The 68624-nt window shown below is 44.4% G+C and overlaps 1 protein-coding gene across 1 annotated transcript; it reads right to left on the reverse strand.

Annotated features, from left to right (window-relative positions):
- Positions 1–316: 316 nt before the first annotated feature.
- On the reverse strand, positions 317–34016 carry PARP1 (poly(ADP-ribose) polymerase 1). The gene is made up of 23 exons (XM_050315336.1): positions 33834–34016; positions 29713–29875; positions 28708–28826; positions 27565–27779; positions 22098–22194; positions 20538–20654; positions 18788–18964; positions 18207–18348; positions 16513–16653; positions 15584–15826; positions 14594–14662; positions 13711–13843; positions 12309–12504; positions 10908–11036; positions 7614–7697; positions 6695–6817; positions 6075–6203; positions 5286–5384; positions 4599–4751; positions 4199–4326; positions 3751–3812; positions 2573–2687; positions 317–1162 (listed from the first exon to the last, which is right to left on the reverse strand). Exons 1-23 carry the CDS (start codon positions 33951–33953, stop codon positions 1081–1083), a joined length of 3036 nt encoding a protein of 1011 aa, XP_050171293.1. The 5' UTR covers positions 33954–34016; the 3' UTR covers positions 317–1080.
- Positions 34017–68624: the final 34608 nt, after the last annotated feature.

The following is a 68624-nucleotide window of genomic DNA, read 5'->3' on the forward strand; positions in this document are numbered from 1 at the left end:
AGACTGAAGCCACAGCTGTCAGAGTGAGTTTGAACTGTCCCCTTCGTAGGAATTACCCAACTCTCCCCTCAGGGAAATCAGTAATTTTTGAAGAGCTGATGTTGCTCTATAGTTAAGTACTCTCATATTGCTCAATGACTTACTGAAAGTGAGAAGTAAAAAACGTTAAACATGGGAATTATCAGTTTATATTGCTGTTTCAAGACTACCCACAGCGTACCAACAGACCTCACTCTAAGTCTTGATGAATGAAGCTGGAGCCCAAATTCAACTTACGGCTTTGTCAGGACGTCTACAACAACCAACTTACATCATATTAAAGGTAGGTATTTAAAGGAGGTTTATTTGGGCTAATACTAAATTCAAACAGCCACAAGCTCATTTTCCATGTTTACCACACCAACTGTTGACAAATGAAGTCTCAGCAGAAAGTTCAAATTTTCATTTCACCATGACTTCCTGAAATGTGACTACAGATTTCAATATTTGCCACTTGATCTTTGAGAGAGATATCATGTTTAGGAACATTCTACAAAATACATTTAAATCATGACTCAAAACCAAAACAATTTGGAAGTTTTGAAACATAAAGCTGTTAGTATGAAATTAGCTTTTATTTTTTTTTTTTACCTCAAAATAAATGCACATTTATCGTTTATTCAAATGAAAACTGAGAAAGTGTATCTTAAACAAAGGGGAACCCTAACAGAGCAAATATCACAAACATTGTCAAATGCCTTCTCCTGCTGTTGCCCAGCTCTGTTTGGCTAAAAACATCAGCTTAATTTATTTTTCTTTTTTCTTTGCCAGTTTGGTCAATTAAAAGAAACACTTGAAAGCACCAAAATTAGAAGTGGTATAAAACAAAACCAGGTACTCGTGCCCATCAGAATTCACGTCCATGTATTGCCACACTTTTATATAAAACTTTCACTAAGTGTTGTACTAAATGGGATTTAGTAACCTCTTCTGCAGTTTAGCTCTTGATATCTTGGTAAGAGAAGTCAATGCATAAGCATGTCAGAAGTCAACGCTATAGTGTAACTACAGTATAACTCTAACAGGGCTTCTAAACACTGTTCACCAGAGTGATGTTTTATAGTTGAATTTCAGTTTCAGCAGGTACTTCAGATTTACCTGAGCAACATCATACACAATATATCTGGGAAGAGCGTTAAGGAATAATTACAGTAATTGATATTAATAACACAGAAAAAAATCAAAACACAGTTGAACTTTACCTTTCAATTTACGTTACTACACAGATGCCTGTGTGATTAACCACCTCTAACAGCTCAAATCACAACATTTTAAATATGACTACCCTTTGAATCTGAAAATGTTTTATATTGTAGTTATAAACAGCAATTAACAGTCACACAGAGAACTGAGGATAGTGTAGCAGAATCCTGAGTGACAGGCAGGTGAACCGACTTAGATACTGGAACATAGTTCTTGCAGATTATTTTTTGTCAGCCAGTAACACGTATCTCTCTCGCTATCTAAACAGTAGAGCGACATAGCCTAGATGAGATCTTCAGTTACAGACCTGGCATTTACAATTATAATTGCAGCTCTATTGCTACTTTCCAGCGCAAAGTCATTAATGCCCTCTTAATTTCCCCCTAAAAAACCCAAATTGGAATCACAGAGAAGAGCTCTGCAATTGCTGGCCGTACTTGCACATTCTTATTTTTTCACAGAAAGTCCCAGCTAATCTATTTGTTTCTCAAAGCTTTAGGCCTCAAACTTACCTCTGATTCCATAGTGTAAAACAAAATGAATGCACATTATTCTACCTCAATTAGCAAATATAAGTTGTATTATAGTTTATTGTCTGACTGACCAAGATAGATACTATATTTAAGAAAACTCAAGATAAAAACAGTATTGCCCTGAGTTGTGTTGCCAAGACTGCCTGTCAAAGGAGAACAGCTCACCAAGAAAGAGGACAGTTTCTACAAACCCTGAGGTTGCATAAATGGTTTCCCTGCTTCATTGGCAGTGAAGAGTTTGACCCGGGACCTTAGACACCACTTACAGATATTCTTATGACCTCTTGTGAATGTTAAGCACACATTCATTTGGAATGAATACCCACTCAAAACCTGCAAAGGGTCTGTGGCGTGATGACATACTCCCTGAAGCAGAGAGCTGGCTCCCCCCACCCTCCTGGCCAAGCTGGCCAGCCACAGCACCAAGAGGAAGAAACCAGACTGGATTGATGTGAAACCACAGGGTGCATTCCCTTCTCCTTGTCCTGGCACATCTCTGGGCAAGACACTACTTGGCAGTGTTGCCTGACCACTACAATGCCTTCAGGTATTGAGTCCTGTTGGAGCAACAGCTATTGCTACATGCATGGGTTTCTATTTTTACAGAATGACAACTTAAGTGCAACAACTGTAAAATCACCTCCCTTGCAGAAGGGATTGTCTGCCAATTTACTCTCCAAAGTAAATCTGAAAGAAACAAAACACAGTGCCAAAACTCCTGGCCTGCCTCAGCGAGGTCCTGCTAAACTCAGCAACACTTGGACACTGCGTGCAGCCAACATAACAGCAAAGGATACTCATTATACAGGAGACAGGTATCGTTAATTCCTGTTGAGATCCCATTCCCTAGGGGAACCTCTACACCACCAAGGGTGGTAGTGGCTGTGGGATCAGGTGCAGTTTTGCCCAAGCCTAGAAAGTGAAAAAACATCAGTTACAAATCTAGAAGGCAAACACTTTGCACATAAAATTACTTAGCCAGTCAAATACTACTTCACATGTACTTTCAAATCAAGTGTAGAAGTACCTTAAAAAGAACACAAGGAATACAGTCTGTTCATTCAATTCCGCATCACCATACTTATGGTAGTTGTGCTCTGCTACATTAGAAGTGACAATTTTAGACTTTCGACTTAATTGTCTAATCTGTATGATCAAAGCTAAAACAAAGATTTATAGCTCTCATATCCCAGCTACATTAATGAAAACATGCACATTGCAGCATTTTTAGACAAGTATTACAAACCAATTCTTATTCTCTTTAAAACTTTTCAATACAAATCTGATTTGACATCCATAATAACATGAGTAGCATGTATTGAAAAAGATGCTAAATCACATTTTATTCTATTTTAGGCAACTGAGCCTCTCAAAATGAATAGTTTAAGAAAAGCCACTCATTACTGAATGTTACTGTTCTTCAGTCTCCCATCTCAGTACAGAAGGCAGTCATGATTACCATTTCTTTCCCTCGAATTAAAGAGCTAGGTCTTTTCTCTCATCTTCTTTTTCAGTGCAATATACTTTCTGCAGACAGAAGTTTAATGAGAACAGCTGTTCCATCTGAACTTTTTATTCTTAGCTTTTCCCTTCTCTCCAAGCTTCTAAGGCACTTTGAAAGCTAAACAATTATTCTTGTGATCGATCAAACCTCGCATCTTTCTTCCAAAATACATAGTATTGTTACAATGAAAGTGAGTAAGAAGTTGGAGAATGCGCTCTGTATTTTTTTCCTGTGTATTTAAAGTTTCCTCCTGAACTTCAGGCACCTTCAATCTTAACACTCCAAATGTACTAACTTCCATCTTGAAACAACACATACCCATATACTGATGCAACTATAGGGCACCATTATGCAACTTTTTAAAGGAAGTCCAGCTATGAAATGACTACAGTGCCCTTCACTATAAGCAGAGCACCACAACCCAAGTTTGCCACCAATTACAGATTACCAATGACAACTACTAATTCTCACCTTTCACACTGTGTTTTCCCTTGGGCAACTTTGTGATGTGAGAAGCATTCTTCAGCTCATACCTGGACAGCACAAAGAACACACAATAGCATTTTACATTCATCTTAAACTATACTGATGAAAAAAATCACAAATTTTTCAAGGCTTCAGTTTATGGTGAGTTAATATAAAGTCAACCTAGTCTTCTGGAACTCAACAGCCTTCCTTCTTTGTGTTGGTTACTAATTTTGATGATGTTGGTATTTTGTACAAGATTCTAGCTAGAACAGCAACAATTTCTTTTTTTCCCCCACCTAATACCTCTCATTTTAAGAAAAAACAAATCTTGTTCCTAAAGAAATAGCATGTGCTCTTTCTTTAAGCTGAAGAGAAGGTTTCCAATTTTAGCATCACCTTCTACAAGGATATATTAAGCACACTTGGCAAATACTCTTCCTAAGTTACTTACATATTTCCAAGGGCAACTTCTCCCAGTAGTACTAAACCTATGGGATCAGCTTGAGATGTGTGACAGTAGTTGGCACTCTTGGATACCATGTCTGCAAAATAGATGCCCTTCCCAAACATGTAGCCGGTCTGCAAGCAGGAAATAAATAAATAAATAAAACTGGGACAATAACACAAAGGCACCATTGAATCCACCTGGCTGGGCTCCCAGGAGAGCAAAGCTGCAACTCCAGCTCTTGTGGACACCAGTCAGCAACTCACTTGGGACACACACTGGTGTGTGAATGCTGACAGATTAACACAAGGCCCTCCCCACACAGAAATTCTCTGATTTAGGTTGTCTGACTGTGGTCATCCCCAGGCACAGGGATGCAGGCAGCCAGAGAAGCTGTTTCACATACCACAGGAGCTTCAGGCGGAGCTATCCGGAGACCCTGCGAGAGGATCCCGGCGAAGTTGGTGGTGCGGGAGCCGTGCCACAGCAGCTGGCGATTGTGAAGCTGCTTGAATGGCTTGTAACGCTGACTCTCCCCTTCACGTTCAATCCTGAAGATCTTCCATTCACGAAGGGATAGGAGAAAAAGAACAACAAAGCAAGCCAATTGTTACCTTCATGCAACTAATTGGGGCGGGGGCAGGAAATCATCCAATCTGAAATATACATTAATCTGCTATGAAAATTGATCTGAATGGTTTTTAGTATTTGTAATTTGCTGTGTCACGCCAGCAAAAAAGAGGTAGCATCGATCACATGGTTCTTCCACCTTTTCTTCTACATTTTCACGAGGCCCTGCTTTTCTGAAAAATCATTCAATGAACAAAGGCTCCATTTCAGATGATGGCTCCTCCACCTCTCCTTTGAGGCCAATTAAATTAAAATAAAAATACAAACACAAAGACACCTATTTAAGCTTAGATTCATCTCTGCCTACACTTCTGCTGTTCTGTTAAATAGGAACTTTTCTACCAAACCATCCCTTCAACAAAGGAAACTGGGCAAGCAACTCAAAAATAAAAGGAAACTATGTACAAGGCAACTAAGAAGAGTCCACCTTCACAAAGTTAAACCCCATTATAGCCCAACTTACATCCACAACTTTGAGGTCATATGCATTGTGCGTAGCAGCATGAGTATTCTTCACGTATTGTTTAATAATCTTGGCTTCTTCTGAGTCCTTGTCAACAACCTGCAGAGAGGCAAACAAGAAGTTTCATTAGCATACAAACTAAAAGGCTCTTATAACATGATGACATCCACCTTACACTTGCAGCTGCTCAGTTTAAGCCTCCTTTACTGTTTAGGTGGAAATACATTCCCAGCTAGAGAAATGTACAGATATACAGACAGCACTCAGTCACAGAGTGTCTGAGACAGGAAGGCACTGCTTGAAACTGAGATGATTTTCAACTCTACTGTTCAGAGCAGGGTAAGCTGGAGGAGGTAGCCAAGGGCTGAGTCCAGTCAGGCTTTCAACACCTCCAAGAATGGAGCCTCCACATTCTCTCTGGGAAACTTTTTCCAGTGTTTGACCACTGTCAGGGTAAACAAACAAAGAAAATCCCCAAAACCTAACACCTACTGTGCCCACTACCTCTTGTCACTGGGAGCCACTAAGAAAAGTCTGACTCTGCCTTCTTTCCTCCCTTCCCCCATCAAGTATTCATAGACATTGATAAGATATCCCTTGAGCCTTCTTTTGTCCATGTCAAAAAGGCCCAGCTCTCTCAGCATGTCCTAGTACAACACATGGCCCATTCCCCAGCCATCGCAGTGGTAATATATCTCTCCAGTTACAGTTTAGTTGATTTGTTATACTCCAAACTAACGGGACATCAGCTTATATTCACAGTCACTCGTTTCCTTTTATTTCCTTTACCTTAATATCAGTTCGAAGCTTTTCATAGTTGATGTCAATTGGGTCTTTATCTCCGTCATCATTTCCACCTCTGAGAAGGCTGTAAGCAACCTCAATGTCAAGCAAGTTGTCCAACATCTGCACTTTAGCCTGAAGAATTCAAATAGGTTTTGTTATGTTAGTTGAGCCTTCAACATGTTCAGAATGGAATAATGGAATAATATATTCCAGAATAATCTGGAATATCCCAAATTATAAAAGTATATGACACTCACTGACCACATGGCAACATCTAACAACACTGTCTTTTTAAATATATATACTTAAATATGTTAAAATATACACACACCTGTATACGTAACATCTCTATCTTCTAATATATTGTACATATAATTATTTACACAGATACATGCACATAAAATTATATTCTTCAGAAAAACAAGCTTATCCTCATGCTTTCATGAGGTTAAAGTAAGTTAAACTTGTTTTTCTTCAGAATATCTTCTTGTTTGTGAGGTTTTAACTTTAACCTCGTGCTCTTATGAGGTTACAGGAAGTCTTACAACCTCGCATATTCTCTGTGTAAGATGCTTGATATCAGACCTGTTGCCTGCAAAAAATGTACTGTTTCCAGTCAATACCTGAATGTATTCTAAGTTATTTAGGAGAGGTGGTTTCTTCATCCCGAAGTCATGAGGAATCAGAGTGTAGAAGCGGTTGGAGAGGTCCAAGATCTGGGATTCTGAACCATTGTCAGAAACTGCCTAGACAAGACAATAAGCACCAAAGAAAATTACCGAGTAAGACTAAGTCTCCATAGCAATAAACACACAAAAGATACTACAGGAGTAACATAGAAGCACCAATACAAATAGTGCTTAATGCTGAAACTCTCTTAGGACTAAAGAGTGCAATTCTATTTAATTGTCTTGCATGTAGTAAGTCACAGTATTTGCACAGAAATACACAGAATTTCCATGTGAGAAAGATCTAATAGGGATTATGGTTCTGGAGGGCAAAATAAAGTCTTCTGGATATGGAAGGGGTGCATATCCTTGTCAAGGCTTTCTATACCTATGCTTTGTCAGGGAGCCTATGACAAAAAAATGGGTTATACGATGGTACACTTTTGCCAGTTGTTCAGGCAATACTATGTAGAGACTCCGGAATGGTTCAGATCGATGTGTAAACACAATAACGTTATCAAATCAGACCCTTTCCTGTGTCAACTTAACCTTTATGCTCATCCTCTAACAGAATTCTCTGGGGTAGAAACACCAGCTCACTACTAGAACAAGACACTGGCTTCATTTGCTCAACTGCCATTCATGTCTGGCTCAGCCTAAAGTCTGTGCTACCAAACAGTGAAAGACACAAGTACTGCCCAAACTCGTAGAACAGTGAAGAGAACTACCTGGCTACCCATAGAAGCCACATTCTCTTCCCCAGAAAGAGGGAAAGAAAGCACAGATTTTTATATACACAAGTCAGCATTCACCCCACTCTGAGCCCAGAACAAATTCTGAATTCCTCTTTTGTTCTATCATCTTTCATGCTCACCTGCTGAACCTCATTCAGGATGGAGTATGCACTCTGGATCTGTCGTTTGCTCAGTTTTCCCAAAGGCATCTTCTGCAGGTCAATCTGATGAAGATATAAATGATTAAAACCAAATCTCACTACATTTAAACCACTGCAGCATTCCCTCTCAGGTTTCTAGGGAAACTAATCTCTCTATGTTAGTAGGACTGACCCCTCAAAGAATAGAAATATTTTAGACTCTGTGGACTGAGGAATTATGTCAGAAGGACACACCATTGAGAAAACATCCTACAACCAAAGGAATACTTAGCAGTAGGAAGCTAGGCACACATGCTAGGGCAGTGCCAAAGTAGGGTATTAAGTGTCTGCACCTGGTGTCAGATGCATTCCTCAATCACTTCAGTAACCACACATTTCAGGCTGTCAAAGAACCAAACTGAATGAAGGAATTCTTGTTCATAAGACATCTGTGTCTCTAGGTACAACCCAGACAGCCTCTTTTAACTTTACAATTATCAAGGGTCAAACGCAAAGGAGTTACAAGGTGCTTCATATTCATTCATGAAAAATGAACCAAAAAACTCCAGCAAAGCCAAAAATGATGTCTTGGTTGCCTGCATTTGCCCACTGATTCAACTCAGATGTTGGTTTTCTTTGTGTACTGATGGATCTTGGGAGAGTTTTGAAAATCCTTCATTGTTAAGAACCATCTGAATACAAAAACATTCAACAAAAATCAAGTCCAATGGAGTCTCTTAGAAAGATCATACATCCACTCTTTGGACTCTTGACAGTACTCAAGATACACTCTGCAGGTCAAACTAGCTTTTACTTAACTCAATGGGATTAAGATTTAGCTCATGGACAGAAGATCCTATGAGATCATGACTGTCACATACCATCTGGCTAAGTTCCACATTATTTATTCCCCATGGAGCTAGGATACCCAGCTGTATGCAAGCTGAACTTGGAAGGCTCTTTCAAGCCACAGAGATTGGTGTGAAAGAAGTTGTTTTGCATGGAGATTCCCACCCTGTACTGGGTTTAGGAGAACGTTACCTTTAGCAACAGCTAAGCGTACGTAATGGCAGATACCAAGAAAAGCCAAGATGGGCTGCAAGAGGGAAGACAGGCTTCAGAACCCATCATGTCTTGGGCACGTGAGAGGCACAAAGCCAAAATTAATAATCTAAGAAAACCCAACCTGCAATAGATTTTTAGCTCCCAGTCTCTTGGGGCAAATACCCTCTTGCTGTGTACCATCTGTACCAACTTGTATTATCTAATTATCAGCTGAAAAATTGTGCAGAACACATAAAAGTAAAATGGGCTATTTAACTTGGATGTGCAGAATAGCTGCAGACACCTATACTAACCATAAGTTATATAAATATACAAACTAACATATATAAGCACTAAAACACGAACACCTATAAAATATCCACCAATCATGTGATTTAGGAGTACAGCTCTGACAGAGACCACAAACTGCCAAAGGGCTGGAGTTTGCATCTCCTGCAACTCATGGGAGGTAGTCAGAGCCCTGCAGAGCTAAGCTCTGATGTAAAGCTAAACTGCATCCAAAGCTTTATTGTTAGATGTGTCAAAAGAATACAGGCAAGGGGCTGGGTCTAAAGCAACAGCAGCGCTGCAGTTACCACCAGATGCACTGAGGTTAACAAGAAGAATTAGCTCCCCATCACAGATGTGTGCACCAAGACTGCCATGAGAGGCAAAGATGTTTTGCCTTCCACTCAGGCTAGGGAAGACATAGCATTTGAGTAGACTCAGCCCTCTAATAAGCCCTTTCATGTAAGGCAATGACACAGATAACTGTAACAAACTCCTGTATGCTTGGGCAGGTAAAATTCTTGAAAGATAAATTAGAGGCAGGAACATAAATGCATCAGATAAATCCACTGTCATGTAACAGAACGACTCAGAATTTGCTGCAGTTTTGGCAGAGTAAGAGTGCCTGGGTGGAACGAAATACTCAAGATCAGGCTGATTAAAGAACCAAGCAGCCATTTCTGGACAATGCACAGAAACCTCTAACTAGGAAAAATATTATTTCCTCTAATGGAACACAGCTGTTCGGCAGCATCAGTACAGGAAGATAAATCTAATAGGAAGACAGGCCCATCTGGAGTCCCAGTTCTACTACAGATCTGCAGATGGTATGAATTAACAGTTTCAACAGAGTTCTACAAAACCAAATGACATGAGATGACGATCAGTTCAGAGTCTTTAGCCAGTTACAGTTACAAAGAATTATTAATATTATACAAGACTTGGATGTAAAGCACCTCTGAAGATGCAGGAGAACACAATTAACCAAAGGTGCTACAAAACATTGGGTAAGCCATCGGAGAGCTTTCGTATAAGCTGTAGAAAACAGTGCAGACCTTTTCTGAAAGGCAGATACACAAAATACTGACATAGAGAAAAAACAGCAGCTGCTTAAACATGAAGTCTTAGGGCAGGATAACTAAGTTGGCTGAAGAAAACCAGAAATTTAGATTCAATCCAGTCTGAATGGCTGCATTAAAACAAACAGCAGGATCTCTGAACACTGGTAAAACTATGCAAGGAGAGACATATCAAGACAGAGAACAACTCTCTGAAAGCTTGTTAGAAAGACGCATCAAGAAGTATAGATGAAAGAATGACAGATGAAAATAGAGTATTATTAGAACAAATGAGAAATACAACAAAAACAATCTCAAGTTTGGCCCTGTTCAGAAGAGGATTTGGACTTTGTCAAGGCACTTAGTAAGTGTATGTATCGAACTGGCAGCATTTCTCAAGTCTGAGCTGCATCTCAATTGCATCCTAAACCAGTGGTAGTTCTGCACCCCCCTCACCCCCAAATGTGGTTCACCACTTAGAAAAAAAAGCATGTCTCCAACCTCACATCACCAGCAAACTGGTTATCTGTGCTAATATTTTAAGAGCATTCAGCAAACAGTGGTCACTGTGCATGTGTCACTGGAAAAATCCACAAACAAACAAAAAGACAGAATCATTAGTGATCCCAGGACTGGAAGACAACTTTCTCACAGGCTTGTTAAACTGAAGACACCAACAGGCAAAGAATGTATTTGTGTTTTCAGAACTGCATGTATCATAACTAAGTTACTACTTCCAGTGCTTGGCAAATTCCAGTTGGACTCTTGCCTTTATTTTAAGGCTAATCTAAAACTTACACTGACTTTTGGAAAGTATGATACACCCCAGATTGCCAAGAATTTGCAAATTCTGTCTGTGCAAGTATGGTGGTTAGAAGGGAGAAACATAAATGTGTGTAGTCACCTCAAATTCCACCATCGCTTTCTTCATGCTCTCCACATCAAAGATCATCTTAATAAGATCTTGGATTGGCTTAGCAAGTTTTGATTTGGTCCCAGCACCTACTGTCAGTTTCCTGACAGCTTCTTCATCCTGGGAGGTAAAATTAGTATCAGAATTAGCAAAATCACAAAGGATAAAAGTAACAGGCTGGCTGCCATGGCAACAACTCAAAACCAATTTAGTGTATGCATACTATGACTAGCCTGAAGTTCATGGGGAGCGTGGGACATTGCTCTGACATTTTGGAACAAAGAGGGCTTAAAAAACCACCTATTCAGTAATTTGGCAGATGTTATTTCAAGAGATAGCGCAGTAAAAAATAAACAGAAAAGTAGAACTAAGGGAATAGAAACTCTCTTTGCATCTTTGCTTCACCTCAAGCAACAGTATTAATTGCTTTTTCTGCAAGCTTTCTGCTGCACAGAGACTTTTATATGAAAAATAACTGTTTACTTTGCTACTTTTATGACAAAATAAACGTAATAACCAGTTTCACTAAGTTTTGGTAATAAAAATTGTCACAGATGTCACAGGAATCATCAATTAGCCATAATAGCATCTAGATGCCTTCTTGGAGAGAGCATTGCACAAATAAAGCACCTGTCAGGTGCTCTGGGTAACACTGTACATTGCAGCGAAACAGACACTTTGCCACTGAAATATTCAAATTTCCAGAATTCAAGCACTGAAAGATGACATCCATTACTTTGGCCACACAAAAACTCAACAGCTCAAAACCATGTTTTCTGGTAACTGCATAGCTTACTAACAGCATTAAACTATTTCATCCAAAAATAGTTTAAGTTACAGGTATGTCTTTAAATAAACACATAAACCCTCACTGGGCATGAAGAAGAGAATTCTTATTTAGCTTAGCTGTCTGAATAGCCAAATCTTACTGGCAGCAAATAATTTCTCTTTCTCAGACTGTTCAAAACATGCACTAAGCAGAGCGCTGCATAAGAGTTACTTCAGCATTTGGGAGGATTTTGGAGGCAGAAGACAGATGAGAAGTATCTATTTTAAATAAAAGAAAATCGGGTTTTCAAACAGTATGTATGTGAACTGACTGCTGAATTAGGTTCAAATTAACACCCTTGAAACTACAGAGTAAACAAGGAGAACTAAATGGACTTGGGAACTTGATAACAGAAAACTCCCCAGTTTCCCAAGAGTCTGTTTTAATGGATGGCACTCCTTGATCTACAGTTCTCTTATGTAGCACAGAGAAGATGCAATAGCTGCACTTCGTTCCTCTGGTTTGCTAAGTGTTAAGTGATCCAACAGCGAGCACAGAACAGAACAGCTATAGCAAGGCAGCTGAGCAATGCTCCACCTGGTACTGGGACATTTCACAGTTACCTGTCCATAATCTATTTCCAGTGGGTAGAATTTTTTTGGATATTTAGTGAAGTTCTTCGAATGCCAAGAATTGCCAGTCTTCTCTTCATACAAATTCAGGAAGTGTTCAACAGCATCTTCTTTTGACGGCATCTGCTCCAGCTTGTTACTCCCAATTACAGTGCCCACACGGCCCCAAGATCTGAACACCCAGTATCTAGAGAAATGAAATGTGAGAAAAGAACAGACATAAGACACTCCAGTGCTAGATCTCAGTCCAAATGAAACTGACCCTGCAACACCCACACAACTGATGTCATCAGCCCTTTGCATACCATTAATTTTATAGAAGACACTGTCTATAAGTAATTGTTGGAAGTCAACAGAAGAGTCACCACAGAGTGTATGTCCAAGAACTGGCAAGAAAAATGCCCACTGTTAACACACCAGACTTACAGCCCTAAGAACAAACGGGTGCACAGCAGGAAAAGAGAGCCTAACACCTCTTCAGTCTTCATGGTTTGCAAATACAAATATTCAGACTACTGGGACCATAAATTCAAAAAACAAAGACAATGAATCTTTAAGCCTCAAGCCCCAGAGTTCAGTATTTTAGAGAAACCAGAAGCAAATCAAGTATTTGTCTGTACTACTATCACCACCCTGGGTGAGCTTTCATGGTATTTATGGGGATACAATCCATCAACCTTTCCAGTACGTCAGGTACGAAATGCAGGCACAGAGGTCCCTCTGTGTACTGAACCACGGATCTGATACAACCATCACACACAAGAGGCAGGAACAAAAGCTTATTATGAACACGGTAAAGTGCAATAAATCTGGAGCTGAACCAGGGTTACTGACAACAGACATCAGCCACCCTGGATTTCTGTGTCACGTTGTTTGCCAGGGGCAGTTTCATTTTAAAGAACCCTCACAATTTCTTTATCTCATCAGCAGTGCAACCACTGGACAGCTCCGCCATGCACCCAATGAGACTGAAAAGCTAAACACAGCCCTGACTATTTCAGTGCATTTTGTTAAGCCTCAGGGCTTAATTCAGGACTACAATGTGGTAGAACAGCCAGAATCTGTTTTTTTTTCCCCAGGTTACAGCTCAGCAATTAAAAGGCAAGATTAAGTTGGAGTACAATGGAGAAACACCCCCCCACCTCAGGTTTTGCCAGCATCCCAAAGAAATGTCTCCATGAAGAGCAGAGATTTCTCCATGGGTGGCTTGTTGTTTAGCAGGTTTGGAGTAGTTCTTTTAGTTTTGGGGGTTTTTGTTTGGTTTGTGGTGGGTTTTTTTTAGAGTATCTCTTCAAAGACATTTCACTCATAAGTGGCTTTCAGAGATGTCAAAAATCCAGTATGTATTAGGAAAAATGTGAACAAAAGTATTTCAAGGGAAAACTGGACTCACCTGTTCTCTCTGTCATCCTCTAGCAGCTGCAATTTATAATAGGAATTGGTTCCTTTCACAATATCTACCAGTCCCAGGGTTGCACTGAAAATTTTTCCACCTTTTTCAAAGACATGAGCAGAATCCTCCAAACCTGCAGAGAAGAAACAAATTAGAACACAGAGGAGGGTTACTGTTTTAGCTCTCCTTCCTGCATTTGTGCTCATCCAAATGTTTCATGTAGTGTGATTTAACAAAAATACTGCAAAAATAGTGACCATATGCTCATTCAAAACTACCTGAAGCATGTTTTCCTTCTAATGAATTGTGAGCACACATCTTTGGTTAATTGGAGTGAACATCAATCCTAACAGGAAGGGAAAAAATTGTAATATTTGATAGAGGATGATCTAAAATCTAGTACCTAACATTACATGACTGGCTGCAGGAATTCTCAAGAGGTGCAGCTATGCAGGTGTCACATTAGCAAATGGACTGAAAAGGAAAGGCTGGCCTTGTATGCAGTGGGAATTCTCAGAACAACATCCATGCACCACAGGTTTGGAGAGTGGCATCAGTTGCTCCCTGAAAAGTCTGGGGACAGATGTTCATGCCAGACCTGTGGCCTCTGCCGACTGGGCTTTTATCCACCCCACAGAGAGATGCTCCTGAAGCTGAACAAAGTACATGCTTTAGTTTAAAAGCTCCTTCTGAAAACTCCACTAAAAAGTCCTGCAATATCCAGCTTTGGATGTCAGTCAACATCCTTCCTTTGATAGCAACAAAAAAGGTTTAAAAATTTGTGTTCCTTTTATGGAATCCCTATCCTTTCACCAAAACAACACTTTGCAAACAATCACTCCTCCTGAAGACTGTGGGTGGTGCAGGCACTGTTATCACTCACCAGAATCAGGATCTACTGCTGCTCCACCCTTCACTGTTAGCTTCATTTTCTTTTCAGACTTGCTAGGTCCTGCAGTGAAAGACAGTTAATTTTTTTCCTAGGTGAGCAACACAGTCTGACTTGAATCAACACTTAAATTTCATAATTTGCATAATTATCACCCTAAAGTGAATCAGATTACCAATATATGAGCACAATGACTTAGATGGCTTTTTTTTAACCTAGCTTTAGCAGCAGGGCCAGGAGTTAGACTCAATGATCCTTGTGGTTCCTTCCAACTTGGCATATTCTGTAACCACAAATCCCAAAATGGGATTTAAAAAACTCACAGAGTATGGGGGCTGTTCAGATTCCCTGGAGATGCTGTGAGACAGTCTGGCAATAACACACCCAACCGTATGACAGAAAGCTCCGCTTTGGAGGATACGGAGAACGGCTTCCAAAGATAAGGGAGCAGACCTGATATTTTTGTTCATGATCCAAAGGTAATAATGCAAGCTCTCTATGGCACTGGTGAGCAATGCCACCAGTGGTGGGTATTTTTCCTCCTCTGTTAGAATAATGTTATGTTCTCAATCAAACTGCAGAGACCCAGTGCTCTGGACCCTGGTATTTTCTAACTTGCTAACACCCCTTGGGGGTCATGGTAGTCTCTGTATCTTGATGCCCCAGGACCTCCCTGGAGCTGCAATATTGACCCAAACTGGCAGAGAAGCTGATGTCTTATGAGGAAGGGAAGCCTGGGCACATACAGCACTGATCTCTGAAGCAAGAATGACCTAGGGAAAACAAAAGCCAGCTTAGGAGTCAGCTTCAACTTTACTTAAAGCCAGTTTTACCCTAAGGGCTCATTATTTAAATTTATTACAAGAAAAAGGGCAGAAAACTCAAGAAGAGGGCAAGGACAGACCATACTCAGGTTCGCTTTGTGCATGCACAGAACTGAACAGGTGAACAGGCCTGTGGAGAAACAACTGCTTTGTTCATCACCTTGTTCTTCTTTGACCTTGCCAGCACTCTTCATACTTGGGGGCTTGCTGCTCTTTCCATCCACAGCCATTTCCTCATGCTCCATTTTCACCTCTGCACCCCAAGGTGAAAGTGCATGGAGAGACACAAGCTCCTGGAAGTCCTTGCTGGAGGATTTCACATCCTGAAGAAACGCCTCTGAGACCACACGGACTTTGGCCTCCTTCACTTCTTCCATCTTCTTGCTCATTTTCTCCACATCCTCTGCAGAGGCAAGGGTAGGAAAAGGGAGGAAAAAACAGCAGTGAGTAACACATTGTGAAAACACAATTCCACTATATTTCACATTCAACATGTTCTTTGGAGAGCAAAATCCCCTTCAGCTCAAATCTGCAGCTTGGACTAGAGCAGGAATACTCCTGTTTTACCTGACTGGTCCAGCTCTCGCCTTTCCAGAGCTGGGCTGGAGTTGTACAGTTCCTTGGGGACCTCCTGGCAGGTGGGAGATCTATCTCAGCAGTCAGTTTGCACCTCAACTCCAACAAGGAACAAGAACAGACCCTAACTTGCCAGCAGAGAAAACAACTGCCCTCAGGTACCACAGTCAGCTCTGTGGCTTCTCCAAGGCAAACACAGACACAGCCCCCAGCACCTCTCATCCCAACAAGGGTGGCTTGCACAGCACCACCGTCTGCACACAGATCCCAGCTCCAGCTGCCACAGACCCTACAGAGCCTTAAGGCACAACCCACAGGGTTAACCTGCTAGGCAAGTAAAGTCAAACAGCACACAGCTGTCTTTAGTTTTCCAAGCACACTAAGGCCATGTGTGCACACAAAACACTCCCCCTAATCCAAACACTGATCCCCAGACGGTTGAGGACACATGCCCTCTGTAATCTGCTCAGCTCTGTTACCAGTGCTACCAGTAACCGAGGCAGGGCTGCTCACTCTGTGTGCTGATGCACAGGGTGGCCTTGTTAGCTGTCGTGGTCATCTTTCCTCCCAGGTCCTCCACAATGCTCTTCACCTCCTCCTTGTTCTTTGACAGCTTTCCAACAACCAGGATCTTCATGTTGGTCAGTGGTTTGTCTAAGGGGTTTGGAAATAACACAACATGGTAGCAACAGGCATAGAGTTCCCCACACAACAAGCACAAAGGGACAGCATTCTCCCCACTCCATACAATCAGCCCAACTGGCAGAGGGACAAGGGGCCAAGCAGGTCCCAACTGTGCTAAGTAAGTGTGAGGAAGCTCCCCTTCCCATAGGAAAAGCAACAAAGCCCAGCAGCTGCCAACAAACAGAAGGGACAGAACACAGGGAAATGTGTAGGCATACTATTTGCCCTTTTTTTGTTTTGTTAAATAAAAAAAAAAATCAGTCTGCTTCAGCACTGTGCTACTAGAGACTGTGCTCCACTTCCCTCTTTTTTGATGCCTGCACAGCATAGGAGAAACTCACTGTCATACAAAAGCTCCTGCCTCTTCAAAAGCAGTGTTCCTACATTACAGTATATTCGAGTCTCAATCTTATAGCCAGTACAAGGCTGTACCATTGCAAACCCCATAAAAAGTCAGGAGTAAATTGGTAACCACCTGAGGCACCACCACATCGTGTTAACACTCTGCAATGAAGAGCATATTTGCACTGCTGAAGATAAATGCTATCAACTCTGATTGACCAACCGAGGGTTGTGTTTCCTCTGCTCTCCTCTCAACTCAGATTTGTTTGGTTGCCAGCAAACAAAACAACCTGGCTTTTAAATCTGGTCAAACTTTTGAGTTTACTTTCAGGGGGCACTGAGGCTGGAATCAATTGCCTAATCAGAAACAAGACCTGGGTTATTTTGTCTTCATCGCTAAAATAACATGATCTGGCTAAAATTATCTGTGCAGAATTACTCGCACCCTTTTCACCAATTAACAATAATGCCTTGCTCCCAAAACTATGGCCAGAGCTAGAAAGGCTGAATAAGAAAGAAGTCAGCGTAGATCTTAATGGACAGGCTACATCACCAAAGCATACAACTCCTCCAACATCCTACAGGGAGTTTCTGAGTCCAACCTTTTGCCAGTTTGTGGGCTGGAGACAGCACAACTATTTTGCATGAAGGGAGTCAGTGATTGGTAAAGCCAAATCTCAGTGGGTGATTTAAAAACAAACAAACAAAAAACAACCAAAACAAAACAAAAACGACACAGGAAAAAAAAATCAAACTTGCCTCTTGCCCTTAAAATGTAAAATGATGGGGAATATTTGGCATTATGCATGTCCCTGGATGTTCCCCAAGAAACCACGCAAGAAGGTACTTTGCAGCAGGTCTCCATTGGGACATGTTTTGCATTTTAAGTTTCTGATTCACTGCAAACACATCATTTTCTTACCATCAAGAAACACCCAACATGATTTGTGAGTAAACAACCAGGACCTCAAGTCCATGTCCCCAGGCAACCCATTATACCAGGGTCCACCTGTGCTAGGAAGATGAAGCACATGAGACTGTTTTTCAGCAGGAGAGCTCTGCCTGCTTGAGGACAGGAGGAGAAGAGTGTGCCTGTTCAGGGTGGCATGTTTGTCTGGCTGGGAATGGCAGCCGGAGCATCATTCCAAACTCCACCAACCCATGCCCATCCAGACACTTACCTCTGGGGGCAGACACGGTCTCTGACAAAGGAGCAGATGCAGAGGGAGGAGGTGCAGAGTTCACAGCTGCAGCATCTGGAGGGAACACCCTGTCCTGCTTCTTGCATTTAAATTTCTTCAGGTAAGGAATTTCCCGAAACTCCTGCGGGATGGAAGCACAAGCACCAACAAAAATTATTGTAAGATTTAAAGGCTAAATTGAGCGCTGGCCAAATGTCGGCATTTACTGCAAGTCTTGGAAAGGACTTCCGAGAGATTCACACCAAGGTAGGCAAAACCCCACTTTACTGACTGCAAAAACAAAGCTGGAAAAGGGTAAATGATGAGTTTTAAATCAAATCAGCAACACCTCTTTCAATTCAGTGTTACTGGAAAAAATATGATTTATTTATGCATCAGCTGCCTGCTCCTGGAGGGATGTGGCTGTGACAGGACTTCCTTGCTGTCACAGCTGCTCAACACTGCAGCACACTCTGCTCTCAGGCATCCAACACTCACTGCTGCTTATTCAATCTCCTCACAAGAGGTAACATCAGTTAAGAAACGTGCTTCAGAATGTGAAATAGGCAGTAAACACCCACCTTCGGGATCACCCAGTCTTTCCTGTTGGGAGTCTGCGTTTTAGCAACGCACTTGGTCCAGGCAGTGATGTCCCCTGAGCAATAATACGCATCGCTCTTGAACACAAACTGTCCCTTACACTGCTCACAGGGAAGCAGAGCTCCAAATGCCATCCCATCTGCTACTCGGTCCAAAATCTAAAGCAACAGAGAACAACAAAACGGGTCACGGCAGGAGGAGGCTGGAAGCCCCCGCACTGCGCTGCACACAAAAATAACTGTCAGGCTGTTGGCACGCAGACGTTTCCAGCGCATGTCACGCGTACACTAAACATAAACCACGACTCTTACCCACACTGATTGATATATGATGCCTTAGAGGCATGACACAAAGTTTCTCCAGTCACACCCTAGCTGCTCACACCCCTGGCTCATAGTCTCTCCTGTCCAGGAAGAGGGAGGTGATTCTCCCCTCCACTCCACTCTCCTGAGACCCCACGTGGAGTGCTTCCTCCAGATCTAGGGCTCCCAACATAAGAACACATGGACCTGTGGAAATGAGTCCACAGGAGGGCCACAAAAATGATCAGAGGGTTGGAGCACCTTTCCTGTAGAGACAGGCTGAGAGAGCTGGGATTGTGCAGCTTGGAGAAGACAAGGCTCAAGGGAGACCTTATAGGACCTTCCAGAATCTAAATGGGGTCTACAAGAGAGCTGCTGAGGCACTTTTTACAAGGGCCTGTAGTGGTAGGACAAGGGAGAATGGCTTCAAACTGAAAGAGGGTAGGTTTAGATTGGATATTAGGAAGAAATCTTTCACTCATCAATGGTGGTGAGGCACTGGTTGCTCAGAGAAGTTGTGGATGCTCCATCTGTGTAAGTGCTCAAGGCCAGGGTAGATGGGGCTCTGAGCAACCTGATTTAGGGAGTGACATTCCCTGCCCACGGCAGGGAGGTTAGAACTAAATGATCTTTAGAGTCCTTTCCAACCCAAACCATTCTATAATTCTGTGGTTCAGGAGAACATACCTACCACACAGCACTTGATCAGGCTGCCATGCCAGAACAGCCAAAGAGGAGATGAGCTACTGCATCTGAGCACATGAGTAGGTAGGTGGAAATGTAGGCTCAGACAAGTCCAGGTTTTCCTGCCTAGAGAGTATTTCATGACCATTTTGAGTCTAGACACTTCCCACATCCCAGCCCACACTCCTTACAAAGAGTCTTGATAAATACAAATACTTAAAGCAGTATGTGGCTGTGAAAGAGAGCAGACTTTCACACCTTACATAGACTGAAATTGACTGTTTTTAGAAAAGAAACCAGGAAAGAAGTTTTACGGTTTTTGCTTCATTTTGCATAATTGAGGAAGGCAATTTGAAGTGCCTTAAGTAACCTGCACTTAAAGAGACAGCAACAAAAAACCAAAAACCAAAACAAAACAAAAAACCCACACACACAAAAAAAAACCCCAAACCAAACCAACAAACAAACAAAACATGGACCGCTTTGAGCACAGAACAAAGGCACATCACTGAGATCAAGATGCTGAATTCAGCATCACACACCACCACACTGCCCTCCACAAGAAGCCTAACAGCAATATCACCGGGGTCCTGGGACAAAAGGACTGGGCTTTGCACCAGATTTCTTTCTTATGCATTATAGGAATGTACCTCAGATTCATGGACCTTGCAGCAATATTGGGTCAGGTCAGCTTCACTGATTCAGAGACCCAGCACACACACAGAGCAACTACAGATCAACTCACGGCATTCTCCCCTGAAGGAACCTCCTGTTTGTTGGCGATCAGCAGCTCTTTCAAGTCATTAGTGGAGCAGACCTTCCTCAGCTCATCCTTGATGCCCCAGATCAGCTCTGTCTGCTCCTGTTGACAAAACCCAGCAGCTTAGAAAGCAATCAACTTGCAAGTCCCTAAGAACACTCTTAAAACTGCAGTATGTGGACAAGTCCATGCTTGCTAAAACCATCTCACGCAGAGTGTGAGGTGAAGAGCTTCAGGAACAAGTAGCTTTACCAAAAGGCAGTCACACATTTTACCAGACACCTAGAACACATCTTTAAAGTCACATACTTCAAATTGCAGTGTCCTTACTTAGCAAGCTCTCAACAGCCTTTACAAACACCACCTAACTAGTTGACACTGGTAATAGCAGGGATGTGGCTGCATTGAGTCTTTTATCAAAATAAAAATAAAAAATGCTGATTGTCACTGTTTTTATTTTAAAGTAACTAAACATAAGATGAATTTCTACCAGATCAGTCACCGCAGCAGTGCAGAGAAGCATGCACATCCTTTTGGGATCTTCTACAAAAATTGAAAGAGCTGGAAAGCAAAGCAGCATTCTAAAATATCTCTGCATATTATTCATTGGCTACAGTCAAAAATGCAGTCTACCCTAGAAGAACTGGATAAGTGGGTTAAATGGTTTAATTTTCAGTGTTAATGATCATGCTTAATGAAATGCTGTTAAAAAAGTAAACCCAAAGTTAACCCTAAGAAGTGCTCATCCACAAAGTGGATCCACAAAGAACCTTGATCTGTCCTGAACATCTGCATTGAGCAGCAAAACCTTCAAAATGTCTCAGCTATTTTCTTTTTTTAATTAAGGTGCTGCCACACAACAAAAAGAAAACTTTTGTTCAAAGGTGGAGACACCGTTTCCTCTACAGCTCCATTAAGACTTCAATTGCAGCAAAAGCACCTTGTTAATTTTTTTTCTTGGGAACTTTCAATAAATACAAAATTCCTGAAGCTCTACTGGGAATTCTTCCCACGATATTCTAGAAAGTGAAAGGCAGAAAGCTGTGATCCATCACAGTTTTCACCCAAGAACTGAACACACCTCCCCAGAGGGTGAAAAAGATGATTTCTCATTAATGTAGAGTTGCACAACTTATCTCTGTTTAATTTTTACAGTGAGCTATTTACTGTTTCCCAAGCTCTTCTGCAACAGTGCTTGGGCTCCGAGCACCAGCCACTAAAGCGAGATGATATGGGATGGACCACAGAACCAGCCTCTCTAAGAAAAAAGGCATTTAACTTCATCTATTTAAATCCAATAAGCACAAGTCCTGGACTAGAAATACCCCTCCTGTCTCGAGAGAAAGGCAGAGGGTGAAGTGCCTTCAGCAAAGCCTTAGTGACAGGGCACCTCCTGTGCCAGGACACAAGGACCAGCTGTGTTGTAGCTGCTCCATCTGGGCACAAGGTACTGCCTTCTCCAGGTGCTACAGCTCTTCAGTTAGTGTTAGAACACTGCACTGTTCTACCAAAGCAGTTTTTAGGATGTGACCAGCTAAAACTCACCTTCAGCTGCTTTTCCTGCTTCGATTCTTTCTCTTTTTCTTTTTTCTGTTTCTTTTTTGCAGTCACATTTCCATCTACCTCTTCTCCTTTCCTCTTTCTAATAGAGAAAAACAAAACAAAACCACACACACATGAAAGGAAGTTATTTAGATGCCTGTCCAGCAGTTACCAGAGCTCAGATTACTGACTGCCGATATCTGCAGAGGCTTGAATATCCTCAGTTTTGGCATGCAAACCCATTTTTCAAATTCCTCAGTGCTAGATTGTAGACACATATTTGGCTCTGCAACGTGAGTCGCCTCAAGCAGGTCAGATACACTTAGAGCTTTTCTATGGGATAATCCTATGGTCTGGCAGAAAAGCATGTCAAATACTGCAATATTTCCAGGCATTTTCATATACACCTGTATTAGTTACCCTAAAGAATCATTGAATAGCTCTCCAAATCTAAGGAGGTTTGGCAATGCAGGTTAGAAGACCGCAGTGTCCTTCAGCTGAATCAACAGCTTGATATTTCAGCTTAGACAGTCCGTACTGAAACAAAGGACAGCAAACTAAGTAACTTTAGTAAGCTAACACACTGGGAAACTAGATATTTCCCATCTAGTTTCTCTTCAGACTGGAATTTTGGCCTGCCTCTGAAATCAAACAGGTGGAAGTTTCTACTTGGAAAGTGCTTTCAGCCCGATAGCGGTTTTGTGACGTACTATTGTGAGCTCTGTGTGTGTAAATTTATGGCTATTAGCTGGGGTCCTAGAGCTTCACAGGGAGAAGTTACAAAAAACACTGCCTGAGAAAGACTGGAAAGAGGAAGTCAAATGAAAACTGGGGGGTTTTGGCAGACTTCAGAATGACAAGAGACCTCAAAGGAAGACCTTTTGTGTTTCCAGAGTTATATCATCCCCTTCATCTACATGGTTTCAAAATACATCAATGTTAATAAACCAAGTCAGTGTGTACTCTCCCCATGAGGATACTAAGGGAAATTCTGCCCCACTTGAGGCAGGACGAGCCTGCAACTAGAGGCAGAGAATGAACACAGCTTGAATCTTGAACTTGATTTTGACAGAGCTGCTATCATATTGAAACATCAGCCAGGTTTCCTTTTAAGAAAGCATCTGTTTTAACTTTACAAGATGTGGCTGATGGTTAAGCTATAAAGTTGACATTCTCTATTGCTCTCCTACTTACAATATTAAACAGTCCACTTTCTAGTACTTTGCTACTGTTAAGACTAACTCTGTATGACAGCTTATTAGCTGTAAAGCTGCAGGAGGATGTCAAGAAGGTACTCTTCTCCCAGAGACTCATGTGTGAGACATCCAGACCCTAAAATTGGGCCAAGTGCTCATTTTAGTTGCAGGGGTCACCACTAGCCCCATCATTAGCACCTCTCACCAAACTGTGGTTCAGAGCACTCTGAAAGTCTTTGAGGGCTGGTTTTGCAGAAGAGCTCATCTTCCAGCTGTGCCCCTGCCAGGTCCCATCAGTGAGCTGGGGCTGTGCACTGCCTCGGGGTGGGAAAACAGCTGCACTGTGCTACCAGCAATTGCTTGAGAAAAAACTCCTTACTGTGTTCTAAATCAGGCAAGCAGCAACCAACATGGCTCCAGCACACACAGAGCGCTGCCCAGGCCAAGCAATTCCTCCCTCCTCCCCAGCTACAGCCCCTGCCAGGGGCAAGACCAGAGTGTTTACTGAGCCCTGCCATGAGGGTAATGACCTCCCTGAGTTTGAACAGTCAGGGGTACACAAAACTATCTGGGAAAAACATACCAGCTTGAGTACAACGCACTCTGCGACACCTTCCCAAACCAGGGGGCTTAATACTGTAAGTGCTTAGGATGGGTACCCAACCCTGTGTATCTGCAGTGTCTGCTGATGGTCAGGCTGCCTCCAGCAAGCCAGCACTCACTCCCATAATGCAGCTTGTCTCCTAGTCTCCCAGAGAAGCAAATCCAGCACACCAACTACTGGAAGGTGATCACTCTGCTGAGAGGCCCTGTGACCCAGGGAAAGCATCCAAATTCCAGCAGCAACTCACGCTTTTGGCAGCTTCTCCTCGGAGTTAAGGGGACAGCAGTTGCTCTCCCACATAGAGTGATTACTGTACCTGTTCGAGCTGCTGGAAACAGAGAGGGAATGATCATCCCAACTGCAGAGAGGCATAAAGCTATTGGTCACCTTCTCCTTTGTGCCTGGCTATGCCCAAGGCTAAAGCAAACATTAACCACTTTATATAGCCTAGAGAAGGGAATGGCAAAGCTGAATTCATCTTGCACCTTCCTAAAACAGCAAATTTTAGAACAATTGACAAGACACATCTTCAATGATACACATATAAATTTTATCTTCCATCCTTGGGACCAAACACTGCGTGCTGCTCACAGCACCTGGTGCTACTGTGTACACCCTTTCTCCTGCTGGGAAAAGGACACTCTTCCAACATCCAACAGGTACAGCCCAACAGCTTAGAAGGACTGGTACTTCTCAGGCAATGCAAATACCACTTCTCACCTTCATGGAGGATACACAGCTACAAGACTTATTCCAGCTGTGGAGAAGATAAAGAGGGAGGTGAACTGTCCAATTCTAGCCTGGCCCCTCCTTACCATTTACTCTCTACTTTGCATGTTCCCCTCCCTACAGTGAGAATGAAGGGGTCAAAAGGACAGTCACAGCAACCCTGGGTAAGGCAAGCAGCCCACGCAGGGAGGAATAAGAACTCCCCTTTTCACCTCCTCACAGTAAAGCACTGCCAGACTGTCAGTGGCCTGAGTACTTACCATTTGCCTCAGGCAACCTCTGCAGTTAATCCAGTCCTGCATGACATCTCCAGAAGGACACCTTCCTGCTGTCCTGGGCAGCAATTCCACCCAAACAAGAGAGGCAGAAAATGCATGGAAGTCTTACAGCTCAGAGTAGGAGGGTGAAACACATGCTACCAAAGAAATGTTGTTCAAGGGAGCTCACAAGCTGCTATGGCATTTGCTACATCAGTATGTGAGCACTCCTTCCACAGAGAAGCTGCAGGCAAGGAATACAAAGATCCTCCTCCCCCAGGCCTGCAAAGTGCTTAGGCAGGACAGGCACTAGGCCAGGGGAGGGTCAGCATGCCTCACCCAAAGGTGGTTGAGGAAAAGAGACAGAATCCTTGCGGGAAACCTTCCCATTTCTGCCCTTCAGAAGGAAAGAATTTTCCAACCTATTCCTGGTAGCCCTACTTGGCACCTCACCTCTCTCATCTGCAATAGGCACATCACAATGCCAACCTTACAGAAAGGGGTGACAGGGCAGTCCCAAAGATTCTCCTCCAGAGCATGGGCTGGACGTGCAAGAAGCAGCACCTAAACTTGAAGGGGTCACATATGAATTGTAGAGACTTCTGAGTCAAGATATAATTTGGACACGGGACAATTAGGAATACCTTTAAAGACCATTTTGAGAATCTCACAACAGATGCTGTGACATCATTTCAGCAAGATGCTGTAATTTCTGTTGTTAATTCCTGTTATCTGATTGAATGCACAAGGTGAATGATTGGAGGTAAATGCATCTCATTCAAGCCTCTGGGGTGTTTTTCTTTTGTCTTCTCCAGAACTTCAGTGCTTTCTTGGCAGAAAAATCATCAGGTAGTTAGCAAACCACACCTCTCCATCTCATTCTGTTTATCTACACTCTCACTCATTCAGTTTGTTTGACAACTAATTTTCCAATTGTCCCCTACTACCCTTGGCTCAAGCACACAGCCCAAAGAGCAGAAGGTAGTGGAGCATAAGAGCCACCCAGCACCTTCAGGGTTGAGGGGCTGGTTCAGGCAGTGCTTAGGAAACAGGAAAGATGAGACGTCCTGCTGCTTTTCTGGCATGATGTCCTGGTTCACATTACCCTACACCAGTGGAAGCTTTTTCCACTGCAGTTCTAGGCTTTTATTTACACAGTGACTTGGCAAACTACTCTGTGGCCAGTCTTTACAAAGCCTTCATATTTTGCATAGCATCCCAGAAGTCGCCCAGAAAAGCAAAGTCAGGGCAAACAAGAAGAGCACTTACACAGTCAAATCTCTAGAGCTTTGCTGAGGACGTAGGAGAAAACTACAAATAACCCCATTAAACTCACACACTGTTCTAGGACAAAGTGGGACACGCAGCTCGGCACAAAAAGCAAAGGACTACTTGAAAAGCTGCAGATGCATTAAAATACTGCACTTCCACTTCCACCCTGCAACACACACAGAGTTAAAATCCCGTGGAATGCATGGGAAGGCAGCAGACTGCCCAACACATGCACCGAGCTCCTCTTGGTCTCCACCAGTTTAACTGAGTGAGGTGAAAAGCACAGAACCTGACAGGGCTCCAGCAGCACTGCAGGACCCTCCCCACAGCACCAGCACCACTGCCCAACACTTCTGGAGCAACTACTTTCCAACCAGGAATAAAGCATAGGGGTTGCAGCCTCTTACCACCACACAGCTCAGTTGATGCAGGCTCTTCTGTCACCTATGCCCAAGGACAGCATTCTCGTACACAGGAGGCTCTGAACCAACACCACACCCATCAGCTGCATGTCTGAAGGACCAGTGCTGATGACCAATGCACAGGTCTGACATGGCCACAGCCTCTCAGAACCAAAATCAGTCTCACTGGACATTTTCATGGTGAATCCTTGCAAAAGCAAAGCTGAATTCAGTCTAAAATGCACAGAGAAACCCAATGTTTTCCGACGACATGATCTTTCTTATTTGTAGGATTCAGAAACACCTCAAGTTCCTTCCTCTTTAGGTTCCTTCCTCCACAGAGACAATGCAACATTGGCTTGTGTTATGAAGCATGACTCTAAGCAAAGTCATTTCAAGAGCAAGTAACGAAAGCCTACATTAGCAAAGAAAGATCCACCAGTGCCAGCAAGTCACCTGGAAAGGCTTCTCTGTCAGTACAAGTTCTGTCAAGAGCCTCCACTAAAAGTTTCAATGCAAGGCAATGAAATTTCAGACATACCATAAAAGATTCAGCAAACAAAAGCATCCAAGTGTAAGCACTACATGGCCAATAAACACCATTATCAGATTTAGTACCTGTCACAGATCAGCAGCTCATAGATAAGAAATGTCAAATCAATTCTCTAACAAGTGGTTTGAGTGGAGAAACCATCACTGATAACAGTATCACACAAGGAGATGCAGAGCCCAGTACCCATTTGTATTAAGCTTGCACTATTTTATGGTTGAAAGCCCTGCTTCAGCCTCTTCAAGTCACAGCTGGCAGGTCTCTGCATTTCCTCAAGGCAGACATGGGGGGCAACGCTCCCACAGACAGGGAATGTCTGCCATCATCTGCCTAAGGTCACAGGAAGGACCAAATCCTCCTACGACCAATGCTGTTTTAACAACGTCACACAACATTATCATGGATCTATTTGAAGGCAATGGCTCCTCTTGACAGTGCAATTTCTTACACTGCCCACATACCCTTCACTCTTGGTAGCTGGGAGCTGCTTCTTCAGAGTTTCTTTATCTTCAGCTTTCAAGATGCTGAAGCCCAGGAGCTGAGTGGCCCCGTAGGACGGGAGGAAGCCCAGCTCTGCTCGGCGGCTCACAAAGCAGTCTGGGTGGTACCAGTTATCTATCATTCCCAGCTGCGGCTTTTCAGGATGCACCATCTTCTTGGAAATCCGGATCTGGCCCTGAGGTAGATGAAGGTAACACAAGAGCAATTATTAGGCCATTCTGGAAAGAACAGAATGTTAACAACATGACGCTTCCCAAACACCTGTAAAACAGCAACGGTTTTTCTACCAAAGTCTGCAATTTTTGTTCAAGCTCTTTCACTACAGTTCCTCTGCTTTCATCAATACTCTTTTTAGTCTGAAAAAGTCACCTTTTCAGGTAGTTTTCTGTTCAAAACCCACTCAAACTGGGTAATCCTGTTGCATTTACTCCAACCTCCAGTAAGCTTGAACAAGTAAAACTCTCAAGAACAAAGCCCATAAAGGCAATTCTAAAAATTAACTTTATGTCCCTACCACTCAAACATCCATGATAATATGATCTTACCCTGTCTTACTGCAAATTACTTTTTAGACGTCTAACAAGTAGTTGATTTAGCTGCATTTAGACTGCAGTACTTTGTGTTTCAACAAGGAAACATCTACACAACAGTCACCAACGTTTCTGCAGATAAAAGCACACCTGCACTGCTGTCTGGCCCTTGCCAGCTTTAGCCAATTGGCAGGTCAATTCACACCCATCAGAGGTTCACAACTTCATTTTGCCAACTACCCTTAGAAGCAGACCACCAAAATACATTCAACTACAAGGCTGCATCGTTAATTAACTTCATTGCTGGTTTTGTCTGCTCTCATGGAGTTTCCAGCCTGTTCTAAGACCCAAGTGAAAGGAAGGATCATCAGGTTTGAAGCCCAGGCTACCATTGCTTGAGGGATGCCTTTACTGTCAGCTGTCCAGGATGCAGCTGCTCCTCAGACACAGAAATGCATCTCTGCAAGTGCTTTCCATATGCAGGACAGACAGGAAGCAATTATAAAAGCCACCGTTTGAATCAAAACTGGTGGGATAAAGACAAGAGATGGAGAACTAAGAAAAGCTTTTTACCTTTTCTATTTTCTGCTCACAGCCTTTGCAAGTACTTCTGTTAGACTTGGCATATTCTGCAGCAAAGTCATTTAGGCTCTTCTCAGCCTTGCCACCTCCTTCCTGTTCCCCTCCTTTTCCTGGAGAACAAAGCAAATACAGAGTTCGGCTTTAATGCGTATTCCCTTATTTTCTTATTCTCTGTCCCAGATTGTTAGCAGTCTGGATTCATAAACCTCTTGTGTTCCAGCCACTCATTTGTCAAGAACTTGACTACAGAGCAAGATAAGCAGTCCATGCCCAAAAGCACTTTGAAAATAAAAACCAAGCTCTTTAAACAGCCAAGTAGCAATTGCGCAGAATTGCTTATTTAATTATTTTAAAACACTTGCAAAGGTGCACAGAGCTGACCCTTTCTGTTTCTTTCCTGAAAGCAGTGTAAAATGAGATCTTACTGAAGAACTGACTGGAATGGGAGTCACAAACAGCTCTGCTTCAAAGCAGAATGCCTCTTCCCAACCACAAATTGTCTTTCAATTTTTTTATTACTACATTTCCACAAGCAAAGCTCAACCTGAAGCTGCCCAGCATCCTTGGTTTACACTGAGAGTCAGTGAGTCTAGCCTAGTCTGGATTTACACCCTTCTTACTGGCTCCCCTGGTTCACCAGTTCACGGGCTAACAAAGAACCACCATAACAACCACACTGCAATGAAGGTACCATTAAAACAACATACTACAGCACCATTTGTTAATATTAGAGAACTGAAAACAAAATACACTGATTATGATTACAAAAAATACTTTTCAATATATCTGCCAATTGACTTGGCCTTTTCCCCCTCACTGATTTAACATGCTGGATGATACTGCCAGTGTCCTAGTCCTGGAGTGTGGAGACACTTCAACAACTCCTCTGACATCACTTGCTGAAGGGACACGGAAATCAAATCACCATGATAACAGCATGAAAAGAAGGAGCACAGTTCCAGCTGAACCTCCAAACACCATGAGGTCTCTGCTTACCTCCTCCAGGGCCTCCAGTTTCAATGGCTTTCTTGATTTTCTCCTGATCTTCCCACCGAAGCTCAGGGAAACCATCGATGTCTGTGTGGGACACGATTCGAGCCCGCTTCCAGAAGCAGCTGTAGTGGTGCCAATGAGGGACTTTGCCATCAAACATGGGAGACTAGGAAGAAAGCAGATTAGGCCAAGATGAAGCAATTCCAGCAAAATCAAGGGGAAAAAAAAAAACAAACCAAATCAAAACCCCAAGATAAAAAGGAGTATCTGGGCAAACACAGGTGATTTTTTGTTTTTAAATTTTATTTTTCTTTAAATTAAGAGATTGATACTATTTAGGATAAAGTCTAAGAAGAAAATCTACTAAGACAGACAAGCTGCTGGAGAGATGTCCCAAAGGGGATAGACGTGGAAGGAGCACTTAGCTAGCTTAACCAGTTCATCTTCCTGCTGCTTAGCCCATCTGTTTTACTAGAAAAAAACCAAAGGTCATGGCCTCAGCATGGCTGCACCAGCCCCTTTGAGACTGCTGCAGCTCGAGAGGCTGCTGATCTCACTCTACTCAAAGCAACACCACGATACCTTTGACAGCCACTTCTCAAGCAAACTGCCCATGTCCTGGAGAACCCAAGTCAGGCACAAGACAAGAGGGGCAGCTCCAAGGACTGCGGCCTGAAGAAATTCTTAAGTGGGCTGCAGGAGGCAGAGGCAAAATTCAGGGGAAACACCAAAGCCCAACTAAATCCTGCATCACAGGTCCAGAGGACGCCACAAAAGATGATCAGGGGGCTGGAGCTCCTCTCCTGTGAAGACAGGCTGAGCAAGTTTGGGTTGTTCAACTTGGAGAAGAGAAGGCTCCAGGGAGATTTTATAGCACCTTCCAGTACCTGAGGGGGGCCTACAAGAGAGCTGCAGAGGGTGTAGCCATAGGACAAGGGGGAACTGCTTTAAAGTGAAAAGGGTAGATTTAGATTGGATATAAGGAAGAAATTCATTATGTGAGGGTGGTCTAATCTGGTCTAACGGGTGGCATTCCTGCCCATGGCAGGTCGATTGGAACTAGATGGCTCTTGGGGTCCCGTGCAGACCAAACCATTCTGTGATTCTGCAACCAGGACAGAAGCATCACCCAAATCCTCCCTGAAGTGCAGCTCCAGAGAGCCCTGCCCAGCACCAGCCTTATCATGCAAGTGCTCCACTTGCTTATGACTCAGACACATTAAGTACCAGCCTGGCATCGCTCTGGTTACCCATCGACAAAATAACTGTACAGTGGTTTGGCTCCAAATAACACACACAAACAACTCAGTGCTGTGTAATTACTAGTACTGATATAAAATCAACAACCTAGGAAAGCCTTCCCTGTATCACTCGCAAACAGGAGGGAGATTTCCAAGCCGAAAAACAACAGTAGAGTTTCGTGCATGAGCAGAAAGGAAAGGGCCCTGAAGACCACAGCATGGAACCAAGGGAGCTGGGAGCCCAAAATACAACTAACCATCAACCAAAACTGTAAGAAGACATTTTCATTTCCAGGTGGACTCTTCCCACAAGCCAGGATTTGGATTACCCAGTTACACTCGTAGCACCACGGCGGCTGCCCTGCAGTTGCTCTCAGCATCTCTGAAAGTCACATGCACTTTTGGCACTGGAAGTTGGACACATCTGGGCTTGTGTCTAGAGTTTTCCTGAAGGACTCCTCAGGGCTCTGCCCCCAGCAGAAAGCTGCTGGGGTCACAAGGCACTGAGGTGTATGAAGGGGGCCAAGCTGGCTCAGTGTACAAGATAACCACACATGCAGTGAGTAGATCTCCTCTACATGGAGTTGTAGACTTCATGAGTCCTGTATGTGGAAAATGAAACCTTCAGGCAAGCTAGGCCTTGTTTACACAAGTTTTCTCAGCTCACCTATCTTTAGACCATAGTTTCCTAAACAAACTAAGGAATAAAGAGACCGATTCACTTTCACATTGCACATGCAGATAACAGAAAACACTCAGTTCCAGCTGGAAGCAAAAAGTGAAGCTGTGCTGGTCCTGCGGTGCCTGGGTGCCTGGCCTGTGCCAAACACTGAGCATCCCACTGACATTCAGAGCTCTTGAGGAACCAAAACAAAAGGGGGAATCACAGCTGACCCAGCTAAGGACTTGGTCTGGGCTTCCCTTTGATTTCTTCTGCACAATTTGCAAAAGAGCTCTGTGCATTGATGGCGGCACAGAGACTGCTCTGCAGGGGATTTCCCAGAGAGGAAGCAAGGGGCCTGCCTGCTCTGCCGAAATTCGGAGGGGTGGATGCTCAGCGGCAGGCTGCAAGAAGTGCTCTGATGGTACAAAAACTGACAGTGGGGGGAGAGAGCCCTTTGCAGAAAAGATCAAACAAATTCAAGAGGTTGTGGGGGAAATAAATACAAGTGTTTGGTACAAGACTGGCAGTTTCGGGGAGATAGGTGGCAATAAAAGGCAGCGGCTCTGTGAGGAATGCCACGGTCCCTGCTGTCCCCTTCCACCTGCCCCCAGGAGATCGCTCCATAAACCAACCCCTACAGAACCAGAACACAGGCACGCCGCGGACGCCCAGGCCTCCGTGCTGAGGAAGGACAGCCCGCCTCGCATCAGCTTAAACTGCCAGGGAAGGCAGGAAGGGATAAACGCGAGGAAACCGAGGAGCAGCAGCTGGAGCAGGGGAGGAGGAGCAGCTCCAGCGAGCGGCTTAGGGCAGCCGGAGAGACAAAAGGAAGAGGCAGCAGCAGGAACACGTGCGAGCAAACACCGCAGCCCGGCATCGCACGATCCCACATTTTTCCCAGGGGAAGGAGGCTCTGGGGAACAAAGGCAGAGGCAGGTATTTCCCCTGCGGGGAGCCAGCTGTGCCTCCAAGCCCGGCAGACCTGCCAGCCCTAGCCCTGCCCGGCATCCAGCATCCCCGGTGGAGGGCCAGGCCCCGGCAGCGCGGGCAAGGAAGGACTGGACCCTTCCCCTCCTGCTTCCAAGCACTGCCTCTCCCCGGGGCACAAGGAGGAACGTCCTCCAGAACCTGCTCCTCAGGGAGCCACAGCAGCCATCCACCAGCAGGGCTTTGGCTCTGGCGTTCGCACTCCATGTCCTTGCTCGCCTTCCACATATACAAATACATGCCTTTTTCTTATCTTTCACAGCAACAACCCCCAGCCTCAGCCCACTGTCCTCCCGCATCCCCAGAACGCTGCAGGTGCCCTCCTCCATCTCCCCGCTGGAACTAGGGGATATCAAGTACTCCCTCACGGGAGAGAGGCGCATGCCTCCCGCACAGGGAGGCGATTCCCTGCCCATCCCCGCACAGCAGGGTGGGATGTCGGCTCCGTGCACAGCCTCCAGCTCTCCAAAGCAAAACGGGGCTCTTCCCTTCATTCCGAAGGGAAGCCGAGCAGTTTCTTCCCCAAAAGGCAAATAACGCGAGGGCGGCTGACAGCAGGACGTGCCTTCGCAGCCAGTTCGCTGATTGCGGTTCGGCTGCTCCACGCCCGCCCTGTGCCAGCAGCTCTGCAGGACCACCCGGTCCGCCCGCCCACCCTGCGGTGCTACCGGGGCTGCAATGGGGGCTCGCACGGGGCTGCCCCAGACCTCCCACCCCTTTCGGGTCGCAGCTCCTCTGTCCCGTATGCAAAGCGCCCACCCAGCGGAGATTCCCCGGCCCCGACGCCGGGTGCCCTGAGTGACGGCGCTTCCCGCGGTACGGAAAAGCCGAGCCACGGAATTAGCTCGCCTCCCACCTCGCCCCCCGGGCGGCAACAAAGCGCCTCTGTGCGGCCCCCGGGCCGCCCCCCTGGCCGTGCCACGGCACCGAGCAGTGAGCTTTGCACCGCTTCGCCTCCAGCCGCCCCTGCAGCGCGGGGGCAGCGGGTCCCACCCGTGCCGGGGAGCTGCGGGCAGGCCTGCCCCGGGCACGGCCCCTGCGGCGGGCACAGCACCGAGCGAAGGCGCCTCCGCTAAAAATAGGCTGCGCTCGCCCCCGCGCCAGCGAGCGGCGCGGCCGGGCGGCTCCGGAGCGCCGCGGCGAGCGGAGGATGCGGAGCCCCAGGCTGGCCCCGCCACCTGGAGCGGCCAGCCCAGCCCAGCCCGGCCCGGCCGGGCCCCGCCACGCGGTACCTGCACCATGAGTGCCAGGCGCAGCGAGTCCTTGGCGATGCTCTCGCCGCATTTCTTGCAGGAGGCGCGGCCGCTCTTGGCGTACTCGGCCCGGTACAGCTTCTCGGCTGGCTCCGCCATCGCCGCCGCTCCCGCCGCCGCGGAGCCGCCCCGCGCCGCGTGCCCGCCGCGCCCCCCGCCCGCGGCAGCAGCAGCCGAGCGCCGAACACCCCGCCCCTCCTCGGCCGTCGGGCGGAACGGCCGCTCGGGCATCGATTGGGCGTGGCTGGCAGGCTCCTACGGTGTATCAATGGGGGGCGGGCGCGGCGGTGCGTCACGTGGCGCGGGGCCGCGCGGACCCCGGGGGTCACGGGTTCGAGACCCTTCTTGTCCCCATCTTGGTCCTGCCCGGACCCTCCGCATCCTTCAGCCTCCCTCCGCCTCTCCGCCCGCAGCCGCACAGAGCAGGCTCCCCGGCTCTCGGGGGAACCTGTGCTCAGCAGCTCTCCCGCAGCCAAGCACTGTCCGCATGATGCTGCTCCCAGGCGGGCGTCTCGGTGGTGCCCAGCGACAGGATGAGGAGCGATAGCCGTACACTGAAACACAAGACGTTCCGCCTCAACATGAGGAACTTGTTTATGTTGAGGGTGGCAGAGAACTGGAAAAGGCTGCCCAGGGAGGTCGTAAAGTCTGCCTCTCTGGAGACATTCAAAACCCACCTGGATGTGCTCCTGTGTCACCTGCTGGAGGTGACCCTGCCTTAGCAGGTGGGTTGGACTGGATGATCTCCAGAGGCCCCTTCCAACCCTAACAATCCTGTCATTCTGTTTTCTCCAGGCTGGAGATAACAATGAGGCTTCTGACAAAAGCAAAGAAGAGCGACTCGAGAAGTTAAATCTGAATTTTTTTTTTCTTGCTCACGATAGGTAATTATCCCCTAGCATCAGCAGAGGGCATTGGTTCTGCAGCTTCTTTAGAGAAAGGAAGAGGAGAGCACTAAAGTTACTCCAAACCCTTGCTAAGTATTTGTCGTGATTTTTATAGAGATTCTGGAAATAAGGTTCAACTAAGGCTGGATGTGGAGTCCTAGCTGGGCTTCAGGCACCTCGCAGGTGTCACTCAGAGTTGCACACTGGCATTTCAGTTAAACCTGCCCTGCGATGCTGACACGCCTCTGATCGTGTGCTGCCCATCTCCCAGGCTCTCACACGTCTGCTGTGTACCCACGCAGTGCTGCCCTCACAGCGAGCCCCACAACAGCCTCCGGACTAGCGGTGTGCCAAGGAGGAAGGATGGACCCTCTATACATCACTGCTGATTTGGGGAAGGAATAAGAAAAAAATCTCTGTGAAGCACTAGATGGTGCTGCGAACACGCAGTCAGATACGCAGGTGCTCAAATACGGCGGAGCCTTTGCTGTTGCTGGTTACTTCTTACAGGAGTTCTTTACCCAAACACCAGTGGTTCAGAGGCACATCAGCACATTTAGTCCCAGGGAAAAGGGACAGACCCAGGAGAGCTCATCTGGATGATCTGACGGGCAGCTGGGGGGTGGGGGGTTACACTCCACACTGCTGGAATGGCTGCCAGGGGCTTTGCCCACTTTGCAGGTGACCAGCAGAGCAGCATGGAGTGGCATTCACCCATTTTAACAAACCTGCTGCCACCCTGTTCCATCTAGGGACTTCCAAGAGGAAAACAAATTACACACAAATAAGGGTTGACTCGAAAGAGTCATCCTGAGTCAAGTCAATGGCCTGGTTAACCCTAATCCTGCCTTTGCCAGGAACTGACATAAGAAAGGCCAAACAAGCACTACTTGATCTCCCAAATATTTCCCATCCTCATGAGATTTGTGGCTCAGGGATTTCCTGCATGCCATCATCCTGGGGGGAATTTTTCTTCGCAAAAATTGTCCAATTTCTCTGAAAATACTCTTTTGTTTATATGTTATTTATTTATGGGGTTTGAGCAAAAGAGAAATGGCTGCTTTGTCAGTGGTTCCTCCTGCTGGGGCTGTTTTCACTTCTAAGGAAAGGCAGGCTTGTCCAAACACCAAAGTGCTGCTCCACAACCTGCAGCCTAGAGACTGGCAGGGGATCTGTTAAGATATCATGAGGTAGTCAACAGAACCATACGCAGAAGTTCACAGGCATGCTAGCATGAAAACAAGCAAAGAAAGTGACAGTAACAAATGGATGTTCAAAGTTTAACCTTTTTTTTTTTTCTTTTTTTTTAGTTGTGACTGCATACTACATTAATACTATTCAAAAGGGGATTTAGTGGTTAGTGGGTTTTCTTTTTTAAAAGGAATAGGTGGTTGAGCTCAAACACTGGTTGGAAGGATCAGGCACAAGGCTCTGGGCCCTTTACCTTTTCAACCTTACTTTGAGAATGTCCACAGGAGTTTGTATGGCTATAACCACTGTCTTGCTTTGAAACAGGAATGTCTACACAGAAGGAATTACATTGTTACGATGCTTCTTATTGCAATATAACTTCGCCTGTAGGCAAAGTATCGTCCTGATTTGTGGTGCTATGAGTTGCCAAATTACGTTAATCGCTTTCAAAATCTGTTGTTCTCAACAGACCTGCCTCGCTCTGTGTCTTCCTAAGTGTGACATATGGACCAGAGCACGTCCCTTCACCTGCCCCAGGGCAGTGGAGAACCAGTGAGTTAGTGCTCATGTGGGGCCCTCAATAACACAAACAGCACCAAGGATACCAAGTTCTGTTACAAAACAGGGAATGCTTTGGCAGCAGCTGACAGAAAGTGGCATCTGCAAGGCCAATTTCCTGGGGGACTATCCCTTTAAGTAAGTCCAGTGCTTCTTCAAGAGCCCCAGTATTTGGCTGCTGGGTTTTACCAGAGCCTGCATGCAGCAGGAGCAAGGGCAGTTAAAGAGGGAAAGATTTTTATGATCCCATGCAGGCTGTCTACATCCCTTTCTAACATTATTCCCATCTCAGTAGACTGGTGACTTTTGGGATACTGTTGGATGACAAGTGCTGCACTGACGTGTGAGACCAATGGTTTGTTTTTCTTCTCTGTTGCCAGAGCAGAACTCATGGTTATCTTAGAGATAAGTTTTGTTTATCTCCATATACTGATGCTGAGATGCCAAACTGGATGACGGTGCTTCCTTGCCAGGAAAAACCAAACCATATCACACGTGTGACACCATGGAGTCCCATGGCTCACTGCACTGCAGACAGGAGCATAGGTGAGGAAGGGGATACAATCAATTTTTTGATTTGCAGGCTTCATCATAATGTCAAGATATTTGCTATTTTTCTTAAAGCCTCTGTTTCTGCAATCTCACTTACATTTAAGGATGCAGCCAGCAATTTCTGACCTCCAGAGGCAAACCCCAGAAAAAACAGTAAAGAAGAAAAGAATGACCCAAGAAATGCCAGCTCTGACAGTTTTGAATGTCTCAGGATGTGAAATTCAACACTTTGCATTCAGGTGCCTGGCTCATGACTTCAGGGCACCACAAAGAATTATATTTTCTTTTCTGGGCCATTTTGCATTAGATTCCTCTGGAAAGCAGAGGGAAGTGGGTCAAAATCCTGGTACCAGGAAGACAGTGTCACAGGACCAAACGCTTCCCCTCAGATTGTGCTGACAGTACCCTGAGCACTAAATTTTCCAGACTGTGTTGCTTTGGGCTCCATTTCTGACTTGTGCTTGAGATGTCTTCCTACAAGATTTCCACCCTGCTATGCATCTCACAAAGGGTGAGAACATGTTAGGCAAGTATGGGGAACATGATCTCTTGTAGCCTGTAGCAGAGCCAGAACTGTTCTTGCTCAAGTCTGGATTTGTTGCTGGGGAGACTTTATATTATCTGGCTTTTGATATCAGACAGCTTGAGAGTTTTGTAACAAAAACCCGTTCAGTGTTAGGTTATCCTGTCTGTTTTGATGATCCACATTTTTCATACCACTGCATATAATCAGCGTGGCTGGTGTGACCCTGTTTGCATACAAGCAATAGGCTACAGGCAACAAGTGCTCTGGCTCAGCTGTGCCCTCTCACTTATGCAGGTGACCATCCCACTGACATCGGTGAGACTACACCAATGGGAGAGGGATGGGAGAGCATGCACCCCACATGGAACTGAGTGTCATATTGTTTTTTCTTTCCACAGAATAAATCAGAGGGCTTATCTTCCTGTCTGGGGGTTCTAAAAAATGTTTTGAGTAGCTTAATAACTTCCCATGACCCCTCTCTACTGGACAATAGTTAACACATGCAAACTCTTCAGATTAATTTAGAGTGTTCCTAGAGCATGGAGGTGAGTTTTGGTGCCCAGAGCTGGTCTCCTCAGCCCTTCTGAGCAATTTTGCATTACAGACCAGCACAGAGCTCTCTGGGAAGCAGCTCTGTTGGTTCCTCCATTCTTTAGAAAGCTTCCTTAAGTAAACCTGTTTTTTTCAGGTTTCCAGATGCCAAGGAAAATAGATGTTGGAAGAGGCAAGTGAGGAGGGATTGAAGGGGGAGAAGCATTTCAGACTGCCCAAGAGGCTTGACTGATGAGCCTTCTCTCAGTAAATCCAGTGGTAACAAAACAGTGGTATGACTTACACATCCTGAGTCTGGGGAATATCATATCTGAAGTCAGCGGCAGAGAGCTGAGTGCAGCCACAGTGCTTGCCACAGTTCGTATCTGGGTGCTTGCCAGGCTCTGAGGTTATTCCCTCTGACATTATCCCTGTATAGGAAGGACTGTGCCATTATCCCTCTTTTACTGTCCCCATGAGGCAACCGAGACATAAATGGCTATGTGATGAAATTATAGAGTGGGAAATTAAAAAAGGGTAGAAGGAAATTTGTTCTCGTGGCAGGTTAATTAAAGCAGAGCCTACAGCACAGGCAGATGTTGTGGCAACGTAATGCTGAAAGGAATTGTCTAGAGTTCTCTTAACTACAAATGTTAAAAGGAACATGAAACATTGAGTTTGGGAGATTAAGGCCATACCTAATTCATGATGGCCATGAGGAGACATAACATGGGGAAGAGATGAACCTCAGTTTCACTGTGGGTCCTTCCTTTTAAATGCTCAGCCCAGGGAGCTGGAGATGGATGAGCACTTGCTGAATGGGCAGCTGTGGTCCATTCTTGATTTCTGTTACCTGCCAACAAGAATAAGAAATCACACCCAGGGAGAAAGCAGATTGCACGTCTCCCTAATCCTGGGCTAATTCCACAGCCATTTGGTTGGCCTTGGGCATGAAAAATTGTGGCAACCTTCTTGGGCTACCTCACTACTTTTTTTTGTGTGGATGCTGCCCATAAGCAGTTTAATTAAGGATGGAAGTTTCTCCATTTGAAGCTCTAATCTCAAATGCATCACATAGGCTCAAAGCCAAGCTGTGACTCCTGACTAGAGCACCACACTGTGCTGGCCCTAGGGCAGATCACTGCACCCTTGGGGTGGTAGATACCTGCTCTACCTGTGCCAGCAGTCTGGGTACCCTCTGGCCCAGCACAGCTGCCAAAATGCATATTGGGCAGCATAGGATGCCAACTAGAGAGTCTGCATTCTGGTTCCCTGTTTGAGTTCTTGAAAATTAATAAATAAAGGCAAAAAAAAAAAAAAAGAAGAACCAGAAGGCTAAAAGGGTCAGAGTAGCCAGTGACACTTTCAGTAGCACTGTGCTAGTGGGCTACAGAATAAAATTGCATTTCCACTATCCCATGCAGTAGATTCAGGCTGCAAAGGTCTATAGGCCCTTTCCTATAGGATGCAGATACCACCAGCCTCTGAAACAAATCCATCTCTGAAATGGCGATGCATGCTGCGTTCTCTTAAAAAGCAATAAACTGCACAGGGTATTGAAACATGTCAAATAACTGACCCAGCTAGTCCCTGTAATTTATCCAAAATTTAAATCCTGAGTGATTTTGATAGACACAGAAAACTGAGACCTTGCTTTCCCAGCCCAGCTGAAGACAGACTTTGCTTTGCTTGTACCCTCACTGGCTCTTTTTGCCAGGCAAAGGCCCCACATATTTGTTCAGGTGCTCTGCTATTCTGCCCAGGTGAGCAGCAGGATGTTTCTTCTGGTCCTTGAGCATCCATTATGTGACTGATTCCAGTTATACATTAAGTGCTACAAATGAGTGGTGACAGTGGAGGCTACATTACCCCATAATTCATCTCCCATGCCTCTTTGATGAGGAGGTTTCCAGTTACATTGGACAGACCTGTCCTCATTGCTCTTTTTACAGGCTCACTTTCATTCTCAGTTGCCTTCAGACACAAATGTATCTGGTCCCAGAAGCTTTGAATGCCCTTTTTCCTCAGTTGCCTCATCTGCAAGATGCTTCTTGTCTATAGGGCCCTGCATTTCACTAGGAGCTCAACACTCTTTGGAAGAGCTAAATATTTCTGCCTGGGTCATAACTTGCTAAAAAGTCAGTCCAGCTCCTCTGTAATCAGCTGGTTCAGAAAACTCTGAACTGCTTGTGAGTACCATAATGAGGAGCACTGACCATTTATCTAACAAAGTTTGCTTTCTGAAGCATTGCTCAGCTCTGACTATTACAGTCACACAAGTTCATGACAATAAGTATCTCTTAAGTATGGGTTTTATCTTGACAGTCTTCTTTTAAATTGTATATTCCTATTAGGGAATTTTAGTCTTCCTTTGTGACTAGTGGCTGTTAGAGGATATCCTAATAAAAGGATGATTGGTTTCTTTGTCCTAATAAAGATACACTTTTTAAAGGCATCTGATGTATTCACAGATATGCAAAATATTCTGTCGGTAGCATTTATTCAGGTTTCCAGTTATAAAGATCCCATTTACACAATTTACTCTGAAGTGATTGCAGAGAGAGGAAAAGCTGACAGCAGAACCCAGGAGTCCTGATGTGTGCTCCTCCTGTCCTGGAGAACAATGTCAACACTAAGAACTCACACTTCAGCATTGCTCTAATTAGAGCAAGCCAGCTACTGACTTTGTTTGCACTGTGTTTGTAGATAAACTCTACATAAAACACACCACAGAGCTAAAGCATACAGGGCACTGACAATATATGGCATAAAATAAGGCCAGCAGTGACGAAAGTGACTGCTTGATAAACACAACAGCCCAGCCAAAGGCATCACATTTCAGAGGAAGATGTTTGCTTTCCATAAAGCTCGAGCAATCTCTCCAGCTATTAAGTGAACTTTACAGGGGATTAGCAGTGCTGAAAACTGAAGTCCTCTCTTCACCCAGAGAAAAGCTGTGCGAGGGCAGTACAAGAGCACTAATACATCTTGTTTCGGGACACACCAACCTCTTGGTAGAGGTAGGCAGGGATGCACCTTTTTGCTGAGGCTGCAGGCAGCCAGAGCTGGCTGTGCCATCGGTGCTGAGAAATGGACACATCCTGCCTGGGAGAGAGCTGAGACCGGGTGCCGACTTGCAGACAGTTAAGCACATGTTCAGCTGCTGGCAGCCGATTTTAGATACAATCAACTTTCAATTACCTACAGGGACGTGTCCCTGACTTCCCACAACACTGCTGGCTATGGTCCAGTGCTGTGGAGGGTGATGCTGAGGACAAGCAGCTCTTGCCTGCCTTGACCTGCTGGCAGTGGCTGCTGTTGCTGCAGAGAAATGGGTTTTGGCATTGCTCAAAGCAGAAGGCTCCAAGTTTCCCTACCAGCTCTTGTTTACAGGTATTTTGCCTCATCCCTGCTTTTGCTCTATCTGAATAAGAGAATTATTCCCACCTGCACCAGGGTCAGCTTTGGCAGAGGCCTCAATTGCTGTTCTCAGTCTCCTCTGGTCACGTCTCCTCTGCTGAGTCAGCCTGATCCCATGGTCTACAGTTACATTTCACAAACTGCTTTTGGAAACTGGGGTCCTCCTTTACAGTGTGACTTTAACAGAATCAGCAAGTTGCAGGGACCAGTAATCATCCATTTCATTAAAGGACCAACAAATCAATGACCTCTGGGAGAGATCCTGGAGTCCTATGGTCTTCCTTTTTTCAAGGCTGCACGTGTAGTTGCTCATTTGTTGTCCTATGCATGCCTATCTCAGTGGCTGCTCATTGTGAGACCCATTATCCTTACTGATGATGGGAAGAAATGTTCAGGCTCCCCACTGAACTGAGAGTCTGTAGCAGTAAATGGAATATGATAATTTTCATTATTTCCTTCTCTAACATCAAGTATTCAGTGACCAAAACCAGCAGGGAATGGGTAGCAAGGAACTTGCACTTCCTAGCCATGGGAAGGCATATTGAAAATCAATTATCTAGGGCATGAAACACTCATGGTTCTCCCAAAGGAAAATACTGTTTAGCTTAATCGCTCTGCAACTGGTCTTAATTAGTTATCATGAGTCACATTTCTATTCACATCCCCAAGAATTAAAATAGGCCAGTATATGCTTCTCAGGACAAAGTTAAAAAAAAAAATTTCAAATAAATATATAGCAACATTTTGGTTTCCACCAGCTTTTATATGGCATGGCTTTCAAACTGCATCTCTATTTTGGCCACCTGACACCTCAGAGGTCAGAGCTTCCTAGCCCTGCTGCTGAAATAGGCAGTGATTTTTTTCATCACTGCCTATGTGTTTGGTGGCATACGCTTTTTTAGCTGCTATAAGGAAAATTAAAACCTTTAGACTGATGCATCCTCTAGTTTTAAAATGCCACTGATCTAAAAAAACCAAAAATTAAAAAAGAGGAGTTATCAAGCTTTCTGCCCTCCTTAGCTCTGATGCTGCAGTGTTTCTGAACTCACTCAAGTGCATGGGTCTTGTATGCCCAACTAGAGGTGAACATACACTTAACTCGTCTGTCGGATTCTTAAGCCTGACACCCAGCACATGTATTTTTCTCATAATTTGGTATTACACAGCTATCTATCAAGGTGACAGCTATCTATCAAGGTGACACTAGCACCCAGAAGTGTGAGTTTCAGCAGGAGAGGAGACTTACTACAGCTCTTCAGATACTTGAGAGTACAGTTCCCAAGAGACATCCTACTTACAGTTCTTTAGGGTTTCCTGTTTCACAGATGTTACTCTCATGATCCCACATTGCTGCCATTACCATTGCCATGAGACAAATCCAGAGCTGCCCATGAAGTCAGAGAAAAGTGACAGAATTGCAGCCTCTTACTCTGTCTTTAGCTTTGATTCATCACACCAGCCAGTTTTAAAGGGGACCTGCATTCCTGAGGGCATCAGCACTTAACATCACTTATCAAATCCACCTGGAAGGACAAAGGGCCATCACCACAAAGCCTTGGGGTACTTAGAGGGTTTTTCAAAAGAAAATTGGACAACTGATTTGGAAACTTGTTTGGAGAGGAGTTTCTGATTCTTCCTAGTGACAAATCTGTTCTGAATTCTTTGGTCTGTGCAAGGCTCTGAGTGATGTTTGACTCTCAGATAAGACATGATTTTTGTACATTTTCGTTCCTCAGTAAACCAATTATCTGAACAAGTAGTTCACACTAACTCCCCTGGAGTTGTAATATCTGAATTCTCAGTCTGGATATGCATTGTGCAACTCTGCCCATCTTTTTTTCTTACATGACACACATGCTGTTTATTGGGAGCGTTTAGAGAAGATGGAGCCAAACCTTTTGGGAGTGTACAAAGCAGAAGGATGAAAGGCAATGGAGACAATTTAGAATGTAAGAGGGGTTGTGATTTTGGTAGAGGGAAGAAGGATTGTCATCAGTGTGATGAAGCAACGGAACAGGTGTCCAGGGAGGCTGTGAGATCTCTACTGTTGGAGATAAGTCAAAATTCAGCTGAATGAGGCCCTGAGCATCCTGCTATGGCTAGACTAGATTTGGGCAGAGGCCAGCAGTTGTCCCTTTCCATTCACCCTAGTCTGTGACTCTGTTATGAAGCCTGTTAACAGCACATGGAAAAAAGTAATAATTTCCACATTTTGTTTAATGGAGCAATTCTTGTGTTCCTGGGGTAATGTGGCATTTGATATGCCACCAAGGAGGAAAAGACATTAACTACCTATAAGCCTAGAGACCAAATCCTGCCAGTAGCTGAGCAGAGGCATTGAACTTAATGGAATTTGAGGCCGTTCATCATTTTGTAATGTCAGTTTTTAAGAAAGAAAGCTGGTGTGAGATCCTCTTCACTCTAATGTACATGGCAAAATGTCCAGCAAGCTCAGTGATGGATGCCTCAGTTTCCAAGCTCAGGATACGCATTGTGGTGGAGTCTGATATTTGTGCAAAGTGCTTCACCCCATCCCTCTTTAAAACCAGAAAGCACATGGAGAAAGGTGTCATTGTGGCTTTCTGAAAGGAGGCTGAAATCGCAATCATTTCCCTTCATTTCCATCCCTGATGGTTTGAGCTGTTCTGGATGGCTTTCTGACTTCCAGTGACTTTGTCAGCAAAACCTGTTTTCACACCAGGCTTCAAATCCTGCTCAAGATTTTCTTCTTCATGGAGGAAAGACACAAACACCAGCTTGTCTCTTTTCAATCAAGGAACGTGCAGTACCAGAGGATGAAGATTCTTTACTCTTGATTGAAGCTAATTAGTGTTTCCTCTAAGACGACTAGAAAAAAAATCCACTGGTATCTGAAACAGAAATTGTCTGGACTCAGGAAAACAGCAGTGTTGCCTGAAGGAACTTTGTCTGCCTGATTTTGCTCCAGAGGTTTCCAAATGCTTGTTTGGACATCTCATTCATGGGTGAGGAGGAAAGCCCGTTGAAGTCAGCTTTTTCAGATTGCTTTACAAGTAGCAGAACTCTAAGCTTTTAAGAAGTTACAAAAAGATCCCACAATTGGAGGAAGTGTTTTTCTGCCCTTTTGAGCGTGACCCTTCGCTGTGATGCACTACCTAGGGATGCTGCGCTCTGGGTGTAATCAAAGCACCACTGCTGGCACCAAAACAAGAGATTCCACTTCCGCCTCTAGTGAATCTTGTCTACAAAACTGAGTTCTAACACAGCATTCCTCCTATGTCAGATGCAGTACTTTTAGAAGAAATCATCACCTCTGATTTTTAGAAGTAGGTGTTTTAGTGTTGGCAATATGAAATAGTGAAAGAGTAAGATGCTACAGAAAAGCTTATCAGCAGATAAGAAAGAGGATAACTATGAGGAGGGTAAAGAGGAACAGAATAGAAACACAGAAAAAGAGAAGGAGAACTATGAAGGACAGTGTAAGATCCACAGCTGGGCTGCAGAGTAGCACCTTCCCCACGTCTTAGAGACAAATTTGAGTTTGGAACACAGACTCTATTACCTCCTTTCATTCTGAGGTCTCTTCAAGGTCTGAGATCTACGTTTATGGCTAGTGACTGGTTTTGCAGTAGGTCAAAATAAGTTCCACATCCGAATGCATCTTGACTGTGGAGAAAACTGCCTGTGAGCCCAGACAGAAAGCTTATGGCCTGGACACAATTCTTCTCATGTACTCCAAGTCTTTTTTGTGTGTGTGTGTCATGATGCTAAATCCCATTGCTTAATGGTAAAGATCAAATGAATTTGTGCTGAACAGACGGGAGAGGTATTGCATAAGGACTTGTTCCTGTGTTCTTTGATTAGCCTGCCTATTAGCCTTTATCTCAGACTCTTAGAAACACCAGCTTTCTATCAAAAGGAAATGTCACTACTTTAACAAATATACTTTTTTATTTCCTTTGCAAGAAGCTCTAATTGACTTTTTTTTTCAGTTCAGTACAGCTTTAAAAAGAATATTTAATGTCAGGCATTAAAGTTTCCATATTGGCTTGCAAAGGAAAACTTGACTCACAGAGATGCTAAAGAGAAATAAAAGGCAGGCTATTTTTTATATATATTTACTTCCCTGCCATGCAGAAGTATTTGTACTTGGTGTAGCTCTGCTATCCCATTGCAAAGGTGGCTTTTATGACTGAAAGGAGCTTTTTCCACCCTATCCTTCCTGAAGGGCTCTGAGTGATGGGAGAGCTGCCTCCAGCACCCATGACCTCCAGAATCCGTAGGCTCCACACAAACACCGAATCTGGCAGGCCTGTGGCTTGCTCCTGTCCAGAAGTCAAGGAGAACTGCCAATTGCATGCAATCAATGTTTTGCATTTTTCCCCAGCTGAGTAATTCCCCGGCTTTACAGATCAAGCAAGAGGCATTAAAATTGCTTTGCAATACTGAATGCCAGGCCCTCTGAAGCAAACAGAGGACTTAAAAATTATAACAAATCTGTTGAACACTTGTTTAATTTTGTGTCTCTGCTCAAACTCCTTGACTGCAGACTTAAAGTGAAAGCATATGCTTTGTGCAATAGCAATTCCAATATTTGCAGAATCAGGGCCATCTGAGGCACTGTTCTTATTACAAGAAAGTCTGTGTAATCTCTAGGTCAGAGACATCTCCTGCCACCCCATGGCAGCCTGATGGCTGATGCCAGACCTGTTTAAGAAATCAGTTATTCCTTGTAGTGAAGTGCCATGTATGATAATTACATACTGAGCACTGAGTGATGCCCATGTGATCAGAAACTGCGTGCCAGCCATCCTAGCCCTGCTCTCTGCCACTGCACTCGCAGCAGTCATGCTCTCCCAAACCCCAAAACATACACTAACCTACGGCACAGGCTGTAGCAGCTCTGCTGCTGCTGTTGCAGATGGACAGACACTTGTGCCTTCTAGAAAAAACAGTGAAATAACAGCCTGTCCTGAAAAATGCCAGATACTAATCATCAGCCCCTTTCTCTGTCCTTTGCCAAACAGGAACAAGAGAAAACTTCGACTACAGCAAGTAAAAAGCTGGCTCTGGCTGCCACTGCAACCCCTGCACTGCAGCACCAAGCCCTAGGTCAAAGTACTGGAGCCACCACTGCAGCCCTGGGAACTCCCCTCAAGTGTATTTTTGTGAATCCTGGGAATATTAATTGGTCATCATTAACAACACAATATAGCTTACAGGAAGGCACATGCCAGGAAGGTCAAATGGATTTTATCCAGGACTACATTCAACAGTAAGAGTTTGGGATGGGAACAGATCACACTCACCTACTGATTATCTTGTCCACCTCCATGTTATTTCAGGGAAAGGTCTGAGATTGAGAGCTGAAAGAAGCTATAGTAATGCAAAGCACTATCACGAACCAGGCAAGACAGAAGAATAGTCAAGTTTTTCTCAGAATGAGGGCAAACAAATGTTAACAGGAAGCCCCAAGGTTCTACCCTTCCCAACTCTGCCTCGGGGTCAGTTGGTACTGTGAAGTGTGAAGATTTCCATCTGTGTTAACATTTCCAACACAATAAACACTGCTTTTATCTAGGGGAATATCTGATCCTTTCTGGTAATCTACTAAACCGTTTACTGCCTGTGCAAATCGTGAAAGGAACGTCTGAATACAGCTAATTGCCTAAAATAGCCCCATTTTCAGCAGCAGAGGAGCTGGCAGTTCTTTCGAGTCATGTTAAAAATACTGCTCTAGTATGACTTTAGCAGAGATGCTGCTGCCTGTGCGTGCTGCGAGAGTGAGTGGGACTGCCTTTCCCTGATCAGGATTTCCTCCAGCATGTGACACGACTCGTGGGTCCCACGATTCAGAAGCAGGTAAGCTACAAGGTCTGAAAACGTGACTGCAGCAGCAACTACACCCTTTTCTTCTTTTCGGGTCTGCATATTTTGAGGCCCATTTCAGGACATATCTCTGACTATGAGGCCACGTTGAATAGGGCATTGAGCAACCTGGTGTACTGAAAGGTGTCCCTGCCCATGTCAGAGGGGCTGTAACTAGATGGTCTCTTAAGGTCCCTTCCAACCCAAACCATTCTATGATTCTAATATTAGGTTGAAGTGAACAAAACATTATTTCTTATTAGGTGGGAACTTTCTGGTTCCTTTGGTGTGCAAGCCTGGTGATCTGAAGCCATAAAAATGGCTGATGGCTTGTTGACATCTGCTAATGAAGAAGAGCAGCAAGTCACATATGATGGAGAAGTCCAGCCAGCCAGTGATCTCTCTGGGCTGGGTGTTCTCCACTGGTAAGGGAAAATGACCGTGACAAACCGGTGGCTGACATTGTTGTGGGTGACATTTTGGGACGTTTTGGTTATAATAAAGTTTAATAAGTATGTGGAAGGTCTTTGGATTTTAGAGGGCAGACTGTTACAAGTGCAGTTTTCTAAACAGTAGCCCTATTTCGATATTAAAATCAAAATATTGCTGTGTTTTTGGGTAGAAATGTTTGAAGTGTGAGGAGGATGCAGTTTTCAACCAACATTAGCAGGAAACCTTTGAAAAAACCTGGTTTCTGTTACTCAGGATGATTGAACTCATGCAAAAAGCACAAGTGCTGTGTTTTTAAATCCAAGCCCATTAAGTAGATATGTTTCAGTACTGAATCCTGTTTCTGAAATTACTCTTAGGTCAAGCATTTCATGTTAGCCCAGCTGTACTTTGAGTGTATGGATCTGGAAAGTGGAGGAAGCATAGCTCACAGAGTATTTAAGACAGTTCAGCTGGAACAGCACTGGAGATATAAGAGGTGTGAATGTTTCCACACAGTACACCCACTGCACGAGAGGGTAGATGCACTGACAGCCCTCTTGCAAGCCTACAACTATATCTCAATATTCTTTTATTTCTCTTTGAATCAATGAATGCTGGGATGGAATGCAAGCTCTTACTGTGCTTTGAAGAGCAGCAGGTTGGGCCCAGCACCACAGGTGACCCAGATGCCAGCATGTCCCTGGAGAGTGAGTCCTGCAAACCCCTTGGCCCAAGGAGCAGTACGTGGAAGCACATCTGTTAACCTTGGCTGCTCCAATTTGCTGGCCAAAAAGATACACTAATCAAAATGTACCAGGCCCAGAGGCTATCCTCTGTCCTGTTTATATGATCTAATTTTGTTTTGCTGTCTCTACTACAGGATAGTAGGCAGAAAGGTGTAACCAGTTTTTGATTCTCCATGTGAAGCAAGGGCTGGGAGTTGTTTCCCCCAGCTTGTGCTGGTTCCCAAAGGTACATGGAAAGTGCTTAGTGAGACTTAGCAAAGAGCAAAAACCCCAAAGGAATAGCTCAAAGGAGCAGTGTGGCCTTCAAAATAAAATTATATGTCTTTCTTTTTTTAATCCTTTTTTTTTTTCATTCTACATTTTCATTTTTATCTCCCAATATGGTGTTTTCTTGTCTTCACTGATTCTGCCAGGTGTATCTGTAAATTTGGTAACCTGGCAATCCAACATCTAACTAGAGAGTAAAGCTTTAGGGGGAAAGAAAGAAACTGTTTACAAAACATCTATGCTAACCAAGAAAGGAATGGCTTATCTTCTATCCAGTGAAAGTTCCAGCTGAGCACACATGTTTTATGTGACAAAAAAAGCCATTTGAGAAGATAATGTCTTATTAAAGAAATACCAGATCCAAGGTTCTGTTAGAGACGGAGGGAAAGGAAGAAAAGAGGCTGCTGATGATGAATTTAAAGCCAGGAATAAACCAGACTCACTAGAGCTCATAGTGGATGTGATGATGTGACACATTGCTACACAGCCACTCACTGAAATTGCATGTCAGAACTTTTGGAGAAAAGGATACGCTCACAGTGCCGTGACTGTGGCCAACTGGCAGCTCCTGCTGCCCTCCCAGAGGTCCCACCACGAGGCCCATGTACTCTGTAAGCCTTGTGTGCAGGACTGGGAGGAGGAATGGCGCTGACGAAGCAGGGAGCCTTGCTGGAGAGCATTTTCTGCCAAAAAGCTGGGTAAAGTTGCAGAGACATTGTGTTTCTAACAGTGATGGGCTAACCATACTAGGGCAGACAAACAGCATGTACTTAAAAGTCAGAAACCCTAACAATTCAAGAGGGAAGTCAGCAAGCTAAGAAGTGAATTTGCTGAGCAGTAGCAGAAGGGGTTTGGGAGGCACAAACCAAAGGCTTTCCTCTGACTCCATGCTAAGGCTGAGCTCTGGTGTCATAGGCACGTCCCTCTTTCATGCCATGAAGTTAAGCCTGGCATAGCAGCAGCGTCTGCTTATTTTAATGATTCTTGAAATATTTCCATTCCTTGTGTTGTTCCCAGCAAACCCAATACACTCTTACCTGGTAAACTTTCTCACGTTAGTTGAAGTGACATATTGATCAGCAGTTAAACCCAATGATTCTTGTGGCTGTTAGCTGAATACAACAGCTGCCCAGCCTGGGCACTGCAGGAGCAGGAACAATGCCTACCTCAAGGACTGCTTTTCAAATTCAATATACAGAAATAGAGAGAGCTAAATATTAAAGCTCAGTGGATTAATTCAGTGGTGTTACACTGAAACTGCACAGCAGACAAAAATTAACTCTGCCTCCCCATTCCTGACTTGTTGCACAGTGACTGCACACACTCTCCCTCCCCTACTGCCCCTTGCAGGCTCTGGCAGGGTAGCAGCCTCTCCTTATCTGGTCATATCCCAGACACATGGCACTGGTGCCAGGAATTTAACACTCCCATTGCTGCTACACAGACTCAAAACCTTTTATAAACGTCTTTGAGCTGACCAGCTCCCTTAGCCCCCTTGAGCCTAGAGTACAGGCACATCTGTGCTGTTTGGGACTGAATAAAACTCTCCCGGATTGCATTTGGGGCTGACGGATATCAAGAGCAGTGTCCCAGTGCTGCCATGTGTTTTAGGGGACAGGCGGATCAGCTTTCTCCCAAAATAACACATATGCATCTTGCACGTACATGTTAAGCATCACTCAGTGTTTCCCCTCAGCTGGGACGCATTTTGTCCATATTGCCTAATTCCTTCTGCCTAAAAATACCCGTCCTTTACAAGCCCATCCCACGTGCTGGAGGCTACCGAGCCCCAGCACAGCCTGGCAGTGCACAGCACGAGCAGAGCTCTGGTCCTGGAACCCTTCAAGACTCCAGCACTGCCTCTCTCTGCATGCCTAGGAGAGCTGTCTGAAGGTCAGGGGTTTTTGTTTTGCTTGCTGAACAATACACTACACCTTCACAAGGGATTTTTTTGGTTAATTGAGAGAAATGTGATGATCAGAGAAGACTCTGTTAATAAATTAGTATGTTCCATCATTCTCAAAACATTTCTGTCAACATATACGTCCTCTCACATCAGCTGAGTGGGCAAGGCAAAAATCACTAGGATCTCCTTTGCGGAGAGGAAAACCAAAGCCAAGAGCCGACTGCATGCCAGGGCCAGAAGTCAGGACCCCCTAACCCTCTGTCCCTTGGCCCAACTTCTGGTTGAGCTTCCTTCTGGTGACAAATCAATTGCATTTGTGCTATAGGAGATGACAATGTTATATAAGTACGAAGTAGTAGGATTATGGGTGTGGGGGAGAAAGATCTCCTGGGGAGAGGGGACATTTTGCATCAATCACTCCCTCCCCCACAGCCACCCACCAACTGCAGGGATTTTTCAAAGCACTAAAGATGATACCGTTTGGTACATGTTAATCAGTTTCTTAGCCCATGGAATTATGGTAGAAACGTTGCTTTTAAAAAAAAGTAGATGCACAGCAATTTGAGGCTGTGTAACCTGCAAAGGATCTACATGTATGTGACAGCATGTCCACTTCAGACACCATAGCTACTGTCTGATACCTCATTTCACACCACTGGACAATAACTGTGTCAAGTACTAGGACTGCAACTAAAAAGAGACAGCAATTTGAGTGCCAAGTACAGCAGAAATGCCTGGAACAGGGCTGTGGCAATGGGAGATGAGATACTGAGACACACGTTTTGCCAGGGGAAGTGAGGAAGGCCAAATTATGTTCAAGAAGGAAGAAAGTGTGCTTGAAGTAGACTGGAGGAGTGATGCTCCAATCCTAGTTTGACACTCTAGAAAAATCCTTGGTTGTAGAGGTCAGAGTTGTGAGACATTATCTTCCTTGAAAGAAACAGTGAAGATCTCTGTCCCTGTCCTCATTTTCCTCTCAAACCTTCAAATACTTGTTCTCTTGTCATGGGCCACAGGCATGGAAAGGTGCTGAGGCAGCTTTCTGGGAAGCAAAGGTGCTGAGGCACCTTTCTGGACCAGAAGGGAACAGCACCTGGGGACTACTGTTGTCACAGTGGCTATAGTCATGTCTGGCACAAAACAGTAGCCTTTGGGATAATGTTCATCTGTGTTTATGTTAGAGTTGTGCCTGAAAGCCTCTTCCCTAGAGAAGAGAATACCAAGAATTAGAAGAGGACTAAGAAACAATGAAATGAGAGAGGGAAGTCTATTCCGCTGCATGCTGTAGCAGTCCCTTCTGGGCCATAAACCTATCATCTCTAATTTTAACAAACTGCCTAAATCTGACAGTCATGAAATATATTATCATCTAGACTAGCTGTGGAACCAGAAAAAAAAGTGTCTTATTTCTCTTGTTCATTGGGCAACAATAAGAACAAAATAAATACTTTAACGGCATCCAGGCCCTCCATTGTGTCTCATATCACCTCAGCCTGACCAAGTCTCTGCAGCCTACTCTACTGCCTGCTTAGTCCATCAGGATGCACAGCTGTTGTTTAGGGATGCTGCAGGTTGTAAATCTGCAGAAGCTCACTCCTCACTGAGTAGAGAAGTACACATTATTTCTCTATGAAATGCATCCCCTACAAGCCTTGTGAAGTGCACCTGAGCTATAATACTGTGCAAGCTGGTGCTCATTTTACCCCATCCATGCTGGTCCACCAGGAATGCCGGTATGGTGCCCGAGGAGGGCTTGTACGAACTGGAGGGCACACTCCCTAAACAGCAGCCACAGTGAACACTGAAGCAAAGGGACAGATAAATGTTGTGAATGGGGATGCTGTGAGCAGGGCAAACTAAGGGCCTGCAGTGTGGTTGAGGACCCACAAGGAAAAGACTGCTGGGGAAGGATGCTTTGGAGAACATGTGCTTAGTGTAAGGTTATCCATATGGATTCATCCCATCCAAGACATCCAACAGAAGTGTTCGTAGTGAAGACTAATATAACTAGACTCCTCGTCTTGTCAGTTGAACGGCTCAGCTTACCCTTGAGAGCAATTTTGTGACAGTGGGACCACCTCAGGGTGCCTCAAAATTCTGCTTGCTCACCCGAGCTGCTGTAACATGGCTGGTTTATGCCTCTATCCTCTGTGGACAGTGGTGTGGGTGAGACAGGAGGGATCTCACCCTACCAAACATGTCCCCAGGAGCCAAAACCTGATTTGTGTAACTTTGCCTGCTCTCACACTGCCCCTCAGTGCGAGCCATGGGACTGAGCCTACCCTGCAAACTCGGCTGTGGAACTGCAGCAAGCACCAACCTTATGCCGGTTGCTGGCCCCAACATAAGTCCATCAAGAGACCAAGCTTCCAGTACCCCACCCCTGTGCCAAATATGCTGCAAGGGGAGGAAGCAGACTCAGCAACAGGCTTAAACCATCTGCTCCTAGAGCTTTGCTGCTGCAAAATTAGGAAAACATCCTCCCAGCCCCTGCCAACAGCACATAGCAAAGAGGAGATAGCGAGGGATCAAGAACAGGAACAGAGGGGAGTCTTCCTGACCCACTGGAAGAGAACAGGAGTCAGCTAAGGAGGGTCTGGAGTGTCATCCAGAGTTGCACACGTGCTCTTTGGCATCAAAAAGTCTTCCCAGATTCCTCTGACAACACAAACAGCAGTGCAAGAGTGAAGCACAGACTTCAGGACTCTGTGTGACAGGGCTCCTGGCATGAGAGCAGCTGGTGAGCCAGAGGAGCCACCTGAAGGGAGTGGGTGCTGCAAGCCACTGGGCTGGGCCCAGCACATGCCTGTTCTGCCAGGACACAGGGATGCAGAGGAGCTTCTCTCCATGCTATTCCCAGACTTATCTGTTGTTCATGGGTCAGGAAGCCTCTCCCAAGGATCACTCAGCAATTCTCCCCACCAGCAACACACTGCTGGCTCCTGCACAGGTACCCATTGACCCCCTCAGCTGGAGGTCGTGAGAGAAGCAAAATTTTGTCCAAGTGCCCCATTTCTCTCAGTGTCAGAAAAGTGAAAATAAAAGCAATGCAGACAAGCCTCACAGCCTGTGCTAAGACGGAATGAGAAGCCAGGGCAACAAGGAGGCAGCAATCCTGAGCAAAAGGGGCAGCTACCTTCTGTCCTTTTTGGGGCTGGACACATGTCACAGGCTCTGATCTCATGCTGAGGCATCCACACACTGCCACTGGCACAGAAACACGTACAACAAAACACTGTCCCTCTCCAGTAGCTGATCAGTGCTTTGTGCCATGTATTGGTGCTGTGGTCCTGCCAGTCTGGAAACTGGACTCCTCTCTCCTCTCAGCCATCACAGTGCAGCAAAGCTCAGCAGTCCTTCCAGCAGCTCAGTGCTTCTGGCTTTACCCCCTGCATCTCGTCTGTTCCCCCACCCTGCAAGTGATTGACCTGTTATTAATGGACTTCGAAAATCTGCCAAGAAATCTCCTGGCCCATATTTTGCCTGCCCTTTTGCTGATTAACTCCAAAAAGCCTTCTGAGAAACCTGCAGCTGTTGAAATGCACATCTTGCACAGCAAGATGAAGTCTGGCTTTTTTTTTAGCAATTGCTTGCTTTTAGTAAATGGAAGAGTAGTCTAGAAAATGCTTGATTATGAGGCACACTCTTCCTTAGCATATCAGTTTACACTTCACAGAAAGCTAGTTTGATAATTCAGTTAACATCAAGTGCTTGAGATCTTACAGTACAGTTGCCAGCAAATGGGCAAAAGCAAGTCTAATTTATCCCTCTATTGTAGGGAGCAGGAGAGGGAAAGTTGCCTTTACTATAAAACAGAGGAGGCTGCAAGTCAGACATCTAGAAAGTATCCTAACAATTCTGTCCACCTTGAGAAACCTTTTGTGTTTGGGCTGGTAGAAAAATGTTTGAAAGAACACGTAACTTGGAAAAGGACACTTAAAGGTTGAATAAAACTAGAGAGATACTAGGAATAGCCTAAAAAACTCTTGTACCTTAAATCAGATTCTGATTAGAACTGGCTAAAAGCTGACATGAAGCCTAACGTGGGGACTCTCAGATGCCCATGGCTCACCACCACTCCGACAGTAATCAATCTCTCCTTGATAAGAAGCCAAGGTTAGGCCACAGGGCATTAGATATTCCCTTCCAAACTATCCACTGCACCAGAAGTAAGCTCCGGAGTACTTTCAATTGCATTGCTGGCACTTGGTGTTCAGTTTTGCAACAGGCCTTTCTTCACTACCACGTCTGTGCTTGGCTTTTATTTTCTTTCCCTCTCCCCGAGTAGTGGGGCCACAGAGTTTATACCAGAGATCTGTTCTGCTCCTGGACAAAGCCAGCAGCATGGAAAGCAGCTGTAGGCTGGTCACTGTTTAGGCTGTATTGATTAAGCCACAATCTCTGCAGGAAGGGGAATAGTTTGCTCAGTGAATACAGCCGAACTTGCACCTGAAGCACCTCCCAGAAGACTCTGATGGGATCAGGGTTCAAGCACTGCAGGGGAAAATTTGAACAGCGTTAACCTTCACTCCCTACAGGAGAGCAGTGTCATTTCAGCTTGCTGCCCAGATAATGAGTCCCTCAGATCAGGAAGATGAGGCTGAGGGTCTAAAACAGGTGGCTGTACTGGGTGAGTCAGTGGAAAAGAGGGGCAGAGGACAGCAAACAGCTCTCTTAATCCTAGTTCTCCTGCTGTGAAGGTGCTCTTATGAGATGAGTTTTTGCATTAACAGCCACTCTGCACCTTGCTTGCCTTTTCCTTTAGTTTCCACCTGAAAAGTCCTGACTTTTATTTTACCCCCAAACACCCCCCTTTACCCCCACCAGAGCAGCAATTTAGTGCATATTTCTTAAAACAGGACACCTCCACTGAGGGCTATCTGCCAGCCCCAGCTATCCTAGCCCCATCCGCATCCCTCAGGCACCTCCAATGCTTGTTGCCCAGAAGCTGTGGTACCTCCTCAAAGCCACTACAGAAACTTGCAGTGGTCCAGGTGCCTGTCCACTGCCTCAGATCACCCAGATATCCACCTGAATCTTATAAGGAGAAGTCCATGTGACTTGTATCAGAGATACAATTAAAATTTGCCATTAAAAAAAAATCAACAACAAACAAACCCAAAGCAAACTAAAACAACAAACAAAATCCTCAATCTTCTTTCTTTTCTTCTTTTTTTTTTTTTTTTTTTAGGGTTCTGTACACTGCAGCCTCAGGTTGAAGCTTTGTCAGCATGGCTGTTTCCCTTCACTGGCTGACATAATGCCCCAAACTTCCCTGTACCTGAAAAGTAAATTATTTTCTACCCTAGTAAGTTATTTTCTACCACCTGTCAGCAGATAATGACAAATCTTCCTTCCCCAGAGGGCTCCCCTCAACCCCTCACAGCTGCCAGCTGCCCTTTTTCCTGGGTGGACACCAAACTTGCCCACTTGGGTGTTGCTGCTCACAGATGTGAGAGGGGTTTTTATTGAGTCCCATCAGGGCTGAAGCAACCTCAGGGAATTCAGCTTCTGCCCCCACATCTTCCCTCCCTCTCACCCCTATTGAGACCAGCTCTCCTTGGCAGTGGTGTGGAGAGCTATAACATTTAACCTGAGTCAAAGGGGATGAGGTGAACAAGAGGAAATGGGGGCCAGAACTTCCTTTGCTGGGGCCTGAAGCTCAAAGGCAGCATCACTGGAAAAGCTGGAGAACTGCTAACTGCAGGATTTCTGGACACAGGGATTTTACACTAATGCTGTAATCAAGGTTAGCATACCCTAACGTATCAGGAGGGAAAGGAAAAGCTGTTTGAGGCTTCAATTTCTCTCCCCTCCACCCTTGCACTTCCAGGAGAATCAGTATTTGTGGTTCGTTGTAGCTCCCTGCACTGGCCCTGGCTTCTTCTGCAGTGAGCTGGGGAGGTTTTCTTGGCTCGGTGCACGTGGGGATGGTCATTTGCACTGGGTGAGAAGATGTTTACTGTCTTTGATGGATTACTCCCCCAGAGACAGCAGCGATAGCACTCTCTCCTAATTGTTAAAGCAGCCATCGCAGCACCAGCTGGCTTTCCCAGGCACAAATCAGCCACACAGCTCTGCTCCCCACACCCTCTGCAAATGACTGAGGGAAGAAAACAGTTTCATATGGCTGGTCCCCAGAGACTGACAGATCTGCCCCTTTGTGCCATCAGACAGCAGGAGTGAGCTGGAAGTTACAAACATGTAGGTGGTTTCTACCCATGCCAAGAGAGAATGAGAAATGCCAGTCTGCCCCTGGAGTGATTAATCCTGCAAGTTAACCAGCATTTGCTTCATCCTAAACGGGAATGAGTTTTTGTTAATTAACACTGATTTCCATTAAAGCTGATGGCCCAGATTAATCCTGAGAGCTCATTCACCAACTGCCTTGTCTCTATGGAAGGGACCAGGTGGCACATTTGTGCCACTCTGAGGGACAGAAGAGGCCTCAGAGCTCTGCAAAGGGCTGACATACACCTCCCTGAGGAGGCTGGCACACGAACCAAGGGCTGCACTAATGGTTTCTGGGATGAATTTTAAGTGTGCAGCTGACTCAAATCTTTCTATGAACTTGACAGCAACTACTAAAGTATTCCCAGGCACCTGAGCTTTGAAAACCACAAAACTGTCAGGTCTTTCAGTCTGGATCCAATTTAGTGTTTTTATAGTGACCTCTCATGTCACTGCTGCAGGTGTGACAAAATACAGCTGTGTTGGGTGAAGTGCTTTCATCCAGGCTTCATTGGTCCCAAATCCTGTAACTGCTCTTGACTCCTAGGGGCTACACCAGAAGTAGCCATAAAACAGAGAAATGAATCAGAGTGAATAGAGATGCAGAGAAACTGAGAGGATGAGGGTGGCTGGAGGGGAAAAAAAAAAAATAAGAAAATGTAATAGGTGAAGAAAGACCCACATTCAGTTAGCAGGCACACTCCCAGTGAACTGACGGGGAAACAATCTGGGCCTTTGCATATCTAGACCTATGATCTTGCAAAAGAGAAGGAGAATGAAGTTTGAATTGGGAAAAAAAATTAAATATCCAAACAATAATTAAAAAAAAAAAAAAAAAAAAAGAAAGCTAAACACACCCTTCGGTAACCCTTTGGACACTTGATGAAAATACATCCTTTTGATTTATCAAATTATCGAAACATGATACAAAGTACAGAGCAGCAAGAAATAATCACAAAATGAAATGAGACAGAAGATTAACCCAGGGTGATTGAGAGGCAATGCTAACAGCTGGCCAAGTCACAATACCCCAGCTCACAGAAACAGTGCTTAGCCAAATGCTGCAAGTGAAAGACTTGCCAGGGCAGAACATCTTGTTTTATTACAAAACAGGGTCTTTACAAAGTATGAGAAAAAGAAAGCACAAGCTTTGCTTCTAACTTTCTTTATTCTTTTACATTCTAAGTGTAACAGAAGAATTATTTCATTTCCACATACATTGTCAGAGATGATCAGTAACACACAGAGGAAAAATCACCAGAAAAGACTAGAAGGCACCGTGCACACAGTGTCTTATTGCTGAGGAAACGAGCACTGCTTATAATGATATGCCCTGACTTTTCTTCTTTGTAAAGCCAAATGTTCAGTGGCCTCCAACTTGAAAAAATATTTCCATGGATCAGATTTAAGATTTTCATGTCAAATGCCTATCTCTGGGTCTACTTACAGTTTAGACCATGAAATAAGAAGCTACCTGAATACATGGGTTGGATTATGCTGTGGGCATAAACTCTTCTAAATGAGCTGCACAGAAAATAACCACAATAAAAAAGAGCCTGAGGAGGAAGAAGCCAGCCACGTGAGACTTCACTTGGCTCCAGGATTTCTTATGGGCTGAAAGAGCAAAGAGCATCCCTTTGAATACAGCCACAACATTAATCGTTTCTCCTGCTATATCACTGTATCTGTCTGACCTGCCTCTCTACCTCAGCCACCTTAAAAGTCTCACCTCTCAGACTGTCAGCTCCCTGCTGAGTGTTTGAGCAAAGCCTCAGACAATGGGGCTTGACCTGCTTGACTTCAGAGTGCTATCACAAATAAATGCTCAAAAGTAATGGTAGCTATTACTCTGAAGGCTTTTTCAGAGAAGACAGAGATTTAGTTGTGGCCCTACAGTTGTACTGTGCATGTGTGAAGCAGCTGATTGACTGCGCATCTTTATTTACAGGGTTTGTAGTTCATCTTTTTGTTAGGAGGTAACCATTCCTGATTTTCTTAACATTTGAGATGGTTTTAGATGTCTCATTTTTCAAAAGACTGGGCACACAGAACCCCTGCTATACAGTGACAGAGTCCATCTTTGCTTAACACGTGTATTAGCATCATGGTTCATGAAGATGAATATCTTCAGGGCAGTAAATTAACCTGATCTCTTTCTGGACACTGTTTAGCTGAAGCATGTCTAACTAATATCTGAGTGGAAAAAGCATTGGATTCAACACAGAAGGAAATCAGCAGGAATAAATGTGAGAAAGTCTTTGTATTTCTTGCAAAATGATGAAAACATTAACACACACACACAGAAAAAAAAAAAAGAAAAATCAATCAATCTTTCCTTCAGCAGCCTATTACTGTGGTGGCTTTTATGTCACTTTTTACTGACAAACATTATGGATTACATTCCAGTGTAACACAGAGGATAATAAAGGTCTTTAAAATCCTTTGTGTAGTTAGGAGAGACGAGTGAGAAGGAAGCTGTATTTTGATCTCTGTCTCAGGCGATTGTCTGTCACCAGCTAACTTTGTCTCTTAATTCCTGTGACTTTTAATTCCCTTCGCCTTACAACTTCTATGTGGGGGCAGAGAACTTCTCTGTGTTGCTATACCCATTCCAAGGGCCCCCAAGGAACCATGGTGCAGAGAGTCAAGGGGTGCTACACTGCAGCAGCCAAGCTGTGTGTCCTTCCCTCTGCAGGGAGGTCCTGCCTCTCTGACAGGGTCTGTGCCAGTGGCTGTGTTTGGCCTGTGTGTGGTCCTTTGCAGCATGGAGCCAAAAGCTGCTGAGGGAGATACCTGTGATTCCTACTGCCAACTGGGCCACTAAGACTGGCATTTGCAGGAGTGAGACTGGAGAGGACTGCCTTAAGAAGCTCCAGTTCCCACGACTCACTGACCTAGCAGGCTCTGCCCATCACTCCTGAGTCCTTGGGAGACAACAGCCTAAGTTCTTCCGAGGCTATGGATCCAAGCAGCTTGGCTCAGGGTGACGCAGTGAATCAGTGGCACCGCAGGGACCTGAGCACTGGTCTCCCAAAGGTCAGGCAAGCACCCATGTGAATGCCTGGTCAACCCTCTCTTCGCATTTTGCCTTCTGATCCCCACCAGTTTAAGGTCATGGCAAAGCAGTACTCTGAACTACTGAAAAAAAATAAATCTGCTCATCACTGTAAAGAAAGAAAATAGCAAGATCAATTCTGCATTCTACTGTAATAGCTCAGTGTTGAGCTCTGCTCCTCTCCGAGTGTGTGTAAGTTGATGACTTTTCGTTGGCTTGCTTAATCAAGACAGGTCCAAGGTCAGGGGCAGATGTGAATCCAAATACAGAATTTTAGGCCTGCTTCATTTTATTTGAACTGGCTGATCTATTTCAGTGTTTTAGAAAGAACTGGTCCTCTCAGTTCCAGTAGGAAAGGAAATAGCTTCAAAACATTTCCTCTCTTTATGTAAATAAGCTGCAGCTGCAGCAGCTGATGGAAGCAGCATGATTGCAACTCGATTTTATTTCAGTACATGTCATACATGTCTCTTGGTTATTCAAAGTGTATAGAGTGCTATATGCACCTGGCAGACTCAGAGGAGAATCTATGATTATTAGTCCCCAGATATATGGTTAGTTTAGTAATTTGCTCAGTTATATTACCTGGGTATTTGCTTGAATGAAGATGTGAGTTACTTTGGCTCCTCATTCTTTCATTCATTCATTCTTCCTTCACTTTTGGTGTTGAAGAAAATGAAATTTTTGGTATATGCTTGCACAGACACAATACATTTTAAATTAACTCATCTAAGTGAATCCAGACCCAGGAAAAATATCTGAATTCCATGATCAACTAAAATGGAACAGAATTACCTCTATACTCAGCATCAGTGAGGCCATATCTAGAATATTATATTCAGTTTTGGACTCTCCATTACAAGAAAGACATTGAGGTGCTGGAGCGAGTCCAGAGAAGGGCAACAAGGCTCGTGAAGGGTTGGGAACACAAGTCTTAAGAGGAGTGTCTGGGGGAGGTGGGGATGTTTAGCTTGGAGAAAAGGACACTCAGAGGAGACTTTGCTCTCTACAAAAACCTGACAGGAGGTTGTAGCAAGGTAGGGGTCAACCTCTTCTGCCAGATAACAAGTGACAGGATGAGAGGAAATAGACTCAAATTGTGCCAGAGAAGGTTTAGATTGGATACTAAGAAAAATTTCTTTACAGGAAGGGTTTCAAGTATTAGAACAGGCTACCCAGGGAAGTGGTGGAGTCACTGTTCCTGGTAGTGTTCGAGAAACATGAGGATATGGTACCTGAAGAAATGATTTCGTGGTGAACAGAGGTGGTAGCGCTAGGTTAACAGTTGGACTTGATGATCTTACAGGTCTTGTCCAGCCTTTACAATTCTATGATCCTATCCTTGGACCTCCTATCCTGTCAACTCTGGCCCTCCTCTGAAATTCAGAGAGCTGACAAACCACCTGGAGATCAAGAATCATACTAGGAGAATATTCATACACACATATAAAAATAATAAATAAAAAAAACAACCAAAGATGAGAAGAATATGGTAGGTTTATGTAGAAGGTGAGATTTGCTTTAATAAGAAACTAACTATATAACTACACCAAACTGCATAACAAAAGCTTTCCTGATTTGTAGAGCTTTCACCTATACTTTCCAGAAATTAATAGCTCTTTCCAGAAACATGTTACCATTGCATTCAAGTGCTGTTTGCATTTTTTATTTTACTTATATATCCAATTAAAAAAGTAAATGAATGCCTGCCTCATGCACTTTCCCACACTGTAAGGTCTCCATTTTCTTTTCCCAGCCTGTCATTATGCTGATTCAAGAGGCTCAGACTCACTTTGCCAAAGCCACGCCCTAGGTCTCAGAAGGTAAAGGGTTGCAGTGACTGCTGCTTCAAGCTGGCAGCCTGGCAGCAAGATAACTCAAGTCTTGTTCCCAGTCACACGTAACAGTTATTTCATTAGGTTCTCCCCTTTCCCCAAGAATTATCCAGCTCATTCACAAAAGGCCATTTTGCTTGTTATAGCCACATGCAAATAGCCTCAGCTTCTGTAGCACCATTTCGCCCTCACTCCTAGGAAAATGTCAGGGTAGGAAATATAACAAGAAAACTATGCCTGGCATGTTCCCACTGCTGGGTCACTGAGCTCCATAGTCCATGGTAACTGATTTCTCCTGTGATGAATAATTGTTTGGAGATGTCACTGCAACAATGATCTATACTTAAGGCATAGCTTGCGCAGAGATAATTTATTCTTTCAGAATCACCTTGTTATTATTACAATTGAATTGTCCTTACCCTCCAAACACAGTGGTAGTTGAAGATTTTCTGCTAGCATTTCTGTAGGCAATCTCAGCATAACAAAGGGACATTCATTTAAGAGCTGTATGTTTCCATCAAAGACTTTAGTGTTCTGAAAATGAATTTTCAAAGCATATTTCCATCACAGCTCTCTTTAACCACAGTTGCTAGGGGATGTAAAAGACCTTTGCAGGTAAGTCAGTAGTTACTCACAGGACCTGACATTCACTTCTATTAAAGCAAATTGACAATTTGAGTCACATAAAGTATTTTTTATTAGAGAAAAAAGTTAAGGAAAAAACCTCCAAATGCAAAATAAAGTAAAATCCAAAAAGAGTCTCAAGGGGACCTGAAATCACAGCCTGTCTCACAACTGATCTCAGCTCAGAGCTGGCCTTGCTCCATTCCTTTTCCCAGTCTGTTGCCGCTGTGAACCAGATCCCAAGGTTGAGCCCGTGAAATTCTGCTTCTTCTCTTCTGTGGAGCTGGAGTCTCTGACAGCTTTTCTAGCTGAATTTGACTTCTATGTGGCCAAATAAACGCCAGAGCTGGTATAAGGAAAGCCACAGGACCATGCAGGGGTTGAGGGAAGAACATTCCCTTCCCTAACCAGCAGCTGTTAGATCAATGTCTGATGGCAAACTGCACCCTGAAGTGCCATCCGTATGTTCCCACTCTTCCCTCTCTCCCAGACCCTTACTCAAACACTTTAGCCAGGAATTGGGCTCAGCTAACTCCAAGCATATTCCCAGCTGAAAAAGCCAGTTACTTGTACAGGTCTGTAATGGTGCTCTTTAAGTCCATCTCCTTGAGTGCCTTATTTGCTCAGCCCTAATCATGAAATTCTGCCCTTGTACCTGACCTCCTTTTTCTTGGTAAGATTAAGAGGCTACTTTTTCATGGATATTCCCTAACATAACGATGGCCATGTTCCAGTGTCTGAAAGAAATAACGCGGTGGCTCATCAGCAGGAGCAGCCACTCTGCCCCAGCTACCTGCCAGACTTCTCACCCAGCCATCAGAGATGTGTCACTTCTTTCAGGGACATGTTCACAGGCAGGGACAAACCGTGGCCTGCCAGGGGGTTACACTGCAAGGCAACACTGTAAGGGGCACGTAGCTGGAGTCTGCAGCAACGTCCAAACAGGAGCCCAGAACTGCCTGGCTCCTTCTTTCCTTGGGAAAGGGGATTTTCCCAGCAATACCTGTTCATGCACAGACTCTGTGGTGGTTATGGGATGTAGCTGGGGTAAGAACCACACTTCAGCTGCTTCAGTGCAGTCTACCTTGCTGCAGAGTTGCTCTTATAGAGACTTTTCTACCTGCTTTCCCTACTTGAGGAAATTGAGTAACAAAGGAGTCCTAAACTTTTCCAGATGCACAAAGGTCACCAAGACTCCAGGGTCCCAGCTTGTTTGCTGCTGGCCTCTAAATGTGTGTTCTCTTCTTTGGAAGTCTGACATAGCTCTGTAAAACAGAGGAATAGATGCTATGCTTCTATATCACAGGAATGGTCGTTATTGAGATTAACTAATGTTTACAAGGTGCTTTGTGACTACATGTGATACATGTGTAAGTCTGATTATTTTAATAGATATAGTACTAACATTAATATGTACTAACATTATTTTCCCTAGGCTATTTTCAGTAGCATTTTCAGTATGTAACTTGGATTTTTTTCTCCCTTTGCCTACTTAAATTCTACCCACCGAGAAGGCTGAGGGCTCAATTAGAAATTTGAATGTTGCCAGTGTATTTCATCTGAATTGGCAGATTTGACACCTTTGAGTTAGTGCAGTGCTTTGTATTACAGTCTACTAGCAACAGCTGTGATGTTGTCAGATGTCATAAACTAAACAAGGGCGATCCTTGGATGGAAACCTTGAAAGAACACCCACGTGCTATATGAAGTAATATTTCACCTCCTGAATCACCGCTCTTGTTCCTGAGTCATTTCTATAACAGGAGTTCATCTAGATGTTTAGGGTTTTTTGCTGACAATTATTATGGTTACTACAACTCAAAATAGGTTCAGAGGGAGTCCTTACCATCTGTGGTCATTAAAGAGCTCAGAATTATTACCCCACAAAGAACGAAACTACGTATATAGGTGTTTTGCATGGGCAGCAGGCTGTACTTCATCTTAGAAAATCCTGCCAGCAATTTCGTTTGGATTCAGTGATTTTGTCCTTTTGTCTGCTTGCAACAAGGAAACTGCCACAGGTTTTATTTCTCCCAGGCATTTGTGAATAATCACGATTATGAAAGAACCAATTGCTGACCATCCAACAGCCTCCTGGAGTTTCTAGAAAATGTGTAAGGGAGCAGCTGCAGGGGCTCTGAATCTGGCCCCAAAGGACTGTGAGTTTTGAACACAGCTGAGCACTATATAACATTCTGAGCTCCTCCTCCTCCTCCGAGAGCAATTAGGATCAGGAAAATGTGCCTTCAGAAATACACCCTTGCATACCTGAACAGGTGCTGGTGCATGCAGTCTTTGGGCACTCTGCACTCACTCCTGGCATTCCCTGGATTTGAGGACCCGGTGCATTCCAAAAGGGGGCTCAGTCCTTGGGACCCCTGCTCATATCACAGAAGGTGTTCTTGAGCTGCCAGATTGCAACATGTGCAAATCTCAAAAACCCCACGCAATACCCATTTATACCTGGAATCTGGATTAAAGTATCATCTCTATTTTTGCACATTATTAGTTTAAACAGTCCTAGTTGCCTTTCTTGCCTTAGAAAGATTAATGCATAATTGGGCTGCAAATATTACCTGTTATTGCTTTAGAAAGACAAATGTTAGCCTTCTCCAAGCGTGTCTATAAGCCCTAAGAGACATGTTCTCCCCAGTCCATTCAGTGCTCTGACGGGAAGAATTACATTTTCCTGTACAGATCCATCTATAATTTATTTTTAATTTGTATGTGTGGTACAGTTTTGTCTGGGGAGCCTGCTACTGGAGCTCATGTAATTTAATATTTCAGGAAGATTAGGATAAAAAATGGCTTGTAGAAACTCTATGACAACTTCACTACTTAGTTCTCCTTCTAACTATGAAAGTTAACCCAGGCTTCTTGCTTCCCTCCATAGATACAATGGATTTTTTTGCTTTGTGTTTTGGTTTTTTTGGTTTTTGTTTTGTTTTGGTTTGGTTTTTTTGTTTGTTTGTTTTGTTTCTGATTCTATCAGGGATCTTCCCTTAATGATTTGCTACTTCCCTCAGTGACAACTACTTGGTCTATTTCGGATGTGAGAGTGTATCAGCATAGATAAGGTTTTTCTTCAGTAAAAATTGGTGATCAAAATCACGCTTGGAATAGTGACTGCTTATTTATCATAAAGAGCCTCAAAGTGTTATCAGTGAAAAGCCTGAGAAAGCTGTGTTTTCAAAAACTTGTGAGACTGAGAAAACATAATTGCTTCGTTATATAAGAATGGTTTGTTGCAGCTTCTGTTGCCTTGCTGTCTAACAGAGACAATGCTTGTGGTTTTAGCTTCTCAGCTCAGCTTGGCACTGTAAATTGTTCATCAAGATTTTTTTATACACTTTTGTACTCATCTGACTTGAATGGTATCATCAGATGAATACTTGATATCAAACAGCTTAAACAGTTACCGAGCCTGAACCAGAGATCCCTGTTGCACCGCAACAAACACAGTAACCACCTGCCTGCACACACCTACTCTGTTCCAACATGACACAAGATGAGTACAGGTAGGCCACTTTCATCAGGTCACTAAAAAAAATCAGGAGTGTGTGATAAACAGTTATTTCTAGAAGAAGCTGGAAGCAGGGACAGTAACTTCCCATCCACCTGATCACACTGAAACGATGCCCCTTTCAGCAAAACGGGGCCTTCAGACTGGCACAAAGCCAAATCCTGCTGGAAGTCAGGGTTGTTTGGGTATAGGTCACAGGTTTATGTCAAAATTAGGTCTATACTTACCTACACTGTTTCGGACAAAGAGCTCTTACTAGCCTCTGTCTTGTCTATGTACTTAGTACGAGATACCCCAATCTTAGTGGTTCACTAGAGATTAATAGAATTATGATAATGTTTTGACTTCTAAAGATCTGTTGGTCCCAAGCTGAGGAAAAGAAATTGCCAGCTCACATCCCCCTGTGAGTCTGATATGTGAAACAACAAGGATGATGGCTCACCATCTGTTCAGCAATCGATATGAAAAGGTTGGAGGATCTCAGTCCAGTTCTTAGCAGATGTCTATCGACACCATCCATACCCATCAAGGGTGTACTCATTTGTGTGCACTCAGCTGTGTGGAGAAGGCAAAATTCAACTCCAGGACTGCCTACACATTGCTTCTGCATTTGTACATTTAAATCCCTCCTTAGAGTGGGAAATTAATTTTCAAATTGCCTGTATCCCCATGTCTTGACGACACACTGAAGAGCATTTTGGATGAAACACAAGGCACACAGCAGATTGTTCAAGGGCCCCCACTGATATGTATTACACCCCTGTAATTATGGCCATGACAAGTTGCTAACAGGGTAAGCTCCATAATAAATTATTCCCATTCTAACAACCTATTAACAACACAGATGAGAATTCTTCTGCTGGATGCATGCTCTCACTTCCAGGGTATGTCCTCCTTTGCTCCATCTGTAAGCTGTATCAACTTTTCAAACTTTTCAGTTTCACTTTAGAAAGTCAAACAACATTGCACCTGCAAATCTTAGCTGCATTATAGGGGTCTGCATTCATAATGTCACCACTCTGCTGGAAATCGTTGTTAAGTCACCTTATTGTTTCTATGGAAATAGAAAAAAAGGCTGTTAATTTTAAACTACACAACAGGATATGCCTTCCAGATGAGTTACTTCATATTTGATTGGGCTTTTGCTTGTCTCACCTCCAAGGTTTTGATTGCCTCTAATCTTGCTGGATGTAGTGTCCTGAATCAAGCTGACTCAGACCTTCAGCACAGTCCTTATGCAGTCTAAGGCTTTGTAGAAAAACTCTGTACTGGGAGGCCTGCTCATAAACACAAGGATGCTTTTCCCTGGACTAATTTCACAGGCAGATGAGATTCCCAGCTTCAGTCTTACAGCCTTTGGATGATCAGCAGGCCTTTGCAGAGGTCCCTGGGGAACCTGCTCTGGGGAATGTTCCTGATGGAAATACTGTGCGGGCAGCTGGCTCTATCCTCCCTTGTCACATATTACAGCTGACCTGGAGGTGTGGGCAGCAGAGAAATGGTCCATCTTTGCCTGATGAGAGATAAAAAGCAGAGGAGAGCCAAGGGATGGTGAGGGAAGAGTAGGGAAAAATTGGCAATGTATCCTGTTTCTGAACAGGGAGGCAGCTCAAATATGACCATGAAGTTGTAAACTGTGGAAAGAGACAAGAGGGAGAATGGATGGGAACGAGTGCTGTCCTTGAGTTACACAGACTAGCTGGGGAACTCCAGCAGCTTCTCTCCTTTGAGCACTCCATGGGCATCACTAACAACAGACACATCTCAGGATCTACAAAGCTACCCCATAACAAATACCCTTTTCTTTCCCTTAGATACAAAATAAGATTCTGTTAAGTCTTAGAAAATGCACTGAGATAGTAAGACTGGAAGTTCACGAGCCACTGGCAACTTGAGGCTGGAGATGTATCCCGAAGAATCATTATTGATTTTCCTTGTTCTCATTTTCACCCCCAGGCATAATTTCTTGGCCACTACCCAGGGACAGGATGCTGAGCCAGATGGACCTTTACACTGAGCAAGTGTGTGGCCTTTCGGATGTTCCTGTGTAAAGTATGACAAACTGGCAGTTACAAAAAGCAGTAAAGTTTTTAATTTACTGCTGACAAAAACACCATTTTAATATCTATTGTCTCAATCCTTAAAAGTCACCAAGGATACATACTTATGGTTTTGTAATGAAAACAATACTTAGTAAAAGCAAAATTACCCAGAAGCATGCTATTTACTAGCTCTTTGATCAAGTATTTCTTCTAAATTTTCTTATTTTCTTCTAATTTTTCAGATTAAAACCACAAGAAAAGTTAAAGTTATATTGCAATAAAAAGTCAATACTAGAGCAATTCCTGCCAGCCTTGGGGAAGAGTTTGGAGAACAGCCTGGTCAGCTGCTTTCCTTGGATTGAACAGGCTTATTTGGAACAGGGATAGGTTGTCTGAGAGCTCTATGAGGGTATCAAACCACAGAGAAGTGTGTTTACCACTGTGGTTGCACACAGTACTTGACAGAGAAGCAGCCTCACTATCTGCTGTCTTATTTATCTGTCAACCAGTGTTCCTTTAATAAATATGATCTTTGCAAAGCAATTCCCACAAGGCTTCAAGTGAGCTCACTAATTCTTTACTGCCTACCCTAAAGCA

This window comes from Myiozetetes cayanensis, unplaced genomic scaffold (genome assembly GCF_022539395.1).
Source record: "Myiozetetes cayanensis isolate MyiCay16 unplaced genomic scaffold, myiCay2020 scf2-11, whole genome shotgun sequence".
In the NCBI taxonomy this organism is placed as follows: Eukaryota; Metazoa; Chordata; class Aves; order Passeriformes; family Tyrannidae; genus Myiozetetes; species Myiozetetes cayanensis.

Coding starts and splice junctions, on each gene's coding strand:
- PARP1 (XM_050315336.1), bottom strand. CDS start 33,953: ATGGCGGAGCCAGCCGAGAAGCTGTACCGGGCCGAGTACGCCAAGAGC. Junction 14,663..15,583: donor CAAGGTCAAAGAAGAACAAG/GTGATGAACAAA, acceptor CTTTCACTGCAG/GACCTAGCAAGTCTGAAAAG. Junction 3,813..4,198: donor GAAGTTGCCCTTGGAAATAT/GTAAGTAACTTA, acceptor TGTGCTGTCCAG/GTATGAGCTGAAGAATGCTT.